General features: G+C 39.7%; 2 protein-coding genes across 8 annotated transcripts in view; both read left to right on the top strand.

The window, feature by feature from the left end:
* Positions 1-6,769, top strand: part of hnf1ba (HNF1 homeobox Ba) — a 17,267-nt gene extending 10,498 nt beyond the window's left edge. Inside the window, exons 6-10 of the mRNA XM_032510092.1 lie at positions 429-555; positions 643-825; positions 1,555-1,673; positions 1,997-2,041; positions 4,469-6,769. Coding sequence (XP_032365983.1) covers positions 429-555; positions 643-825; positions 1,555-1,673; positions 1,997-2,041; positions 4,469-4,489 — 495 coding nt within the window. The 3' untranslated portion in view covers positions 4,490-6,769. The remainder of the gene's footprint in view (positions 1-428; positions 556-642; positions 826-1,554; positions 1,674-1,996; positions 2,042-4,468) is intronic.
* Positions 6,770-19,436: 12,667 nt separating this feature from the next.
* synrg (synergin, gamma) lies at positions 19,437-62,926 on the top strand. 7 transcript variants are annotated; one of them, XM_032505808.1, is made up of 24 exons: positions 19,437-19,533; positions 28,991-29,031; positions 30,116-30,252; positions 30,627-30,754; positions 31,881-31,986; positions 32,107-32,218; positions 33,214-33,642; positions 35,400-35,678; positions 36,989-37,066; positions 37,235-37,431; positions 39,176-39,415; positions 39,500-39,639; positions 41,781-41,905; positions 42,831-42,893; positions 44,304-45,269; positions 50,187-50,732; positions 52,325-52,488; positions 52,652-52,705; positions 53,092-53,188; positions 53,497-53,645; positions 54,821-54,931; positions 55,072-55,110; positions 58,943-58,975; positions 61,854-62,926. In XM_032505808.1, exons 1-24 carry the CDS (start codon positions 19,499-19,501, stop codon positions 61,983-61,985), a joined length of 4,401 nt encoding a protein of 1,466 aa, XP_032361699.1. In that variant the 5' UTR covers positions 19,437-19,498; the 3' UTR covers positions 61,986-62,926. The 7 variants fall into 7 exon arrangements, with proteins under 7 accessions (XP_032361699.1, XP_032361724.1, XP_032361711.1 ...); XM_032505833.1 differs by lacking the exon at positions 35,400-35,678; XM_032505820.1 differs by lacking the exon at positions 55,072-55,110.
* Positions 62,927-71,251: the final 8,325 nt, after the last annotated feature.

Here is a 71,251-nt window from a genome sequence, read left to right as displayed (position 1 = left end):
CGCAGCCCCACGAGTGGGAAGATCCTGATCCAGATTACTAGCCATTACTAGCATTATTATGCATGCTGGTATTATCAGCATGCAGGTACAAACACGGTCAATGTGCTACACAAACCCATGCAAACCCATTTCTTCTAGCTAAAGTTTTTTGTATGATTATTTCTTCTTTACTTTTCATTTCTTATCAGTATTTGCTTGTGTGCTGTGTATGAGTGGAGTTACACAAGTGTAGTGTTATACAAAAGAATATAAACCAAGTCAACATTTACTTTTGTTGTTTGTTTAGTAGCCAACATCTGTTTCACTTTGAAAATACATTTATGTGAATTGACAAAGCAGACACTAACTTTGAGTGTTGTAGTCTGTTATAACAAAATATTACAGCAATAAATCAGTTCTCTAATTTTGTTTCTTTCATCTCTCTCCAGATTTCAGGTTCAGGTGGAGGACTTCCTCCAGTCAGCACACTGACCAACATCCACAGTTCCCACCACAGCCATCAGCAGACACAGAACCTCATCATGCCTCTATCTGGAGTCATGGCCATAGCACAGAGTAAGTCCTCTGGCCCTCCAGAAAAGAAGCAATTGAATTTATTTCATCGTGACATGGTTTGATTGAGGTTTCGCTGTGTCTCACTAGGTTTAAACACATCGCAATCTCAGCCGGTGCCAGTGATCAACAGCGTGGCGGGCAGCCTTGCGGCACTGCAGCCGGTTCAGTTTTCCCAGCAGCTCCACAGCCCCCACCAGCAGAGCCTGATGCAGCAGTCCCCCAGCCACATGAGCCAGCAGCCGTTCATGGCTACTGTCACACACTCCCACAGTCAGTAACACTCCTTTCTACTCTACTAATCTTCTTTGTATACAAGCTTCTATTGTGCTTTGAAAATCAGATATATCTTTGGTGCCCAACCTTTTTGGCTTGTAACGCTTTGGCTTCTGTGTCTACGTGTGAGCAGTTAAAAAAAGTTAGGTTTCAATCATTTTGGAGGCCTGGAAGGTGAAACGGTTCAATATTTCACATAAACAAATGCATAGTTGTGTAGAGGACATACGTTTTTGATTCTTTCCTATCCTCGTAGTCACATTAGAGACCCTTTTAGGGGTTCACTCTCAAGATTGGGAACCAGTAAATTATATAACTGGTATACAGTAGATACTCAAGTGTGAACAAGGCAATATCTTTAAAAAACAGCCTACAAAACACCCTCTTCACTCTATTATAATCTATTAGGTGTGATTTCCTTGCCCAAATTCAACTTTGGTGTCATGCACGGACACATCTCTGCCCACATGACGACAGGAGTCAAATCTTTTGCTGCTTTCTACTCTGTCTGTCAATACTAAAAGAAAGATAGCTCCACTTATAAATACTAGATTTTAGATCAGATCTTCTTCTCTTGTAACTTTGGTATTTTCAGGAAGTAAGCTAAGTGGACACGTTGCTCAACATAAACATCCTGCTTTTTTATGTCCACCTACATATAAGGTTTTTAAAAACATTCATGTACAAGTGTGGGAATCTAACTATCTGTCTGCCTTTCTTTTGCAGTGTATCCTCACAAACAAGAGCCCCCACAATATTCCCATCAGTCACGTTTCCCCTCGGCCATGGTGGTCACAGACGCCAACAGCATCAGCACCCTCAGCTCAATGTCCTCAAGCAAGACGGTCAGTCCTTAGTCATCACACCGATTTACAATTAGATGCATGTTCTCACCTCTGTCTGGCTGCCATTGTGGAATTTACATCAAAAAAGTCTAAGTCTGTGATCAATATGGGGGTAAATCTCTCTTTTAAAAAGTACAGTAAACACTTTGATTAGCTCTCTCATCACCTACTGATACACAGAAGTCCCGCTCACCCTGTTCTGATTGAGAGAAACAGCACTATCAAAAGCACACACTGACACCAGGAACTACATCATGACAGGGAGAAGTGTGTGTGTGTGTATTGTGATTGTGTGTTGACTTGTTTAATTCCTGTCACATTAGGACGGCCCCGTAAACAAGATGGTGCAACTTGGGGGTCTCTCCTGGGTAAATACAATTTTATTAGTTCAGTGACGCAGTTGAAATAAGTAGAATCACCGAAATGGCATACAAATCACATCATTCATGTAGCCGTGCATACTGTTTCTTTTACTTCCTTTAGTTGTTGTTCAGGACTGCTGCTGATGTTCAAATGCATTCATGCGGCTCCAAACCAATAGACCAGACAGATATATGGATGGTATACTCCTCAGAATTCCTATTTCCTCTTCAACAGACGTCTAATCAATCAGCTGCTCGCTCAGCCTGAACACCTTGATTAACGCTGCCTCCTTTCACTTTCCTCTCCCCGGTGAGAGTTACCTCTGCGATCAGGAAATGAGCCCCTCTGTTAATCAAAGTTCTCCAGCCTTGTGTGCTGCTACTTTCCTCCATGCTACAGTGAGGATGGAGATGAGATGGGCTGGGTGGGGAGTAATTACACCTCTTCCTCTTTCCTACTTCTCCCTGCTCTCGGTGATCGCTCTAGCCTGAAATGTTGTCCACAGTGCGTTCACACGCTCAATTTCCCACGCTGAGGCCGAGCACTTGTACTGTCGCGCTGCTACTGACAGATGGGTTGATGGGATGATAGCTCAAAGTGCGGTGTACCTTCACAGGAGGCAGAAAGTTAAACAAATCTCTCTGAGGCTACAAAATGTAGCCATGTTTTGGTCAGGGTTTTGCTCTCTCTCAGGGGTTAATCAGAGGTTTATTAATACACTTCTGCAAAATAATTAAGGTAAATGTTGTGATAAATGCTGTAGGCTACCCTGTGGTGGTAAAAGTACTTGTAAATAATACGTCCACTACTACTACTACAATATTATGCCAAACTACTGGACCATATTTGTGAAAACATACTCAAGAACTACTTAAACACATTAATTACTGTGGAATTATACAGATGGAGTGGTTTTAGATATTGGATCGTCCGTAAATTAGATTTCCAACTTACGTAAACTAAAGATTGACAAGTGGCTGCTTTTTATAAAAAAATCCCAACCAAAAACCATTGGTTTAATCTTTAACAATAACATTGTAGGGCTCAAACTGAGAATTATTTGGTTATCAATTACTCTTCCAATTTTTCCTCAATTAAGTGTTTTAAAAACATTAGAAAAACTGAGGTGACTTCCTTTGTGTAACTAACTAAAATTAAAACGATTTTTAAAAAACATTGTTGGATTTGAAGAGCTAGAAACTATAACATTTTTCTCCTTATTTTAAAACTTATTTTTTGTTAATCAACTAATTGATGGATCCACTGATCCACTTCATTTTATGAGCCTATCTCCTGTTTCTCCAAATACGCCAAGTAACTACTACCTACATCGGTCAAAAAATGAGTGCAGTAAAAAGTATTATCCTCTGAAATGTAGTGGGTTAAAAAGTATTAAAAGTAATGCACAAGTACCTTCAAATTGTACATATGTGCAACACTTGAGTAAAAGCACTGGTGGTTACTTCCCACCACTGGCATCACCACCTTGTGGCATTTCACAAACACATTTATTTAGAGAGTAATTAGCTAGCAGGCTCTCCCGGGGATTTTCTTATCAGGGCTTTATTTGAATGGGGCAGCCTTCTTCTCATGACACGACCAGCATGCTCAGACTTTATAACACTCATTGTTTACAGAGAACCCTCCATTATACCTGAGTCTGTTTCAAACTCACCTCTGCTCAGAGCCCTGCATCTAATGACTCAAGTCTTAGCAGCGGGTCAGCTTTATCAGGTGAAGCTGTTTGCTGGCCGCAGGGTTACACCAGGGTCACCTGCCTCTATCCTTGGAGAGGCAGGGGAAAAGAAATTCCACAATCTAGAAAACTGAGAGCATTTCAATGGAAACAGGGCTTTGGAGAGTCAGGAGAAGAGGGATGGGGAATGTATTTGGTCAGGTGTGGCACATGAAGGTGCCACGGTGATGTATTTACCAGCGGTGGAAGAAGTATTCACATAATTTACTTAGTTAAGAGTACCATACTATAAAAAAACACACCATTATAAGTAAAAATCCTTGTACTCGAGCAACAACATATACTTAAAATACCCCAAATAATCTAGATCCTGTCAGTGTTATATTATTTAATTATGTAAACAGCACTTTAATGTTGTAGTTGATCGAGGTGGAATTCTACTTAATTAACCTATAACAATTTATGATATTTTAGAAAATTATGATATCTATTTATATTCTAAATGTGAAAGTAACAAGTAACTGTAAGTTAAATTTATTGGAGTAAAAATTACAATATTTCCCTTTGAAAATGTAGTTGAGTAAAAGTATAAAGAAGCATTTATATTGGTTTCAGTTGTCACTTTTAGGCAGCCTTGATGCACATGATGTATACCTGTGTTACTGGACAGCTTATATTTATTGTTTTATGTAACGCAAGCCTACTTTGTCTCACATTTCTCTCCTTCTCCTTTCAGTGTCCTCTTCAAGCTTGGTGAGAGCGTCCACCTGACTGCCTCAGTGCCCGGCAACGGGAGCACATTTTTCCACCCTCTCCCAGCGGTAACCATGACAACTCTTAATAACCAGGAACGGCGCACTGGATGATGAGTCAGTCAACAAAACGAGAGGAGTGGCGACAACTGTGGGCCATGCGGGGAAAATAGGGACAGTGTGGGGGGGGGGGCAACTCATTGCACCTGAAAGTGAGGAGACTGGATTCCCCTCCGCGGCACACAAATGATCAACAAGGATGATTTTAACACAATCTTTGAAACCAGTATTCAGTTTTAGGTAAGAGTTTTTATGCCACCTGTCATCCTCTTATCTGACATTATAAAAGGAACAAAAACCAAGCACCCAAAAAGCGCTCAGAAAATGTTGTGGTATGGACTTGAACGAAGGCTCTGGGACAACTTATGTTACACTCTGATTTAAGGTGGAAATATGAAGACAACCCAAAAGTAACAGAGACAATGATCCGCCTCTGTGAAGGCTGAACGACTCACAACAAGTTCCTGGATGCCTACACAAATTGCTTTGCACGTGAGCAGAACTCTGTGACAATCACAATGACCCCATTGATCTTGTGCATGCATTTGACATTCCTACTTGGCTTTAAAGGAGTCTTCCATGTTATTTTTTCACACTCAGTTTTACTGTGCTTGCAATAGTGCAGGCGATGAATGTGAGGGATTCATCATTTCGAGTTGTTCAATGTGTATACTGTGATTGAAAAGACTTTGACAATCTTGAAAGGACTATGCAATGCGTCAATACGCAATGCTTTGTAAAACTGGACTCGGCACAGAACTCCACACACTTGAGACTGGAAATGAATATGCACTATCAGTGAAGTCACCAACAATTACGCTTATATTTACTGTACTGGAATTGCTGTTGATAAAGCTGCCTGTAAAATAACACAAAAGCAGATGGATTTATGTGTGACAAAAATGCCAAAGAATACAAGTCAGCCTGTAATGTCTACGGAGGGAGACTGACTCACACACTTTAATGCGGCCCTTCCCCTCCATGTTGTTTGCACACAGGTTCAGGTGAATTTCAGGAATGGGTCTCGCCCTCTTCCTCCTACTTCTCCCACTTCCTGCCTCAATGTGAAGAGATACCAAATAGGACAAATATTGTTAATAACTCCTCATCTTACATCATGGTGGCAGGACCCCCCAAGGTTAGAATGAAAATATTGACAAGTAAACAAAACAGTCATGTTAGTCTGGTATTTTGTGAAGGAGAGAAACATGAAAGAGGGCAATGTTGTGATAGCAGCTGCTCTAATCATACAGGAATCCACAAAGACTGAGAAATGTTGGGGAGAGGAGCGGCTGCTGTGGGTACAGACGCCCACGCTAACACTATCACACCTCTTCTTAACTGGACATGATGCAAACTAGCCCACATCAGATTGTTTCACCCTGCTCCGTGTGTTGGTTAACCGGCTCAGCCCCGGCTCTTTATGGCAATGCTTCCCTCTTATCAACATGGATGAAGTGAGACTCCTTTGTGAAGTTGAGAAGTTGCATCTTATTTAATCCGCAGCTAAATTGGTGTTAGGTAAAAGTAAATAACGTACACACTTATTTGCAAAGGGAGAAATCAAAAAAGCAGCAAAAAGAATCCCACAAAATGCGACATTGCTAGAAATATATCTGGAAAATTCTTTTCACTCCATCTCTGTATGTTAGGAAGAGGTGTAAAGGTAGCAGCAAACTTCATTCTGCCTAACTTTGACTGTTTGGGCTTAGTCTACCTAAGTAACTGTAGGCTACAGGCGTGCAGGTGTGTGTTTGTGTCCAGTTTATGTCATTTTCCCATGGTCTGTGTACTTTGTAAGCAAAGTTCTGTCCGAACAAAGATTAAGTTGCAGTTAAGCTAACCTTAGCTAGACAATGATGAGAAAGGTTGCAATGAGGACCAAATTTGGCATCAAGAATCACTATAACCACCCATGTTTTTATGAGACAAAAATGCCATTTTGACTACTGAACCCTGCGTATCATAAATGTGCCAGATCCAGTCTCCTGTTCAACATTAGGTCACATTTGTTATTATTATGTTGGTTGGCTTGTGACTGTTATTATAGGCACATCTACTGCCATCTGATCAGAGGGCACTCATACTTGTGGGACAGGACATGATTTTATTTTTCCTCCTAATGTATTATTTTTGTATAAAAATTGAAATCAATCATAAATCACTATTTATACTTTTTGAGAAAATGTTGATATTTCAAGTAAATGTTTTTTTTTCAAAATGGATACATGCTTTTGATTATTTTGTGTTATTTTGTGTGCATTTTGTGTTTTTTTTAGCCTCTATTAGATGCAGACATTTAAAAATATGTAATAATACATATAAGCAATAATCAGGAATAGATATATGGCTAGAAACCTCTCTGAAAAGAAGTCTATCTTGCTGTATTATTACTATTATTGAGTTTGGCTATTGAGGTGGAGCTCAGTTGAACCATTTGATATACTGTTGGAATGTCAAATGGCCTAATACATTAGTAAGAATCCATCATATTTTCTAATTATAATAAACATTTTATATATTTATCATACAATATGTTTCTAACCTATGTAAAATCTCAATCTGCAAAGTAATGTGTATAGATGTAAAATATATATCTTGGGGCAAAACTTTCACTACTGAAATATAATGGAGTGAAAGTATAAAGTAACAAAATGGAAGTACCGGAAATATGTACTTAAGTGCAGTACTTGAGTTACTTTCCACTTCTCAAAACTGTAGCCTCTACAAGATGTGGAGTTGCTACCTGATAAGAAAGACAGCCTCTTTGAAGTTAGATCTAAAGTGCAATTACATTTCAAGAAATGAGTTCATTGAACCTGACATGTTGATAGCATCATTCATTTCAGTCTTTATCTGGTACAGACACAGAACCCAGAGTAATATATATATAGACACACATGATAATGTTTGATTTTAACATGCAGAGTCACACAACTATAGAGTTTAATTTTGAATTTCACAATCTATCTTAGCTGTGTGTCTTATAACATCTGTTAATATATAATTTATGAGAATGAGAGAGCTTTTCTTCAAAACTATAGGAAATGCAAAAAAAGGTCCATACATTTACTTAAACAATGTGTTATCTAAATGATCAATTCAGATTTTTATCAATTTATTTCACAAAAAACAGACTTTTTGGAATTCTTTGTGTAATATCTGTATATGAAGTGTGATAAGCCAGTCAGTCTTAAGACTCTATATGGTCTGTTCTGCTCACATAAAAACCTTTCTTATATACAGTATATGAATAAAAGATCTATTACAGAAGCTTTAAAGATATCATCTTTAACAATAATGCTTGGATCATATTAAAACTCACCACTTTAAAACTTCCACTTGTGATCTCTATCCCTTGGTGATGCCCTGACTCTGCCTTTCTATCCCTGGGTTGACCTGCGGTCTTCATCATGGAGCCCTGCTGTTTGAAACCTTGTAATCCACTGATGTTGCTCTATTTGGTTTTCAATGAGGCCTTTGATTTTCAGACCCAGGAAGCCTCTAAAGATCTGACCATGTCTCTTTTACTCTTTTCTCTGAAAGAAACTGAAATACTGAAGACTCATTAGCATCTGTAAGGGTTTGAAACACAACACTGAACTCTCTAAACATGACTTTAAAATCAGCTGTGAATTAGGGTTTAAACACACGCTTGATTCATTGGCAGGTTCTCGGACAATTGTTAGAATGTGGTAATACTTTTCCAGTCTGCTGACCAATTAGTGCTAATTATATGCAGCTTGCTGTATTGTTAAGGCTCAACGTTCAAGTGTTTTGGTCTTGTTATTTGTAAATGAACAATTCATACATAGCACTTTTCTAGTTTTATTGACAACTCAAAGCACCTTTCCATAGTACAGGAACCATTCACACATTCATACACTGTGGCCAAGGCTGCCTTACAAGGTGCCACCTGCTAATCAGATACACACTCACACACATTTACACTCTGATGCGCAGCATCAGGGCCAACTTGGGGTTTTGAGCCATAGCCGCCCATTTCACAATTGAAATGGGGGGAAAAAGGATTTTTTTAAGGATCGAGCTTGTGCTTATTCTTACCTTACAGCTAACTTTGAATGAAATACAATCAGGTTTTATATAATTATCTCAGCCATTTGATGTTCTGAGTATACATGCACATTTAACTTGTAGATGAACACTTTATTTTCAAAACAGATTTATTTTGCACCAGTGTTTTTATATAACTATATCAGTGCAGTGCCGGTTGGGAATGGTTTGCCAGCAGCAAGCTGTTTGGGACCAGGCTGTTTCAGAAAACAAAAGCTTTTATTTGGAAAGTCACATCGCTGATGCTTGTACCCACCATGCTGTTCAGTGGTGTAAGAGTTAATAGGCCCCCCCCTCACTGCACTACCCTACACTACATAGTGTGTACAAAATGAATAGCTAATACATATTTCCTGTAGATCTCAAGAGCTCACACTCAACACTGCACTTCTTTGGGTCCTCAGCAATTCACACGCAAAGTGCGAAGTTGATTTGATGAACAGTTGTCAAGAAAATCAAAGGACAGACATACAGACAGAGACTCCTTTCGTTTTAGTTAGATGCACGCGGAATGTTAAAGCAAGACGTGTAAGTTATAACAAGCTGCCACTTGCTGTTCTGTATTAATCACTCAGTCAGACAATTCATTTCTGGGGAAATTAATGTTTTCAGCGATAAATGGTTCTTTTTTGCTTCATGCCTTTCAGCAGGGGGCACTAGAACTCATGTGTGCATTCCAACCAAATGCAATAACACAAATTAACAAAAAAGAAATCACACACTGCTAATTCAAATAGGGTATCATTAAGACCAGGAATTATATTAGTTGGAAATATCTTTAAAAAATAAGCTGAATGTAAAATTTCTTGTCACTTTTAACTCTGAGGAACTGAGGAGCCCCTTAAGTGTTCACAAATTGATCGAATTGAACATGTCCACATGCAGTGCAGATCTTCAGGACAGCACTCATTCAGTTTTACAAGATAATCGTCACCTCCTTCATAGCTGTCTGGTGTAGCGCTGCATCTGTCTGATCAAAGCACAGAACCTCCAGGGAACAGAGGATCATTGACTCTCCCTTCACCTCCTGTGAGAGGCCTGGCATGGCTCCCAGGCAGCGGAGCGTAAAAAGGGAAGGTCATGACTGATGCCGCCTTAACTTTGGCCAGACAAAGTTCATCTGGGCAAACGTCAGTCAAAACTTGATGTCTTCAAGAAAAGATTGACTGCCAAAGTGTATTCCTTTCGCCCAAGATTCAAACTAGTTCATCACTTTTTAATGTATTAAGTTATTAAACTCTGAATCAGCTCGGTAGACATTTGCAAGTTCAAGCTTCTTACTTTCATCAACTTTCAGACACATACTGTAAAACTCAAAAATACAGCTACTGCTATTACTGACACATGATGGTTGTATCTCTATTATCTTGAAAGTATTAATATTTTTGCATGGTTATGGAAAGCAGCTTTGGTGGTTCCATTACACAAAGGTAGTGACATGTGGGACCTAAAAACTATTGGCCAATATATCTAAGACACCCTATTGGTCTAAAATCCTAGCATCACTGGTCAACCCACAAAATGTGCCTTTTTAGAAGAAAATAATATATTAGGCTTTATTAGAATGTCATATTCATCATTATAACAAGGGCTTGCAAGGTGTTCCTTGTAGTATTGATTGAATATATATAACACATATGTCATATTCATGTAAAGTCGGTGTTGTCCTAACAATTCTCAGTAGATACGTCACAACAGTCTTAGCATCTACTTAACTTTGTTTCCTTGTGTGCATTGTGTCCGCAAATGTCTGATTACTTTGTCTTAGTATGAAATGTTTACTAGCATAACAAGGCAATAATGAAGACATGGGGACATGTAAATGTATAAAGGGTTAATAATAGACATAGACATTATCTATTGACTGATTTTCTGACAAAAATTCACATAACACAACAGTAACCCCCAACCATTCTGCAATGTCTTTAAATTCAAGATAAACAGAGCTCATTTTGTCAGAAGAATGTATTTCTTTAACCTTTATTTATACAAGTTAAGGTGGCTGGGGGGAGTCATGTGATCGGGCTTGAGATGAAGCTCGCTCCCGGTCCGACCTCTAACTTGCGCAGATGTTTGGTCCCTTGTCTTGTGTCTGTCTGTGTGTGTGTCTGTTTATGTATGTGTTTTGTGTGTGTCTGTTTCTGCATTCTGTTTTGTCTCCCTCCCTCCCATCTTTCCTCTGTTTAATTGTTATTATTTCTTTTTTTGAATGTTGTTGTTGACCCTGGGACGCGTTCTTCGTCTCAGTGTAGTGTTTTATAACTGTTTGTCACTGTTTATTTCTTAAATTTGTAAAAAAAAAATTATCACAAAAAAAAGTTAAGGTGGTTGAACATACATACTCTTTAATGGCAACACCTCTCAAATAGAAGCAAAATAATGGAAACAGACAGAGTCAATAAATAAAACAGTGGCAGCAATCACAAAAACATAGACTAGAAGAAGATCTAGAGCAAATATAAGAAGAAGACACCATGCACACTAAAAAGAGATCTGGTGCTTTGTCGGAGAGTGTAGTGAGTGTGGGGATGATGGCGGTGGACCGACGCTTTCAGTGCGGTCAAGGACTCAAGAGGTCAACAGGAGGAGCGAGCTGACACATCCGAGGAACAGAGGAGAGGCCGAAAGAGACAGAAAGTGGAAGCTGCAGGGTGAATGTGGCCGTGTGTTTAGCAGAGCCAGAAGAAAGGATACTACATCAACTCCAGCTGGGGCCCAAGGGGTTAATGGATAAGACTACCCAGCGGGGGTCAAGGGTCAGGAGGCCACTCTCTGCCAGGGCTAATTGGTCACTGTGACCAGAGTTAACGCCAACCTTTCTATGGAGAAATACATACACATGTATGGAGCTGCTCTGACAGAGGTCTTCCATCAAAAGCCCGCATCAAGGAGGCCTCTGTTGTGCTCCTGCACAGTCATGGAGATCAGTCAGGTCTCCGTGGTAACAATCAGTACCCTTCACCGTACATCGGCACCAGCACCACCTACAGTGACAGCTAGGCCTGGACGCGAGAAAAGATGGGTGGCTTTTGATCTTAAGTTATTTCATTCAGTTCACTTCAACTCATTAGCATTCACTTTTTTTCTTTTCTTTTTTAGCTTTAAAGCGCCCATAATATGCTCATTTTCAGGTTCATAATTTTACTTTGAGGTTGTACCAGAATAGGTTTACATGGTTTAATTATTAAAAAACACCATATTTTTGTTGTACTGCGCATTGCTGTGGATCCTGTTTTGCTGGTTTTCATGTATGTGATGTTTTCACCCTGTGTGTTTAGACCCAAACACACAGGGTGAAAACATCATATATATGAATATTGTGACAGAGACTGGGACTCCAGGTTAATAAGATTCTGACTGAGCAGAAAGAGATGAATGCAGTTGTGATTCTGTGAGAATGCACAGATCCAGTTTCTCTTTTTTAATCTTCCCCTTAACACTTAAAGGAATCTACATGTATGTGCGTGGGCTCAGATATGGCTTCTGGAAAGAAAATAAAGGATAAAATATGAATTACTAAACAGACATGCTAGCGCTAGCATGCTACGTTTAGCCACCTTGTCTTGGCTAGTGACGTAGAAAGCCGTGCAGATTTTGAACAGCTCACCCGAAGATGCCTGTATGCCTGTGGAAGCACCAGAGACATAAAATAACACCCCAAATCCCAGAAAAAGTGTTTTTTTTATAATATGGGCACTTTAATACGAAAGATGTATGTGAGAAGTAATTTACCCAAATCTTTAATTGACACTGTAATAATTTTGATCTTGATTCTATTAGTGTCCATCGAGTATTAGAAACGTATAATACATACACAGTATTAGAGAGTATTTCTTGAGGATACTACAGTGATAGATTTACATTTTTATTTACAGTATTAGGCACTATTCACACAGTTGTCATACAGTTTCAAAGTGCTTTGCAGATATTTAAACTTTCAAAAGGGATTGAAAACAAAGTTTAAAAATGTTGGAGGTACTGGTGACAAAAAAATTATAATAATGACATGAATGCAAAATAATGGCAATAAAAATTAAAACCTTATTTTTTCCAACTCTTAATAACAACCATACAAGGTGCGTTACACAAGATCATGTATGAATGAACTCGTAATTAATGTTTTTTATTATTGTGTGATAAAACTGTATAATGCATATTCATATTCATATTACACTGAAAACTGCATTAAAAATAAAAACAAAAATAAAGAAATCCGAATAGAATCACAATCAAATTTACAACAAACAATAAAATTCATAAATCATTGAAAAGAATGAATAGTGTGTATAACCCATGTTGCCTTTTTTACAGGATTATGAGACAATCAATTTTTGTTCTTCTGCCAACCTGAATACAGGTTTTCTTAAATCACAATTTGTAAAGTGTTTTTTTAGATATTTTTTTTGGCATTTAATTGATAAGACAGCTGTAGTCATGAAAGGAGGGAGAGAGGGGCATGACATGCTGCAAAGAGGTTGGAATCAAACCCTTGCCGCTGCGGTAAGGACTGAGCCGTGGTACATGGGGCGCAAGCTCAAGCAGGTGAGTGAGCAGGGCGCCCTGTAAAGTTTTTCTTGTGCTGAATAGTTTTAAAGTGCCCATTTTATGTAAAAAAAATCATTTTTTTCTGGGATTTGGAGTGTTATTTTGTGTCTTGGTTCTTTCAGGTGCACACAAACTTAAATAAAAAAAAAGTAAACTGCTGTTTTCAGTGAGATACGGTTTCTGAATGTCCTCTGCCTTCAGTCTCCAGGTGAGCTGTTCAAACTCTGCAGAGCTTTCTATGTCACTAGCCAAGACGAGGTGGCTAACCGCAGCACAGGCTAGCTCTAGCGTGCTAGCTCGTTCTCAATGGCAAAACATTGCTAAAACACAGACTAGTTCACCATAATTTCCAAAAGAACTACTTCCATGTCCCTGTTCTGTAGGTATTCTACAAGTGTCCCTCCTTTAGAAGAAGTCTCCCAGCTAATCCTGCCTTGGACTGACCAAAGTTGGAGAAAGAGTTATCTAGCTGATGGGATCTTACCTAGCTACTGAGCATGTGAGACTCCCAACAAAGATAGTAAAGAAGTGAGATGTCTCGCTCTGTAGCTAAAACAGAGACCTAAACACACAGGGTGAAAACAGGATCTGCAGCAATGTGCAGTACAACAAAATATGATGTTTTTTGAAAATGAAACCCTGTAAACCTATTCTGGTACAACCTCAAAATACAATAATGAACCTGAAAATGAGCATAATATGGGCAGTTTAAATATGTCAACTTTAATGGACACAGGAAAATCGCCAGTTCATGATCAAACTTTAGTTCTTTAGCTTCTACATAAGTGAGATATAACACATTATTCAAAACACTAATTTTTGAGTGCATATTCTGCATGTTGGGTAATAACAAACATTATTCTGTGAAGGCAATTCGTATTTATTTCCTGAAAATTAAGATTTACCTTCTCTTATCTACAACTTTAGACAGCTGTCAGAAACATGACCTCAGAATGTGACACATTTTACGTTGACCTTATGAGCCTGTCATGTGCTTGATGCCAGACTCATTAATCCTTTAATGACCTTGTTTAATATTTAAATGGTTAGAGGAAAATCACTTTGTCACTTTCCAAGAAAAGCCCCGGAGAAATGAGGCATTTTATGGCGCTCCATGATTTTACCTGAAAGAAATCATGTAGAACAAACAAGCATTAAAGTGAATACATGGACAACATGAGGTCTTTCAGATAAGTTTCTGCAGGGCAAAAGTACAATTAAATGTACTCTATTTGCATCTTAGGCCGAAAACTTGGTTTACAGGAATCCTGACAGATTGATGTTGTCATGCTGATGCTGTCACAGACCTGATGCAGGTTAATGATTTATGGGGAATAGTGGGATGCCCAGAATGGGAGCCGGGTTAATGTTCACATTTCTCTCCAGACCTCCTCTCTGGGGGGCTGCCCACAGCCAGTCCATATCCAACTGTCGAGGGGACGTGACTGACTGACTGAGTCAGCTGGCCTCCAGCTAAACCCGGCACACAGCAGGGAGGGAGCCCACGATCTGCTCTCAGAGGAGAGGAGAAGACAGGAGACTGACGAGGCCTAATCGTCTCTTTAATGAGTCTGAATAGAAGCAATAAGGAGCAACATAAAATAATCTGAACAACCGTAATGAGTCACATAAACAAGCCAAGCACACAGATGATAATTAAAGTCACCCTCCACTCAAAATATGGATGTGTTACCTTTACTGTGCAGAATGATGTATGTAGATTGATAGGCTATTTTCACATGTATCATGCTAGAGAGGAAAAAGTTCTCTCTGTTCACCTTAAAGCAACTAAAGAATAAAATCAATCAAACTTGATTTGTAATGTATTACCCCAAGGAAAATATATAATATTATATTGGCCTGCATACCTGTATGTGAGGAAGGAGGACATCAACTGCAAAACTTTGCCTGGGAAAATGTAATCTTCCAGAGGGCTAGCAGTACATTGTTTTGCCTGATTTTGAGGGGAATTGGACCCTAATTGTAAGCTATATGACAACTGTAATTAGGCAACGCTTTATATCAGTGGCAGTCCTAGGGGTGGGGGGCAAGGACGGCCAGTGCCCCTGTAATATTAACACCCAATCCCCCTTTGGCCCCCCTAACTGTGGCAATCTTCATACATTTCTAACCCCACCTTTGGAGGGGAAGTTAACACTGAATGAGTATCTTTGTGTTTATTGTGCATCCTTAATCTTTTGTAGAACCAAACCCATGGAGAGTAGATGGTGTGCAACACTGTGCTTAATATATTTGGTGACCCTACATTGCATGTGGTCCCAGCCTCCAGCCTGGCCCCATCATTTGAAATGGTCTAGAACTGCCACCGCTTTGTATTACACATTGTTGCTTTGAGCTTTTACATTTTGTCAAATGAAAAAAAAGGGTCCAAACATGCAATTATTCCCCAAAGAAAAGTGAGGCAAGACTGTAGCCAGAATGTTTGTGTCACTTCAGGCTTTTATTACATAGGACAGCTGAAGACAGGAAACGGGCAATGACGTGTAGCAAAGAGCTGCAGGTCGGAACCAAACCTGTGGCCACTTTGGCAAGGACTGAGCCTCTGTACATGAAGCACTCACTCAACCAGGTGAGCTACCCAGGGGTCCCGTGGCCAGGATTTTAAAGACATGAGCGGCCCTATTTTTTTCACTAGCTACTTCCCCAAATGTACTTTTCATAAACTGATCAGTTTTCAGTAAGTTTTATCTATGAGCATCTTGGTTTTAGTGCTGTTTTAAAAGCTTTAAACTGACTAAACCAACTAAATCTATATCTTTTAAAAGTTTCGAAAAACATTTCCTAAAGACATTAGTGAGAACATAGAGGAACCAAGTCTCAATAACCAAAGGTTTTTCTTTATCAAATTACTTATGTGGGACTATGAATAGGGAAATGTTTGTAAAAACAAACTGGAATGAATCTATGAAAGCATCCATGTCTAAGTTTTTAAATTGTATGATTTTGACCCAGACATTCCATAACGACTAAAGTTTCCTAAATGGAAGCTACAGCTCTGTCCTGTGAGGCTGGCTCTAATAACGTGAAAGTATACGTTGCTTTTATCATGTTCTGTAAAATACTGTAAGAAACAGAATTTTTGCTCCTCAAGACCTCCATCTTCATAAAATCTAAATCTGTTAAAACTTCTTTTTTCACTTTGTGAGTCACTCTGAAGCCTAAATGGCCACATTAGTCCTTCTGTCATGTATATGGACTCTGAATCCTTGCTGTTGAATGGAGCAGAGGTATAGGAAAGGTTGAGGGCTGACCAGGTGATGGATAGCAGAGGGGCTTGTCATCCGCTGCCTTACACTGCTCTCATTAAGCTGTAAATCTTTCACAACAACACCCGCTATGAGACAATGCCATAGAGGCTTTTCCTAGCTCCACCTTGTCATTGGTGTAACAATGAAATTGCCAACTGAATCACTTTGTCAGGATGCACAATGGCCTCAATACTTCAAGTAGCTGGTAAACATGTTGGACAAGACATCAGGGGACAGATGCAGGTGGCATGAGGGTTAGGAAACAACACGAATATCAATTTACATAATCAGACACAGTTCAAATCATCTAACTTAGAGTATGAAATATACACATGCAGTACAACAGGAAAATGTTCCACTTTTTTAAGAAGTGAAAACAGGGGTGCCCAGATAGCTCAGTTGGTAGAGCAGGCCCCCACTTATAGAGGTTTTGATGCAGCGGGACCAGCCAGGTTCAACTCCACCCTTTGGTCCTTTTCTGCATGTCATTCCCCTCTCTCTCCCCTTTCATGTCTTCAGCTGTCCTGTCAAAATAAAGGCCAAAAATACCCCAAAAATAGTATAAAAATGAAGTGATAACAGATTAAATGTTGCTGCATGTCATTCACACCTCTCTCCCCTTTCATGTTTTCATCTGTCCTGTTGAAATAATCTTTAAAGAAATATTGGTACTGCTGTTGTCATTGCCATATATCATATATTTACCATTGTTAGCTCACCACCAGAGAAAAACAAGACAATGTCTGGTGAAGTGGGTCTTACAAATAGTCAATTGAAACCCTTTGAATTGAAGCAGACGGCATTTTGCTTCAACCGATATTTCATATGTTGGGATGATGTGTCAGCCATAAAACTTTAGCTCATTATGATTGAAATACTTTACTCAACACAAGCACTATCTTTAATTGTATGATATGCTGGAATAATCACACACAGAATATATGACATTTTAATGATCATTTAATGATATTGTTGTGACTTTGAAGGAAGAAAATCCAACCTTTTAAGGACACTAGGGGTGTGTATACTTATGCCCCCTGTATTTTAAGGAAGAATATTTATTTATTTACAATACATTATTCATTCACAAATAAAATTGGTGTCCTTAAAAGGTTGGATTGTCCTTAAATTGTTTGATTTAAAGCATTAAGATCAATTTCCAAAAGAATATTTTTCATTCCTCTTTTTAATCAAATTTAGCCTGGGTGTGTAAACTTTCTAAAACCAAAAAAGAGGAGTCTGTGTATGTGCACATGACTTTACATGAACATAGATGCAAACAAGCTAAACACTGACATCTGTCGAAAAGGAACTTGTATTGCAGAAAATGATATTTTGGGATTTGGGCCCTGTGCTCTGCCTTGCAGGTAGTCCAGGTGAGTGTCTCTCCCTCCTCGGCCTTCTGTCATGCTTGTTTTCTCTTTTCTCTCACAATCACCTCTACAAGGACATAACTTGGTGGTAGCAAGGAAAGGATACAATAAAATATGAGATAAATAAGTTCAGTGTTCAGTTCGTTTGTAATCAAACAGTGAAAACTTACTTTTAAAACCACTGCTTTTAAATTGTCTTCTTGTCTTAATTTGAACATGCAGAACATATCAAATAAAGATAGTTATGGTGGGAAATCAGTCAACAGAGGCTAGGCAGGTCTGTCTTTTTTTGCTGAGCTGTCTTGTTCTCTTGCAAATTCCAATTCATCGTACTTTTGACCCTGTGTTAATCTAACATAACAAATACAAAACTTAAAACTATTTATTGAGCAACTTGCAAACACAATGGGTTTTGCATGAGGAATGAACTATCTATATGTGTACATTGCTATTATTATTATTATATTATTATTCTTTCAGATAACCTAATTCAGTTTTACTTGGTGTATACATTGTCTATTAAAACTAAAATTGAGGATTTTAAACATTGCTCTCTGTCTTTATAGTCCTGAAATAAATGCCACAAAGAATCTCTTTTTTTGTCTTTTATTAAGTGACAAATAATTTAAAAATAAACACATGAATCTTATAGATGCAAGTGAAAGTGACAGCTGCCTGCCCTCACAAGCATTTGTTTGTATGGCATGTATTCCTTTCATATTGATAAACTGGAAAATTCAAAGAAGCATCAAAAACAGTCCTCCTCTGAGGCATTTTAATGAGTTGAGGAACAGGCTTTTATCCATAAAGACTGCTCTATTAAACATGAAAATACAAATATCAAAGGTGGGACAGTGTAGCAGTTCTCTTGCAGCTGAGTAATCAGGACTCTGGTTCTGGGATCGAATCCCGGTTGTTCCAGACCTTTCTGTGTGGACTTTGTTTGCGTGGGTTTCCTCCGGGTGCTCCGGTTTACCCCCACCATCAAAAAACATGTACTACGTTCTACAGTGAGTGCCCTTGATCAAGGCACTGTCTCAGATATGGAGTTGGTCCCCGGGCGCTGTAAATGGCTGCCCACTGCTCCCTTAAGGGATGGGTTAAATGCAGATAATGAGTTTTGTTGTATGTATATGTGTATGTATGTGTATGTATGTACACATATGTATGTGACAATAAAGTACCTTTATATGGGCTTTTTTTTAGGAAGGCAGACCAACAGCGCAGACAAATTGTTTTAAATGGATACACTGCAGCAATGGGCAGTATGGGAAACATAATAGGCCTTGGTTTTTGAACATTAAGGCATGTAAACCTAGTCTAGTAAACCTCAAGAGTACAAATATGATACTGAAAAGGCGTAGGCCTACAATAGGGGCTTTTTAATGCATCACTGGCTGCATTACAGTGTTGTGTGCGTTTTTTAACAGTGAAAAATACAGTTCACTGTATAACCTTAATTCCACAGACATTACTTTGTGTCATAAACGTACTGTGAAAGTAAGCAAGACATCCCTGACTTTAAGTAAAATCATTTGACTGGCAGGTGGAGCTTGATCAACAGCCTGGGAGCAGGGATGGCGCGATTGAGCCGTGCCTGAGAGACTGTACTCAGGGCATTTTCATCCCATTCCGTCCCTCCAACACTAACACTGCTGACGTCATCTTCCTACTAGTGACTGCTGTTATTAAGATGGCGCTGCGGCCAGGATCTGGGGGAGGCAGCAGGTATTTTAGCCTTTTAACATTAACTCTGTCGCTAAAATGTAAACAATTTGTGAAATGCAAGCCTCTGAGTGCAGCTTAGCAACACATTAATCACAAAGAAAGACCTGAAAGACAGCGAGTGAAGGCTGGTTTTGTTGGCGGGGGCAGGGTGATGCGATGAGATGGCTGGTTGTCAGGTGTCACAGCTAACGTTAGCTAGCTGGTTCTGCTGCCTGTCCATGCTCAGAGTTAACCAAAACAGTACCACAAAATGGTATAGTAACACGTTTTACGTGTTATGTTTTGTGTAACCGTCATTATACCTACAGGTCACGGCATACAGTGAGACAACTGATATTTATTGAAAATAAATGCATATTGCTTTCTTGTAGCTTTGTCAGAAATTAGCTAGCACCTGTGCACATAGGCCTGTGGATGGCTGCTAGTGTTAATATCAATAATAATCAACTTATCTGACTATGACTATTATCTACCATGTGGGTATTGAGTACCTTAACCAACATTATACTAAATACCCTCATGGTAGCTAATGTAACTGTATAGCCTAATACTATTTAGGAAAGTGAAGCAGATGGGAATGGACATTTGCAAAAGCTCTACTAACACACCAGCTGTAGCCCCTCTTCGGCAGGCAGACTGCTCTGCTTTTTGTTCAATGAATAATTCTTTACTGAATCACACAGTCAACTCGGTCACACGTACACCTCTAACCAGCAAATGGTTGTGAATGTTGAGACGTACAGGTGTCTCATTAGAGCAGTGAGATGATGGCCTGCAGGCGAGATGAAAAGGCCAGGCCTCATGATTCATTAATAAACTGAGCTCGAGAAGCTTTAATAATATATATGCTCTGGCTACAACCATCTCGACTAGCCAGGTGAAACCGAAGCCCTCAAGAGTGTAGATAAGAGTGTGGGCAGTAGGAAAAAGCAAGTGTAATGTGAGGATCTGAAGGTAATGGTAGTTCTCTTTCATATGATTGACTTGCTTGTGTGTTGTGCGCTTGATGTAAACTTCTGACAAAATAAGGAGAGCAGGAAAAAAATCTTTTTAAAATTCTAGTATCCCAGTACTTCTTTGTTTACTGTGTTGCTAATGCCTCATCTTTAGGCACTGGTGGATGACAACATTGTGAAAAATACAGTTGGTATTATGTTAACTAGTGATGGGCAAATGAAGCTTTGGTGAAGCACTGAACCACTTAGAGGAGTTGTTTTGAAAATGGGTTCATTACTAGAAGCTTCAGTAACAGTGACCTCGCCTGGTGAAGTGCCAAGGCTGCAGCTAAATTATCCCGACAAGATAGAGGACAGGAGGCTTTTAGACAAGTGACACACTCGTATACTAACAATGGGATATCTCTTTTTAAAATAAAGATTGATGAATTTGTGTATTGGGGAAACAGAGGAAAACATGGCACGAGAAGGGTGTGCTTGTGTAACTATGGCTAGGGGGCATGTGGGACAGGGAACACTCAACGGTTTTTATTAAGGAACTTTTTTTTTCACACTTTTTGGACTAAGCCTGTTTATTTTTTTGCTTACAGCCTCTCCACATTTAGAGAAGTTTATGTTCAGCCAGTATAAAAAAGGTGAGGGTACACATTTTTTATCCAGTACACCAGGGGGTTGTCAGATCTTTCCAGCAGTGGAGCAGTCATGTACCGCTGTACTTCCACTGTAGCTTCCATATTAATGAAAATAAATCGATACTAACCAACTAATGATTGTCACTGTAGAGGCTGCTACAAACCAAAGGCAACTTATTTTATGCTTTGAGTGCGCAACAATTCAGACTTACAGAAGAGGATTAGGGCCACTGGGGGAAAATGTATGTGAGTTCTGACTTTATTCTCAGAATTTGGAGAATAAAGTCTGAATTCTGAGAATAAAGTCAAACTCACATACATTTTTCACCAGTGGCCCTAATCCTCTTCCGTACAGAGTCGACAGACTCAAGACTGACTAGTTTCCGTGTGGCGGTGCCACTGCGAACCACTCGGCTGATTTATTCAGAGAATGAAGCAGTTGCTGCTTCTGACGTCATATGTCACATGATTTTCCTGTCCCAAAGCAACCTCCTGAGCAGTGGTTCAAATGGAATTGTACTTAATAGTTTGAAGCACGTATCAAAGCTTCAAACTAGCTTCAGTTAGCGTGTTAGAGAGTTAGGTCTTTAAGGGCAATGTTTTATTACTGCTATATAGGGGTGGGAATCCCCAGACGCCTTCCGATACAATATCATCACAATACAATATTATTGCGATTTTGAACATATTGGGATATATTGCAATTTATAATCTTTTTTTCCAAATTCTAATTTTTCCCAATTTCAAACGATGTCCCCAAAAGGAAACTTTGCCAACATCTGTTTTATCTAAAAAAAAAAAAAAATCTCTGTTTGTTGATCTCACTTCCTTTTTATTGCTATCACAATACTATGCTGTATTGATTTTTTTTTCCCCCACCCCTAATTCTATATGGGAGATTTATCCATTTAGGTCATTCCAAACAGCACCACTTTTTCTTTGCTGCTTATAAGACCTTAACTTTATTTGGGGGGAAATTACTGTAAAGTCAGGCGTGGTGTGGCGTATGGCAAATCTGTTTTCATTTTAAATACTATGGGTTAGAATTAAGAAAATAAGACTTTGGATAATTTGCAGTGCAGTGTTTGACTGCTAGACAAGATAATACAGCAATAATACATCAAAATGTGTCAGAGTGAAAAGCCAGGAGGTGGAGCAGTAGTGCAGCACAACACATGCTTGACATCAGAAGCTACCTTTGTTGGTGTATGGAGTAAATGTTTCAATGACTATAATGATGCTAAGCTGTTAAGTCAAAGATGCAGTCGCTGTATTTCCCCCATGCCGACAGGGACAGAAATGTATAATATCTAGGCCTATAGTGTCAGGTGATGGCTCCATGATTTCTCTTTCATGATTTCTCTGTCTTTAACAGGTCATGTGATTTCAGACATTCAACCTTATGAATGTCAGATGATGCTCTATTGTGCTTGCCAAGAGTGTATCGTTGTGGGTTGTGTTTTGGAGCAGCTGTTGGCATTTCCAAGTTTGGATTATACTAGAAATATTATCTGTATATTCAGTCATGAGTTTTGGAGAACTGGGCACATGACTTATGATCTACTGTGTGTCAGCCTGAGTTGTAATTGTAATGTTATAATAGGTTGTCCTTGCCACATTGGTATGCAGCAGTCAGGTAGCAGGGCACGAGCCTTCCTGTCTAATGCCTGTGGGGGCTAGGAAATAAAATAAATACCCTTTATTTTAGTATTATTGAAGGCCCTCATGCCACTTTCTGTGTCCCAGGATTTAATTAAACAGAAATCCAAAACCCAAAGATATTCAATTCAGTTTACAAGGGTATAAATTACAACCACAAACAGCAAATCGTCACATTTGTGTATCTGGAACCAGAGAATAGTTGCCATTTTTAATTGATACATTTTTCAACTACTAAATTGTGTGATTAGCTTCCTGTTTAATTAGTTTATTGATAATTTAACTATTTGTTTCAGCTCTATTAATGGGTTCAGGGTCCTTCATATTTTATCTCATCTCTGTCTGTTACCCTTTGAAGGATGGCTCGTCATGTCTGCTGTATATTCCACAATAAGAGCAGCTTCAGAATAAACATAAAAAAAAACAATCATTTTGGTTTTAGCTTCCTTAGTGATGATGATAGTGACAGAACTCCTGACCCTGCCTTCTGTCTCCCATCTTTCAAAAGGGTTTGATTATAGCTGTCGGATAATAACAGGCCTTTAACAAGGCGTTGGCCTGCCTGCCGGTGTCCACAGCTGCTATCACCGCTTATCCCCTTCCATGTTAATCTGCCCAGCAATGATCTGTTGTTTGCTGCACGATGGTGGGCAGCTCCTATAAAAGCTTTTTAAGCTGCAAATCTTACAGGGGACAGATGTAAGTCTGAAAACCTCCAAGTCAAACGCCCTATTACATCAGTACTCTGTGAAGGGTAACCTTGTCTCTTTGTAAGATTAAATGTTTTAAATTATGACTAAGCAAAACAAATGTAATCTGTTACCTTTTATTAAACATTAGAAATGCCTCTATAAAGCTTTTCCAGTGTTTCCTCTAGAATGTTTTTCAGCTGCGGCCACATCCATTTTCATGTTCAAGTAACAATAATTGTAGTGATGGAGCTCAACATATGATTCAGAGTATCCTAGGTGATGAATATGGTCAGTCAACCACTTTGATCCAAACATGTGGTCAAGCTGAACAGTGAGTCCGAGTTGGGTGGGCATCACTCCTGATCCAGGGCATTGTGTTTTCAGCAGATTCTGGCTCCACATTGCCTCCTTTTCATCAGTTTTTACAACTGCCTTCAGCAACTGCTCGATGCTGTCAAGAATCAGAGCAAGTTGGCTCTGTGTAATTTGGTCATACTGTCTACTGAGGGGTACTGCTTTGTGTCAAGTGGAGATCTTGCCATGTCTTCATAGATTAGATGAATGGCAGTGGAAATTGTGAGCTGTTTAAGTGCAGCATCGTCAATGGTTTGTAAGGGGTTACATCTGTGTCTTTCAGGCACACAATGCCCCCTCTTCTTCTTCTCTGATGTGAAGCAACTTGAACTCCCTAGGCATCTACTTGTCGTCTCACAGCTGTCTCCATCAAATTCCTTTTCAGTCTGTCCTGGAATCAATTGTCGGGTGCACGATACATCTTTCGGGCTCTGTCTGGGTTATAGCCACATATATGATTTACCTTGAAAAGAGTTTTACTTTGGAAAAAAAGAAAGACCTTTCAAACTATTCATGAGAATAGAGCAGACAGGTAACTTACCAGGGTATTTTTCCAGCATTCCAACATTGATGCCCTCATTGCAGAGGATACAAACATCACGGTAGACCAGGGGCCTGTTGCACGAAACTAGGATAAGGGATTAAGCCGGGATATTCAAGTTATCCTGGATGAATTTAGCTTGGACTCGGTTGCACGAAACCAGATTGACTTAAGCCCAGCCAAGTAACCATGGAGATTTATTCTTTGCGGCTAGCCTGGTCCAGAGCAGGCTAACATCCAGGCTAAGATTAATCCTGGAGTCTCATGTGTCAAATCAGCTGCGGCTCTGATCCGAAATAAACGTGTTTAACAGTTTAATCCTTTGTCTTCCGCATGTGTTCTGCTTTATTTTTATTAACATGCATTAGCCTGTCACTATTGTTGTCACGAGTTTGATTTAAACCCTACTACAGTTGTTTAGATGTTAGAAATGGTTGCCCTGGCACCCTGATGCGGAGTGGGACTTTTCCCGGTGGGACGGTAGTGTGTCAAGGCTGTCTGGCGTGCGGCCGCTGCCCGGTGGCCGGTGGCCACCGCTGCCCGGTGGCTGCTGCCCGGTGCCTGCTGCCTGGTGGCTATTGCCTGCCAGCAGACTTGCGAGTTGTGTCAGTGTCCACTCTCTCTGTAAAAGTAGAGATGAGCAGCGCAGCGTCCGTGGTCTCAGCTTCAGGTTTATACAGGACGCTGCGGAGATTAAGTGTGACGATATTAATGTAGCGATATTCCCAGATGATAATAATGGTAGACTGGTCAGAGACCAATACATTCATGATTTCATTTTCTTGTTGCTTGTCCTTCTCTAATAAAGGGCAGTTTGTGTTACTCCTTAATAAGTGGGCCTATTGTTTTTTATTATAGCATACATTGGTTTCATAACCTTCTCAATAAGTCTCACATCACCGGACTAATAACGTGGCCTATATACAGTACGTATATAGTGTAGTTTACATTCATCACACCGGGAACACCACAATGCTTCTTAATCTTTTTATTTTGGTGCGGTCACTTGTCAGAAGAATAAAAAAACATGAATATTGCTTTACATATGCTCACAACGTGTATTGAAGTTGCTTACTTCTTTTTCTAGTTGTCCCTTTCTGATTGTTCTGTATGAACATTAATTGTACAAAGAATCAGGAATATCTTATAGAGATTTGTGCATGGTTGTAAAACATGTTCTCACAGTGTGAATAAGGGTTTGAAATTAAGCCTAAAGTCCTTGGTCCATTTCCCGAGGAACATTAGTTCCCTCTGCTCTCTTTTGAGGCAAAGGCTATATTTTTACACCCCCACACATTCAGTCGGGTCCGCTATGTCGGGCTTTTTCTCTCCGTTTGATAAGAGCCGTATTTCCCTTTTTGCATATTCTTCCCCTCCTCGTTACTTTCCATTAGAAGCTGCTGTTCATTGGGTGAAACATTTGGCGCATGCGTCTTCTCATCTCTGCATCAGTAAATCTGTGATCGATAACGTGGTCTATTTGAGAAAGCCTTGAACGTGCACTTATCCCAGCTATCTACACCTGGCTGGACATAGCTTCACCTGTTCATCCTGGCTCGGCAAACGTGCAACCGATTAAGCCGCGATGAGCAGATCACACTAAGTCAAGCTGCGTATTTTCACTTATCCTGGATATCTTTATTCTACTTTCGTGCAACAAGCCCCAGGTGTGCTGATGGGGTTTGGAAAACAATAAACAAAACCCTGTATGATTCGCAATTGATACACTTCTCGAATGATGGTACAGCTCGGTTTTGCAATCCAAATTGTATTTCAGCTTGGGGTCATCGCCATCTTTCCAATCCTCATGTAGCCTGTTGATCAGCATTGCATCATCTACAATTTCAGAATAAGCTAATAGCTGCTGATAACCTTTTGTGAGGGATTTATGAGAATTTGTGCATCTCAGTCCCAGGACTACCACAGATGAAGCATCTCAATTCATGGCAATTTGTGGTATCCTCCTCCACACTGTCCTTAAAGACAAGGCAGCTCAGTGAACAATTAATCTTTTTTGGCTACACAAACATGTCTTGCAGAAAAGGTCCATACAGCCACATTAATAGATTATGTGTAACAATAATCTCACTTTGAATTATTCAGTGAGCCCCATTATAAACTGACACAATATACAACACAATTAAAGTTGATCAACAGCACAGGGAGTATTTACAATGATTTATGTTGCTAAGCTACTATATTTTACATTAAAGTGCCCATTTTATGAAGAAAAATGACTTATTCTGGGATTTGGGGTTTTATTTTGTGTCTCTGGTGCTTCCACACGCATACAATTTGAAAAAAAAAAACAATCATAGAGGAAACCCTGTTTTCATATCAACTTGTTTAATATACAGGTATGCCATCTTTTTTAAGAAATCTTTATTCATTTATCACCAAAGTGGCACATACATTGACTTAATAGGATAGTTTTTTATCATTGAACTCAAGACATGTTGATACAAAATGTATATCTGCATATTTGATGAATTCTTTGTCATTTATCAGCGAAAATGCCAAAAAGGCTGGTTCTTTGAATTTTTATATTAAGCCTATGTTATACAGTGTATTATTTAGTAAAGGACAGACAAAATGAGAAGCAATTCTCTCTAGAACGATTCGATGCTCGATTCTGATAAGTTAATCGATTATTAAGAAAAATCGTTTTGAAGTTACTGTCTCCATATATGTTCAAATCAGAAAACAGAGTGACTGAAAGACGATGGGCTAATGCACAACAACTTTTAGAGTTCAGGCAAACACACAAAAATGGCCAAAAGGACCAAAAGATATCTATTTTTTAAAATCACGCGTATAAATGAAATGTACATACAATTTTTTTGGCATCAAGATGCATTGATAATCGGTTTGGATTTGAATCGTTGGCATCTGAATCAGAATCAAATCGTGAGGTGCCCAGAGATTCCCACCCCTAGTAACGTAGGCCTCAACACAGTTTTTCACTTTTTGTGACAATTAATCAATTTATTAAAAAATAACCAAAAGGGTATTAGTTGCAGCCCTAGTGTACAGTTTTCAACACTTGCACTGTACAAAAATACAATTTGCTTTGTAATAACGAATTAACAAAGCTTCCAAAAGTAAATTTCAAAGTCAAACTCAGGTCTAAATGATCCCTTAGTTGCCACAGGGAGTTGGTAATTGCTTTGGCAAATGCTTGAACTTTCTGACGATGGGTTTCCTGCCTCCCTTTTGTTTGCACAGTTGTGTTGGTAATCAAGTTATCAGAATGATAATGTGTCACTCACCCATTGGATTACTGATGCTGAAATTCATTTTAGAGTCACTTGGTGACACAGAGGCCTGGCTGGCTCTTTCTGCCGTTTGTCTCTGCATTATTATTCCAGCCTGAAGAACTGGCTTGCAATCTACGGTCTATGGTTGTAATAAAAAATTTGATAAATAGCTGACGGCCTGTGTGTGTGTGTGTGGGTTGGCTCTGATGAGGAGAGACTTGGCCGACTGGTAGAGACTTCTTCTGATTATTTCTTAAAGGCCTGTTTCTTAGCATAAACCCAGTGACACAATCCAAGTTGTCTGTGGGAACGACACTGCACTAATGCTGCTGCTTTTTGGGCATTAATATTACAATTTCATTTCAAAAGATCAGTGAAATCAGTGAATGCCTACAGCAAACTATATATATATATATATATATATATATATATATATATATATTATATATATATTAAACTATTATTTATTTTCCTTTTAACCCATGGGTTGTCTTCTGGTCAAATTGACCCGTTTTTCTATTTCAATGTTCTTTTTAATTACCCAAAATATAACATGATTGATTCCACACAATGCTCTTTGGCAAGTACAAATCTCTACTTTCATTAATTTTAGGTCATCTTATTTTTTATATATTTTATAGCCTTTGAAAAACAAATTGAAGTGTTTTTGAAATAGTATTGAGTAAAAGTTGACATATTCCAGTCTGTGATTATCCATCAACATCCATTCCTTTAATTTTAGTCTAAATAATTCCTAATTTCTGCTTTTCTAATTCAAACATTAGGTATAATTTCCCAAAAATGAGATTCATTGACCATAAATTCCCAAAATAACTGTGAAACTAAAGTTAATAAGTTAGTGTTAGGTAGTGTTGAAAATGTGAACAAAAGAGACAAACGTAAGAAAAAGTTAAAAACATTGATAAAAAGCGTCAACAAAAATGTTGATTTTTGACAGGAAGACAACACGACAAGGGTTAACACTCCGATGTAGGCTACAGCTGGTGGAAGCAGCTTTTATTAACATGATGTTTGGATTAAGATACACACAACATTCAGATGGGGTCTCACTATAATGTCACAATTATAAATAGCAAACAAGGTTTTTTTTTATTGTTTAGCTGTGTCATTTTTTGTGATTTTCTTCTCGCTAAATGCAGTCATGGTTCTTACTTTAAAATGGCTTTTTAAACTGATCGCATGCCATGTATGCAGAGGTGAAAGGCAGTGTTAATGCTGAGTGATGACTTAATACTTTGCATTGTTCGAGGCTGCAGAGTTGACCTTAAAGTATTATCTGTGTGTTTCTTCACTTTAACCTCTGTAAGAATCTCATAACCTCTTTCTTGTTATTGTCTTTCTTTAGTTTTATGTATTCTGTTGGAGGCGGCCTGGGACAGCCACAAGGTAATGGATTCTGTCTTCAAACTGTCTTTTTGACCAGTTTCATTATCAGAAGCTGATAAATACATGGGAAGCATTTTTTTTCTCTGAATTTGTGGAGTGACACAGCATTTTGCATTTTAAATGTGACCTGTTTCTCACCTAGCACACTGTGTCACTGTATTTGGATAAAAATGGATTTGATATTCTTGTGAAAAACATCCCTACATTTTGTTTGTAATGTGATTCTGAAGCTACTTTAATGAAACAAGATGTTTACAAGTTTTATACAAGTTTACCTTTTAGAAATTTAGATTTAGATCACATGTTAACATGTTAAGTCGTTGGAAGTCACAAAGGATGCCGTGCCTGGTTCCCTCATTAAAGATGAAGAAAAGACGTCTATAAAACTAGCCAGATTGTCTTTGCCACTTAAGACCCCCATAAGTCATTAGGCAGAAGTAGAAAGCAGCAATGATTATGCACATTGGAGCTTATACCTTTGTTACCCATGCCTAGAGTAGTGCATTGTGGGCTTCAGATGTGTGTGCTTGTCATATTTAGGCTGTTGACATTGCAGTAACACTCCTGATGAGCCATCCACCCATCACAAGGGGACATGCGTCTCTAAGGGGTCATTACATGCTTCCATTAGCAATGCCATTTTAGACAAAGTAGATTGTGTGCAGCCACCTAAACAAGCCACTTATTCAGCCCAGTTGAGCTGTAACACAGAATCATCTGGAGGCTCCAGTGAAACCCGACTGCTCATCTCTGGCTGTCAGCTCACAAAGCATCACACAAGAAAAACAAACACATACTTTTCTATTTTTTCCCCCTTGTTTTGCTCCAAGATGTCACAGTAGTCACCAGAAAAAACAATTTGGATGTTGCTGAACCCGTGTCTTCTTCCAGCTGTCCAGGAAATTGATTTGCTAAAGTGAATCATGTCCAGACTCTAGAGCCCCCCCTCCAAACTCCAGACTTGTATTAGGTCTTCTTCAGTGTACTTTAAATTGGGCTGACTGTCATGCATCAAATAGTAATTGAATACCCTATTCTTTGTATGTCTACAGTAAATCAGAACAGTGTTTGTGTGTTTCTGCAGGCATGGTACCCATGCAGCAACAACAGCAGCAGCAACAGCAGGGCTTCCCTATGGTTCCGGTCATGCAGCCAAACATGCAGGGAATGATGGGAATGAACTTTGGGGGGCAGATGCCCCCAGGAGCCATGGCTATGCAGGTGAGCTTGTGTATCTGTATTGTACCTATGTTTGTCTATTTGTTTATTTTCTAAGGTGACAGTGTCGTTCTAACAGTTCCCTTAGGGATTTTTCATATTTGTTAACAAACTTGCTTATGAATGTATAATATTGATACACTGCAGTATTGATTTTACTGCTTTCATTTACTTGGAGGTCTGGAATTAGAGCTTCTTTTAACCCTAATTGCTTGTTTTATACACCAGCACATTAACAGGATATTATTGCAGCTTGGTGTTTTTTTAACAGGACTTAAGTCTGTGTTAATATCGAGTGAAAGGAGTATGTAAGACAGTACGGTTGCTAATGAGATTTCTGTGCTGCTTTCTTTATGCATTTGTTTTGTGTCAAACAGGGTGGGATGGCTATTGGGATGCAGACCCCTGGGATGCAGTTCTTGGGTCAGCCACAGTTTATGGGTATGAGACCTGCTGGACCCCAGTACACTGCGGACATGCAGAAACAAATGGCTGAGGAGCACCAGTAAGACTTCTTTACACTAATTTCATGGTTCTTGTTTGTTGTGGTGTCTATGTGTGTGCAACGTTATTAATTGAGTAACTCCACTCTAAATGTATTTAGTTCAGCAGTAGTTCTGTAGGTTGCTGGTTCAACTCCCCGTACAGACCAAGTACAGAGTTTGGAGAGGTGCTAGTTCATCTCCTGGGCACTGCTGAGGTGCCCTTAAGAAAGGCACCAAAGCCCCAACTGCTTGGGCCTGTGTGTAATGTGTAATAACAACACGTGAAACATTTTAATTTCCCCCTAGGGGAAGTGTGTCTTTTTCTTCTTCTTCTATGAGAGGCTGGCAGAATGTTGTGTTGCCCATGTACATCCTTGGGATGTACTTGAGATGATCCCTGAATATCAGCATGTCAGCATTGTCATTGTGAGCCTCTCAGCAGGCTGATGTTAGGATTTAGCTTAAAGCTGTGCCCAAGTAAAGCCTCACAGAACTGCTGTCATGGCTGGTGACTCTAAATCTTGTTAAGTTGTATCACAGAACTAAAACTTAATTAAAACACTTTAATGGTTGTTTTTTCCCTTCCAAAAATGTTATTATAGTTCCCCCTTTTTCTTGTGGTTTCTATCCATATATGCAATTCTGATCATTGCATCTTGACATATTTTAATAATCTTGTCTTTTAGAATCATGTTTTGTACCGTGGGGTCTATTTTTATTTTTTTATTTATTGTCTGTGTGTATGGTACTTATCTGAGCAAAATGAGGGGGACAACCATCTATTAATTCATCCTGTAATACTCACAACTTATGAAATGCCATTTGTAAACTCTGACAAAGAATGGCTTCTTGTCTGTTTTATACTTTTTGTGATTTATAATTTTAATTTTAAGATTTTTTTAAAAAGGGGTATTGATTGCTTTGTTAAATGTCAATTATATTGGTGGGCCCTTAGGACCTACTGTTTTTTTTGAAGGGCCTCCTTTATCCCCTCCATTTATTTATGTAATGATGAAGCGCATACAGTTTTGTGTCGAGCTCAGTCAAAATCCTGTCTTCTCCAAATGTGTTTCCCTTTTCCTGACCTATTAAAAATATGATTTACTTGGCTCTCCATATAATGCCTGTACTCTTCTTGTCCTTTAGAAAACGTCTGGAACAGCAGCAGAAGATGCTGGAGGAGGAGAGGAAAAAAAGACAATTTGAGGAGCAGAAACAGAAGTTGAGACTGCTCAGCAATGTCAAACCCAAGGTGAGAAAAAAAAGAAAGTAAAATAGAAAAATAAACAGGATGTGGAGTATTTTAATAGCATGTCCACTGCTCATCTTTGTAACCCTGTGGGCTCTTGATCCTCTATTGTTGTGTACTCAGACAGGGGAGAAAAGCCGTGATGATGCCTTGGAGGCAATCAAAGGCAACCTGGATGGCTTCAGCAGAGATGCGAAGATGCATCCCACTCCATCATCACAGACCAAAAAGCCAGGTACCTTCACCTCAGTCCTTTTACTTGTAATCCCTGAGATTTTGTTCCTGTTGTTCCTCTTCATCAACAGATCTGCTCTCTGTTGAAATGCCTCCGTCTGAGAATAATAACCGGATTAGATGCAGGTCAGCATGATGACTGCCCAGCTGGCAGCCAGACAAGCCAAAATTATGATTTTCTGTCTGAGAACATAATATTCAGCACATCTTCTTAATCATATTTTGTTTAGCACATTATTTTCCAGTCTGTCATTCATCTGTACACCAGTCAGTATTGCCATTACCACTTTGCATTAGTATTTATTTGAATGTGTTCAATACAGCTTCTGATTGTGAACCTCAGTGTTCACAATCTTTTTAAAGTTACCACTATAGATTTTCCTCACTTAATCTACTCTTGTGCATTTAAAAAAAATGTAGTACTGCATTTAACAAACAGAATCTGAAGTAATACTGTAAAGCTTTTATGTTTGTAAAACTAAGCAGAGTCTGCATCAGCCTGTCAAACTGTTTGACAAGTTTTAATGATATTATTATTAAATATTAGCAACTAGACTAGCTGAAATGGTCCAGTATTTTACAAGGAAAAGGCAAAGCTTCGAGACAAGTCATAAAAAAGAAACATACATTTACATACAATATCAATGTTTTTACTTCTTTCTCATCTCATTAATCATCTCAATACTCATCATATTTATCTTGTGATGCAGTGGAACGGTCCCAATCTATATGTCGGGTCTGCTTTAAAGTCATTATTCTGTACAAATGTTGCAGTTCTAAAAATTGGGAATAAGCACTTTAGCTGAATAGCGTTTTTAATCTTGTATTAATTAAATGCTGCATGTCAAGATTTTGGTTGAATTTGCAGTTCTACAATTTCTGGTCTTGCTCAAAATAGTCTTTCTCTCACTCTTGCAATTTGCAGCCCATCATTCATTCTTCATTATAATGTGTGTCATATGTTGTGCCATCATCATTATTTCTTCATTTTTGCAGACTCATCGCCACAACACCTGTCTGTCAACACTCACTCCCTTACCCCAGATTTGTCCGAGGACAATGATGAGTTTAGTGACTTTCAGGGGCCTGTAGACGCCCCTGCCTCCTTCCCTCCGCCCGCCTCCACTTCCTCCACCTTCGGCCTCTCCTCTCAGGCCCTCAGCCAGCCTTTGTCCTCTGCCCCCAAGACAGGTTTTCCTCAGGACGATGACGAGTTTAGTGACTTTGTTCAGGGCCCTCTCAATGATTTCCCTGTCTCCAACTTCCACCCCTCCTCTCAGACCCAAGTCCAAGCTTCATCCCCTTCCCTGAAGGGAGGTCTGTCCTCCTCCTCCCCCCTCCCTCAGTCCCTTCCTGCCTCTGTGTCCGTTCCCACTGTCACCCAACACTCTGCTGTCAACACCAGCACCCACTCTACATTTCAAGGTAACTCCTTTTGCTTTGTTGACACCTTCCCTTCCATTCTCATAGTTCATACTCAAATCATTTACACTTTGATGAATGAATCCAGAGGATTTATTTTTACTTGTAGGGCTGCTTTTGTTGCTGATGCAGATTATTTTTACTGGCACGTCTGGATCTTGGGTTGGTTTTGGCCTGCGTTACTGTGTGAGAGCATGCAGCAGATGGCTTGGCCTCCTTACCTAAACATTTAAAGCTACCAGACACTTCAAACTAAGCAAACAAGTATGCAGAATCATTTAGAAACTCACCTTGCTTTATCATTAGAAAGTGAGAATGTTTCTCGATGGGTTTTAACAATATAGTAGCTGAATTCGTCATTGAAATTGAATCCATTGGTGGTTTGATAGAAGACCGTCGCACTCATGTGTCATCTGCCATCTAGTCCCTCGGATGAGCAGCTGCTCTGTGACAGCTCTCTGTCTATAGACTATGAATGATAGGACAGAGATCACCTTCTGTCCAGAGAAATGCAACAGCTAGCCCTCCATCAAGTGTCATCTCCCCAATCCTCTGAGACATTTCTGACCTAGTTGTTAAGCATCTGGAATAAGCAGATTAGATAGTCTCGGGATCGCTTGCCTCTGACAGATGAGGAAAGAGGCTTTAGGAATATGCAGCTTGATGTGAAAAGCATCAAGTAGAATCAAAATTGCAGGTTGTATAAAAAATGAGACGTTGGTAATTGGTTCTAAAAATAATAATAATGTTAAATAAACACAGTGAAAATGCAGGATTAATACACCAGAGGATGTGCAGTCAGCATTGTAACATATAGAATGTATAGAGCAGAAAACACATATATAAACAAAGATATAAAAACACTAAGAGGGAAATTCACTGAGGCTGTCATACATTTAGTCATTTGCACCAAATTTTGCGGCACCGCATATTTTTCCATTTAGTTGGGTATTTGCTGAGACTACTGTGAGCCCTGCTGCAGTTCATTTGATTATTATAAAGTAACGCTAAATACAATCTGGTGCCAGGCCGTTTTAAAGATAGTACGCGTATCTGGACTGCAGTGCACTGCACACAGAGCCATGAAAAAAGTTCTTCCCTGCTGCTGGACTGCAGGATGCTTTTCATTTGTAGTGGTAGAAGAGAAGACACCTTTGGAACTGCAAGCATGTATTCATACAACAAGAGGAAGGCTGTATGTGAGGAAATGTTTGTTAAATAGCCATTGATATTATAGATATTGTCAGCTCAACAAAAACATCAGTGACTGAATGGGTTTTAAAAAAACATTTTGTAAAACTTTCAAACCCATTTGACGATTATTTTTGCAAACAGATGACATTTTAGAGATTACTTAGGGTATAACTTGCTGCTTTAATGATATTGCACTGGACTGGATGTGCTTAAAGTCAGGAAAATCAAGAAATCTGTTTCCCCCAGATTTTACACTTGCATTTAATTTCCCAAATGTTACATTTTAGATGCAATTTCCTCTGAAATGAGACCAAACACACAATTCTAATTTTCTTATGGGTTTTCTCCCATTTTACCTCGGAGTGGTTCTCTAACAAACAGGGAAAACTGGAACTGACTGTTGAGTGCCTACAAATGGGCCACAAATGCTTAGTAAATATCACCCTAATCCCCTTATAGCAACAAGTGTAACTATCAGTTTGGCTTCAGAGAAAAAGGGAAACTTTAACTGCTGTGTATAGCCAGTGTGTGTTATCAAGAAACCTGTTCCTCATTCACCCCTCTAGGCCCGTCCCTGGAACAGAAGCTATTCTCATCATGTGATCTTACTGCTGATACGATGGCACAGGTTAGCTTTAAATCCAAGCGGAGTTTGGCTACAATGAGCCCTAGAACCAAAGTTTCCGCCCAGTTTCACTCCAGCACTAAAGCGAGGAACTGGGCTGCTGCCCCTGAGGACTTGAATTCTGTCTTCGTCGCAGAAAAGCTACCTGATGTCCCGGTGTCAGTACCCAGCGTCCCCCCATCAGCTGCTGACTCGTCTCCTCAAACCAGTAGTGACAGTGGTGAGAGAAGTGCCTGTTTATTTGACTCCATAGCTGCTTTTCTCTCCCTTGCTTTGCTGCACACAATCAAGGCAGTAGTTTTCTTTCTGTCCTGGAGAAATATTTTCACTCTTTCTAAGCCTGACAAATAAATTCTGCCCCACAGCTCAATCTGTTCTATCTCTGTGATTCTTCATTGGTTTATACCAGATTCTGGACTGGTCCTCATACTATTGTAGCCTACGTACTCTAATATAAAATCCTGCTAAGATAGTCTTCACCTCTGAGATTATTATGGAGTTGTGGTGCTGTTTGAGTTATCCTTCCCAGTGTCTTTACATCTTCTCCTAAGCCAAGTCTCCTGCCTGCTTTATACCCCTGTCACTACAGGCCAAATCTCGTTGGAGAGGCCTTCTTATGTTGGCGCTCTCTGCATACGCATTGTGGAAAGGGACTGTGTTTGTTGTTTTCCTGAGGTGTCAATAAGCTGCTGTTTCTTCCCTCGCTGTGTAACACCTACTAAGAGAATAACCTCTGGTGCATGCTGACTGCTTTGGTTTAACAGGGATGCGCATGGATTGGCAGGTGCCAGTGGGGCCCAAACATAATCAGAGGCTGATTGTGCATGCCCTTACTGCTTTCTGCTGTTATTTGTTTGTCTGTGTCCGTGTCCTCTGTGTCATCAAGGGAAATATAGAGGCTCATCGTGGAGGCCGGGGAGCTTTGTAAAAATAATCATTTATCTGTCCATTACTAATGAGTTTTATGTGCTAAGTGGCTGCTTGAGTGTCTTGCACACTCAAAAATATTCCTTGTTAGGGACTAACTTTATTTTTTTTAAATGTTTGTTACTCTATTTGCAAAAACAAACTGTTTATTTAGGTCAACGTCAGCGGTTAAATTAGAGTTTTAGTTATTTTTCCTACCAGCAGTCTCCTCTCTCCTACCCCCCTCCTTCAAGCTAGAAATGGCTCACAGACTGATTTATAGATCTCTGACATGGCAGGACGCTTGTGATTCAGTGCAGGAGAGCATCACATCTGCACCAAGCCTTCCAGACATCAGGTGTATGATTTTGTTCAGTTGTATAAAAGCAGGGCTCAGCTGCCAAGAGGCTGGGTAACTCGTTTGCCTGGGCAAAGCTTTTGCAATAACAACTGTGTGTGTGTGTGTGTGTGTGTGTGTGTGTGTGTGTGTGTGTGTGTGTGTGTGTGTGTGTGTGTGTGTGTGTGTGTGTGTGTGTGTGTGTGTGTGTGTGTGTGTGTGTGTGTGTGTGTGTGTGTGTGTGTGTGTGTGTGTGTGTGTGTGTGTGTGTGTGTGTGTGTGTGCAGGTGTTGGTGTGTACCCTCAACAAGAGCACATTCAGCCTATGCTGCCAGCCTGGGTTTACAATGACAGCCACATCCCAGGTAAACATTTATACATGAATATAGCTGGTATAATTAGTTAGAAATGTGTTTTGTAAAAAAAAAAAAAACTCTAAGTCTCCAGCTTAATTGAGAATGTTGATGTTAACCTGTCCATTTCAAGCAAACATGAATATTGTTCTTTCTTTTGTCTTTTTTTTATTTCTTTAGAAATGTTCAAGAAGGTTCTTGAATTCACCATGACTCCGGCAGGGATAGACACAGCCAAGCTCTGCCATATACTAATGTCATCAGGTCTTCCCAGGGAAGCACTGGGGCAAATCTGGGCTTCAGCCAACCGCACAACACCTGGCATGCTGACCAAGGAGGAGCTCTACACTGTACTTGCACTAATTGGTGTGGCACAGGTAAACATTGGAGTCAAGACAAATTATCCCCTTAACGACTTCACTAATCATCCCTAATGGCTTCCACAGAGCCTCGCCATAAAATCCACACTAAAACTAGACAGGTTAGGTTGAAATGGGGAGAAGGAGACAACTCTGTGAATCAGCCCAGGGCTTGTGAAGCATTGTAAGTCAAATATATGGCTGAGTCCCCATCAGCCAACAGGAGGTTTCTTATCATCCTTAGCCTGGGCCCGTCACCACCACCCCTGGGAGGATGCAAATCTACAGGCAACTCACGAAACACTGCATGCCACCGCTTCCATGCGAGGAATAATAAGACTCCTTTGGCAATGTAAATCTTCAAGAGCTTTAAAAAACAAAAAAAACAGTGCATTCTCTTGTGAGAGGTTTGAAAGGTTGAGGTCTTTTAGTAATATCTGTTAAAAAGGAACTTGACTGTGTTGAAAATTTTTAAATGCAAACATCTGCTTTTTTCCTATTTTCGCGAATACACCATGGCATCACAAGATAGGTTCACAGTAGCCACTGTGCCATGACACCTCTAATGATTCAATTGAACCTATTCAACCTATTTTTTATTTGACTAGTTATGTGTATGTATGAGCAGGTGTGAATATGGAGGTGTTGCTCGCTTAGTGGCATTCGCTATCAAGCAAAATTTAATTTAATTTTTCAAAATTTATTTTTTTACATTTTTACAGCATGTGTTATGTGAGAAGTTTTTAACTAATGACGAATATTTTTTGTTTGTATTTCCATTTTATAAGATGGTCTTCTTGGCGGTGGCTAGGCCAACTAGTACATTTTTTTTGTTGGAAGTTTAACTGAGGATAAATCGCCTATTAAAAAAGCAGGTATGGAGTTCAAAAGTGCTATAGTTGTGGACAGAGTTGTCTGCGGTGCCCAGGTTGTAATGTGAACATTAATCTGTTGGAGAGGTCCATTTGTTGCATTTTTGTATTGAGTGGTGTGTGTTCAATGGATAATTTTATATTGGATTAGTTTCAGATTTGTGCTCTTAAAATTTCAGATGTATTTTTGCAGATCTGTGTCCAGAGGTTGGTGTCAGACTCTTTCCCATTTAGCTCTCATCTGTATAGGAAATTAATTTATATAAATTACAAATTGTTTTGGTAGTTGTAGAAAACGTCATAATCTCTTTTACCAGTCAGGGCAGCTGGATTAGATTATGTGTTATATTATATTATATATTATAGTGCTTTGAAATGTAGATGTGATAACTGACAGTTTGGGGGACATGTTAATGCCCAAATATATGAAATTAGCAGAGTTGAACAAAAAGTATGTGTCTGCAGGATTCCGTGAATCTTCTGAGATAGGAAATATGCTTGGTTTTTATCCCTTTTATACTGTAATCTGAGAGCTGTGAGAAGTTCCTTTTTCCTTTTGTGGATCTTGAAGGTAAAGTAAGATATCATCTGCATATGGATAGATTTTATTTTGTTTCCAGGGTGAATGATTTTTGTATTGACATGGGTGTGTTATATAGTGTTTTTATCGAGTGAATTAACAACTCTCCAACACAAAAGCCACAATTCTTTATATCTAGTACTTTATCAATGCTTTCTTTGCGTCTAGTGAACTATATTTGTCTTTGTTTTGTAATTTTGTGAGCTGTTTCAAGTTAAGAGTCTTCTGAAGTTGTTAGTGGAGTTTTAGTGGATATGTTGACAAAAAAAAAAAAAGATGAGTCCTTTTAATCCTTTTTGCCTTGTTTCAGAGTGGCCTCCCAGCAATGAATGTGGAAATCCTCAATCAGTTCACTTCTCCACCAGTGCCCAACCTGCCGGCCCTGGCTATGGCCATGGCCCCAGTCATGCACCAGCAGCCCATGATGACCAAGCCCTCGGTTTCAATGGCCATGGCCATGCCCACAGCACCACCACCAGTTATGGCCATGACACCCATGACTCAAGCACCCACAAACACTAACTTCATCGCCAGTTTCCCTCCTGCACAGGTAACACTGCCATGCCTTTAGTTCTGCATTCTTCTTTAGTTAATCATAATTCACATCTAACTCACTCATATGTTTTCAACTCAGGGGAGCAAAGCTGATGACGATGACTTCCAGGACTTCCAGGAAGCTCCAAAGGCAGGAGCAGGAGACCAGGCCTTCACTGAGTTCCAGGGGGAGTCAGGTGGTAGTTTCCCCGCCACCATCACATCTCAGCACCAAAACAGGTAATGGCTGTGAGTGCAATGGTGATACTGAGTAGGCCTAAATGATTAATTATTTTTCAAGTTAGATATTGCAAAATGCTATATTAATTATAGCTTATTAGCAATGGTTTAAAAATATCAAATTGTTGTAGTTGGTGGTTTTCACTGTATGATATGAATCTAATGCTGAGTTTACATTACAAGAAATGTATTTCGTAAGTGTTCGCCATTATTTCTGTCTTCTTTTGCACTCTACCTAGTTGAAAAAATGTAAATTTTTGCAGTGATGAGGGTCTAATATTCATTTCTCGTTAGTTGATTATAACTGAGCTATTCTTTATAATATTTGTGTCTTGCATCTCTATCTTGGAATCCATACAGTCAGGCACACTGTCTTAATTATTTTGAGTTCAAGAACGTTTTCTAGAATAACAATGAGTTTGGGTCATCTCTTAATGAATTCATTTCAGTGAACAGTAGATAAGCTCATTTTTTAAAATTACTCTCCAAGCCCATGTTGAGAGAGCGTCCCGTTCATGGAGAAGAAGCTGAAGAAGGCAATTATCTGTTGAAGGACATAGAAAAAAACAGAACTAAAGTATCTCACATCTAAGTGGCATAGGCGTTTTATAATTCCCCCTATCTCTCCATGAAAACCTACACTCTTGACTGTTTCAGCAATGTAAAATGAATTCCCTACAGTCTGAGATTGCTGTCTAATTAAATCAGAAGCTGAAAAGCTCATTTTGGTTTGCTAGCTTGAACTGGCAGGCATAACTTTCTGTCAGATGTGTTGCAGAGAAAGGCTTTGAGGATATTTTTAGTCACTGGAAAGTGAGCTTAATGATTTTGCTTAATGTATATTAAGATTTTTATACATGTTCAGCTTGGTTTTTTGTATCTTACAGTGGCATTGGAACATAAAATGAATTGTCATCATTTCATTTGTTTGTGATACATATAGACTGATACAACATATGCTTAAAGAGATAGTTTTGACTACCGGTCCACACCAACTTGTTCTCAAAACAATTTGTCGTTTTATTTTAGGGGGTTATGTACCAAACTATTTCATGGCTGTGACCAGTAACTTCTTTGAGACTTCAGTGGTTGCCTGGCAACATAACCAACCAGTGAAATGGCATTTTTGTACAGACAAACAAGATTAAACAAACAAGATATTAAATCTTAATCAGTAAGCTTTAGAGCTGCTAGTAGGCTAATTTTGTTTTTGTTTTTACCGTTGTTGTCTCCTGTTTCCAGTCTTTTTCTAAGCTAAACACTGCAATCGGTAGCTTCACATTTATTGAACAGACATGAAAGTGGTATTAATCTTCTCTTCTAGCTCTGGATACAAAAGCTAAATTAAATAATAAAAAAGACTTTGGAAAGGAATTTTAAAAACCAGAAGCACTGCAACAGAGCTGGTTTTTATTGGACTGAATGTCATTTGGCAGCAACATAACTTTAGGGAGGCCTAGCCATCTGTACCAAAGTTGGAGGAGCAGTGTTGAAAGAAACAGCACAGATGTTCAATATGTCAAGATATTTTCTAAAATCGGCAGCATAATGGCAAACATTGACAGACTGCAGTTGTAATTGGACATCTGTTAAAACTAACAGTATATGACAGTACACAGATATGACCCACCTTTGTAGCACTCTTTTTATGTGTGAATTTGTCTTTTGTTCAGTATTTGTGTGAATAAAGCAAAGTTAAAGACAGCTTCCGTTAGCATCACCGCCACCATAATGATAAGTACTACCAAGAATGAGAAAGCTTTTAACAAACACTCACCAAACTTTTTGAGCCCAGTGCAAATGTTCTATCAGTTTATGAGGATTAGACTCTACTGTTTCAGAGTCATTGTAACCCCAACCGGCCCGTCAGACACCGCCTACCAAGAGCCTGGGTCTGTCCGAGGTTTCTGCCTAAAAGGAAGTTTTTCCTCGCCACTGTTGCACTGTTGCTTGCTCTGGAGGAAACTGCTAGAACTGTTGGGTACTTGTTAACTCTGGAGTGTGGTCTGGACCTACTCTATCTGTAAAGTGTCTCGAGATAACTCTTGTTATGAATTTATACTATAAATAAAATTGAATTAAATTGAATTGTTGAACCTCACTCTTCCTGATGTCTGACTACATTTATTATATCTCTGCAGTGCACCTGCCATGCTGACTCCAGTGTCTGGTTCCTCGTCTGCCTCTGTTACATCCTCTGATAAGTACGCTGTCTTCAAGCAGCTGTCTGTGGATCAGCCTGCAGAGCCTCCACCCCCTGCCTCAGGTACCTTCAATACCTCACAATGGGAACATTGTGTACTCTCCATAAAATGCCCCATCCAGGTAAACCCTGGAACGAAAAATCAAGTAGGTTAGAGACTAGGAATACAAATATGATCTTCAGATTAGAGCCCAACCGATAAAGGATTTTTTAGACCGATACGAATATTCGGTTATTTAAAAATCCGATATGCCGATGAAAGACAAATCCCAAAACGCGTTACAAAACATAAACAGATTCCCTAACATTAGGTAATTGTAGTTATTTATGAGTTCTCACTAAAATAATATGATAATAATTTGTTTTATTGTCACAACAGAACAGAGGAACATCAAAATATTTTAAAGTTCTGATAAATAAAATGTATAAAAATTCGAACTTTAAATATGAAACTTAAAGTCCTTTGAACAAAAACACAACAACAACAAAACATCTGTGTTGCCAATAGGAACGTTGTAGAGCGCCTTCTGGTGAACAAATCATTTATTCTGATGAATGAATATAAAAAAAAAGGACTGTCAACCATGTTATGAGCATTAGTGTTGCATTTTTTTGTTTTTTAATCGGCCATTATAAATGCCAATACCGATAGATTGGGAAATGCCTAATATTGGCTGATAATACGCCAATATATTGGTTGGAGTCTACTTCAGATGTTTACACCACCTTATCAACACAGATTATGTCTTATCTCTCATATGAGTTTCTATACACCATGACAGATGATCCCTGAATGTTTCCCACTGCAACTTTAACTTAACCTAAATTGTAATGCAGAAGAAAGGATTTCCAAAGCAGCTTAAACGAGGGCACCTGCAGTTTAATGGACATTTGTTATGAACTCGGTGGCATGAAGGCAACACCTGCCTACCTGTGTTGTATTCTCTGTTCATACTTTACCCATTCTTCTTTATTTGTTGTGATCCAGATACTGGAGACAAATACAGTGTGTTCAGACAGCTGGAGCAGCCTGCTGAAAAAAAAACAGTCGGTAAGAAACTTAGCCACCCTTTCTTACACATTCAAGTCTCCTTCTGTCTCTTAAAAACATACATATTACCAAATCTCTTGTTTCCTGAGACAAATGCTTTTGGCTCTTTCCAATTGACAAAGAGGACCGATTGGGCTCTGAGATGGTCCCTAGTGTGAGATTCCTTCTTATTAAACATTGTATTATAACTTGGGTGAAGTTGTCAGGTCACTACAAAGCCATACTTTAATGCCATTTTTTACACTGTATCTTGTTTTGCAAGCCTGCAGTGTTGATACCAGTGTATTTCCCGTCCCTGTTTCATTAGAACAGTTTCCGATGGGGACAGCTCTTACAACACCAGTAAGTCATGCTTTGCGGTGACCTTTCCTTGGCATTGTCAGGCTCCATCTCCTTAATGAGCCCATTAGTTATCTCTTTTCCACCTTACACCAGCAGTGTGAACATGTTCTCTGTTTCCGTCCATGCATATATTATACCGCAGTGGATTAACAACTGCTGAAACTCAAGAATGCGTTCTGACTTTTTTCTTTGTGGTGATAACCAGCGGCTTGTTTCCAAAGATTTAAGACAATAAGATTCTGTTCAAATGTTTCTGCTGCTCTTTTTATAGCATATATGGAGTTTTGTCATTGCAAAAAACACCCATCTTAACTGGTAATTTCAGTTTCTATTGAATTTAAATTGTATATACCTTAATGTTACTACTACTTAAAATTCTTGCAACATTTCAACATGAGCAAATTAAAAAAAAAACTTTAATTGTATTGAACATTGGCTCACATATGTACTTAGGTACACCTTATCAAATATTGACACATTTAGCTAATCTGTCTTCTTCAAACCATTTTGACATTTTAGGAAATTGTTTCCTGTTGCCTCAGGACTATTCCGAAAAACAATTCTTAGTTATTTGCTAGGACACACAAAGCTAGCCACACGTAACTAGTGGAAATTTAAAATGCATTTGATCCAAAAATGCTGTAATAGCACGTCTGTAAGGACTTCATTGGGAGACGTTTTTGAGAAGTTGAGAGATTTTTAGACAGAGACAGAACAACTTGTTAAGATGGATTTTCTTTTGCAGAATTGCGTCATCATGTTCTGTTTCAGTGTGAACAGTTCATTGCATGGTAGTGCGGCTCTATGTGTCTTTAGAAGACATAGCTTTTTTTGTGCAGTGATGTGTGCTGTTGGTTGGACACTCTGCAGCCCACTGTTCATCAGAAGACTGGAAGTTACCATTAACATTCACAACGTGACAAAGCCATAACTTACCCATCCGCTTTCTTTCTTGTAGGATTGTGAAATGACAGAATAATGGCTGGTGCCGCTGTCAGTTTCCCATTATGTCTCTCTGGCATGATAAATATTTTTGAATGATCTTAAGTTGTTTTCTTTGGTTTGCAGGGGAAGGATTTGCAGATTTCAAGTCTGTCAGCGCTGATGATGGCTTCACAGACTTTAAAACCGCCGACAGCATCTCTCCATTAGACCCTTCAGACCAGGCCAAGATCTTCCAACCTGCCTTCCCTTCTGCTTTCCCAACCTCTCAGTCTTTACAACAGCTACCACAGCAGCAGCAGCAACAACCAGCAGTGTCTCTTTCTCAGCCCAAAAACCTTCTCAACATGGCCGACCTGGACCTTTTCTCTTCTATAGCTCCTCCTGTTCCTCTCCCCACTGATACAAAACCCAGCACATTCCCTTCAGTGTCTGTCCCCCCCTCTCTAGTGCTTCTACCAGGTGGAGCCAAACCACGCGGGGGAGGTGCAGATGATTTTGGTGATTTTGCCCTCTTTGGCTCATCCTCTGATGCTGCTCAAGCTGCAGCAGCAGGAGGTGTGGCAGCGACTCAGGACGACTTTGCAGACTTCATGGCGTTTGGCAGTACTGGCGGGCAGCCTAAAGGCGAGAGCAGCAGTGTGGGGGTCCAAGGGGAGATCTCCACTCAGCAGCGGTCTCAGCAGAGCTCAGACAAGTATGACGTATTCAAGCAGCTGTCCCTGGAGGGTGGCTTGGCGTACGATGATTCTAAGGAGAGTGGCGGTGGCTCTTTCTCTTCTCTCAAGAGTGACACAGATGACTTTGCCGACTTTCAGTCCTCTAAGTTCTGCACAGCACTCGGGGCTTCGGAAAAGACTCTGGTAGACAAGGTGGCCGCTTTCAAACAGGCCAAAGAGGACTCTGCCTCTGTCAAGTCCCTCGACCTCCCGTCCATCGGGGGGAGCAGCGTTGGAAAAGACGATTCCGAGGACGCACTATCAGTGCAGCTTGACATGAAGCTCTCGGACATGGGTGGAGACCTGAAACATGTGATGTCGGACAGCTCTCTGGATTTGCCAGGTCTCTCGGGCCACCAGCCCCCCGCTACAGGTGAGGAACTAGTGCGATTGCTCTGGTGAAGCCCGCCCAGTCACACACAGTATTAATTTCTAGGCCAGCAGTGGCCTCTCCTCCTCACTACCCACTTGTGACTACCAAACGGGGTCACAGGGCAACTAACGAGGTCCTGATTGAATTGAATATGCTCAAATACTGAAGACAGACGTAACACTACATGAATACCATATCAGATTAGATGCATCATATCTTTGAATCTACATTCTTCATCATTTTTTCATCTTATTTATTTATGTATGTATTTAATTGAATCCTTAGTTCCTGCCTCCCTTCTCTTTTTTTCTTCCATATCCCCCCACCCTCCTGCCTCATTCCATGCACATATTATTATTGTAATGACAGAAGGGTCTTGGCCCACATCTCTTATTTATTTACAAATGATGAGTGCCTGTTTTTGATGTGTTGGCAGTCACAGTTCATAGATGAGATCTCGGGCTGCTGTCTGGGTGACTCGATAAGCTCTCTGTTTGTTGTGTCCACACTGCAGCGGCACACATCGTTCTTCCCTTCAGTGTACCTTTTGTCTCCACAGGCCAAACTCTGCTTGTGTGTTGTTGACGTGTCATGCAACTCAAACCGAGAGGTTGAATTGAATACAGACGAGTAGAGGTGGTTGTTACGGAGCTGATCCTCTTCTTTATTCTAATCACAGGTTTACACAATAGGCTGCAGCACCACCACCTTTTTAACTGTTGGTATTTGGTTTGTGCTGAGTGTGTCTGCGTAGTATAATTTTGATTAGTTGAAAATGAATCGTTCCTTTGAATAGGAAACACAAAACAAGTTAATTTGAAATAGACAGTGAATGGTGTCACAAAAGCAGCTGAGATGTTAGGTGCATTGCAGCTGTATGCAACATTTCCAGGCCAGAGTGTTTGAGTGTGAGTGCATGCTTTTGTGTCTTTATGTACGTCAGCTATTGCATTATCTTTCAGTATTTCGGACTTACCATGCTGTATTGTTTGGATCAAATGGCCCTTGATTCACCTCTACCAAGGAGGTAATGTTTTTGGTTTGTTTGGTTGGTCTTTTTGTTGACATGATTATGGAACATCTACTGGCCTTATTGTAATGAAACTTGGTGGAACAAATAGCATGGGCCAAGGGAGAACCCATTACATTTAGGGCGTATTCACAAATAATATTACGCTTTTGTTAACATTTCAAGATGGGGCATTTGGCCTTGGCGGAGGTCTGCACTCTTTAAGTGCCCTTCTAGTTGTGAGATGTTGTCCATACTAGCGTTTACTTTTACTTTTTCTCCTCGACCTCACGTCCGTCAAAGTGGAGTTAAAGTTTACATAAAACTTGTTGGGTCATTTACGAAAAGGGAGTCAACCCAGTTTCGGTGATAATCAGGTATTGTCATGTAAGTGCTCCCTCTCCGCCTCTCTCCAGTTCTCATCATTTATTCATCGAGCATCACCTTCCCTGTCATGTCTCATGTTTCACAGAAAACACAGAGATCAATTTCTAATGCAACCCGAGATGGCATGTAACCATTGTCATGTGAAAGCCTTGCAGCTCAAAACATTTTTTTGATTTTCATGTTTTAAACCTTTTTGAAGGCTTTTTGATGAGAAAGTTGTACTTTTACAAGTTGAAAAGTCTTCACCTGTGGCAATTTTTTTACTCATGCTTTCAACTTTCTGCATGGACCATTTTTTAACCTTTAAGTACAAATCAGTTAATTATCAGTAAACGACGTGTGTTACGTATCATTTCATCCAAGGAACTGATAATTCCTCTTTTTGATCAGAAGAAATCATGAATTTAAACATCCTCATTGCCTTATTTCAGTTTTGTACAATGTTCAAACCGAAACTTACCCCCTTTTTATTGAGTAAGATGATGTGTTCAAGCAAACCGTTCACTGAGCTGAAGCAAAACAGTTCGGCAACTGCTGATAACAGTGCCCAGTTTAACATTGATACATTCCTAAGAAGCTCTTATACTACTGTATCAGCTGCTCCACCTCTCTCGTTCACCCTTGTTTATCCAATGTTCTTGTTCTCGGAGAGCTCTGGGACTAACTTGTTAAAGTGTAGCAGGCCGAGCAGATTGAGTACCACACCATGGTTTGCATTGTGTTTCTGGACATGTACGTTATCTTAAAGAGACAGTATTTCTTTTGTAAAGTTCCTTTTTAAGGAATCTGATTTTAAACGTCTTTATTATTATTTTTACCGTTATCTGTGATGTTGCAGCATGAATTCTCATGTGTGGCTCTACGGTCTGGCTCTCTGAGAACATTATGACTAGTATTACCCTTCCTGCCTTGCTTTTTGCTGCAGTGTGCCTGCCTTTTCAATTTGTGAAATTGACAAGAACAAAATACAATATATCATTTTATGCATAACAGTATTGCAAGTTGTTTTTATCAAAGAAAAAAATGTATACATACAGATTTAATAGTGTATTTTTATTACAGGAATACAAGCTCTTATTATGAAAGACTCCTTGATCTTGATGTGATTCGCCAACTATGTAAATTAAATATAGCCTATAGTATTTAGTAAGCATACAATATTGTAGGTTAATATTCCAAACGAAACACTGTCTTGAGTAATAATGATGTTCTATTATTTAGGGGATTGCGAGAGTTTGTGCACATTAGCCTGCTTTAACAAACAATCACTGTAGCAAGAGAAAAAGGATACTGTCTCTTTAAATCTGTTTCTGCATCTGTGACTGGATGTAATTAAGGCCCATTCTGGGATATCAGGTGTAAGGATGGCCCCCTTGTTTTCTGTAACCCTTTGAGTGCTTGAACAAGATCACTTCATGTTTTTACATGCAGATTAATGCAGATATTGTGATCACCTCTTCTTATTTTGAATTATTCAAATTATTAGAATAAACACCAGGACTAAGATATTATGTATAGGTAAATGTGTACAGATGGCAGCCCTTTTAAATTGAGACTTTTACATCCTCACTGCTCCTAAAGTGCAGTTTGTACCCAGCTTTTCCAAACGAGCATTGGTTTTTGGGATGCTGTACCAATTTTGTCCCCTCAGGTCCTCAAAGGGTTAATGCTTTCTGCCTCAAGCTTGTTCTTTGAATAATCTTTTCAACCTGGCCTTCCAAGTGTTCTGTACTATTATCTTTACTAAAACACCTGTTGCTTAACTTCCTAATAGTAAAACAAAGTTTGTCATTTCCCCAGAATTACTGATTTTAGTCTGTGAATGTGCCTTCTCATTCTGGTTCCTGCTTCTATATCCTCCGATTATCTTTGTTTTACCTTCTTGCTGTTTGTTTTCTTCCTTTTCTCCTGACTCTGCATGCCCTTGTATACTAAATGACTGAAATCTAATTTTACAAGTGTTAGTTTGACAAACCTCTTGTAATGATAGACCTCTTTCACAGTACTTTGTGAACCTTCTCTCTTTCTCTCTACTCATGTTGTCGTAATAAATATTACTGTTGGTATTGCTGAAATGCGTACCGTCTTATTTTCTCCTTTCCTTTCTTGAGAAGCCACACAACGACCTAATGACACAAGGCTTATAGAACTAGGTCCTTGTCAATTTCACAAATTGCTTTTTCTGTCTGAGGGGGCTGTCATGCAAAATAGGAATGGTTCGACAAGGTTGATTTTGTGTGTTTGTATGTGTGTGTGAGAGAGAGAAAGAGAAACTGAGAAGGAGACCTAAAGACTTGTCAAGTTCTGACAAATATGTGAGGCTGTGTCAGCATTAGTCGTAAAGAAAGTGATTACAACACAGTGTAAGAAACAGAGCAGAGTAGTGACAGGAAAGCTCTTTAATTGATGTTGGTTGCATTTAATATGAAGAGATCAACTCTCTAATTGTTAGGAAAGCTGTTTGTCACCAGAGAAGAGCAAGTGTTGAGTGAAGAGGGAACTGTCCACTGCAAAACAGCAGTGTTAGTATTCATTGTGTTTCTGTGAAATGACGGCAGACATTTTCTTCTCATAATTCAGCTCAGACATCATCACAACTTGTTTACCGTTCACAACATAATTTATTAAACACAACTCTAAAAAATGAGGGTTAGAGAACGATCTACATTTACAGCAACAATAATAACTTAGGTGCTAGTATTATTATGAAAAAGTCGACATAATAAATTTATATTAATAATAATTTGTATGTGATTGCATGTGTATTGCAGAAAACCTCTTTAAAGTTCAATATATGGGGAGGGGGTCCTTTTCCATTAGATCTCATTGTTGCCACTATTGAATATGCAGCATTAGGGGATGCTACACATGATGTCAGTAAAGTTAACCGGACAGTTTTTCCAAATACCAAAACTAATGTAGTAGTTTAGGTTTTATTTGCACGTTTTAAGTTATCTGTGAGATTTTGGCCTACAATAGAAGTGAATGGATATTCATTTGTGGTGCTTACAAGATTGAAAAATTACAAATTAAAGATTCAGAACAGAAGTATCTCTTTTAAAAGCAATGTTCTGATTAATACAGATAATCAACAGCGGATTGCTTCCATAGGGACTATTTCTTTGGTTAAAAATTGCTCCAATTTAAAACGTCCACAGTGAGGTATGAGGGTTACTCAGGTAACCCGGGACATTATTTTTAGATCATTCTCAATTCTGTGGGCACCACAGAAAAAAATTAATTGACCTCCAGTGGGTATAGGCAGATATGGCAGACAGATATATCAAAACCTGGCCAATTAAAACAACCTCTCTGCAGGACTAGACACCACTAGAGGTAAGTGAGGAAAAATAAGACTTAATTCCCATGAGTGGAAAAGAGATATGACTTGAACCATAGATAAGTGACATAGTGATAATCTGACAGAAATCTCACCCAGGCTCGTTAATCTATCTCCTATCATGATGACAGCATCTGTGCTATTCCTAGGAACCACCGGTATGTCTGTGTTGTCATTGCAGAAGCAGACGACATGAAATTTGACCCTTTTGGGACGTCGGCCCTCAGCACACTGGCCAGCTATGACTGGTCAGACCGGGAGGAATGTCTGCCCGGTGAGGTCAGAAAGCCGCAGGGCTGCGAAGGAACCTCCCTTGCATCTTTAGTGCCAGCCCAGAGGAAGGAGCTGACCTTTGGCAGCACCGAAAACATCACAAGCAGCTCCCTAGAAAAGATCACAACCTCCTTCCCCACAGAGGATGGCTCATCTGCAGATGACAAGTTTGAAGCCTTTGCTGATTTTGGCTCCTGCGATCATGGAGGTGTTGATGCCGAGGATGACTTTGGGGACTTTGCAAGTACGGTTTCTGAAAAGTCTGACTCGCCTGCCGTTGATGGCGTCTCCGAGGGAAATCAAAGTGAGGCATCTGATGAGTTTGGAGCCTTCCAGGCGGACAAGCCTAAGTTTGGCAAGTCTGACTTTCTCAAAGCCAGCACTCAGACCAAAGTTAAGTCTAGTGAAGAGATGATCAAGAACGAACTAGCCACCTTTGACTTGTGTGTTCAAGGTGAGTCACAACTTTTTACTACTTTCAGATGTTTTATAAACCATCAACAAAATCATATAGCAGATTAATTGATAATGAAAACTCATTAATTGCAGCACTAATTCAGTTGTTAAAGGTCCCTTGGCATGAAAATTTCACTTTATTAGGTTTTTTTAACATTAATATGCGTTCCCCACCCCCCGGTGGCTAGAAATGGTGATAGGTGTAAACCAAGCCCTGGGTACCCTGCTCTGCCTTTGAGAAAATGAAAGCTCAGATGGGCTGATCTGGACAAGACCCCCCCTTTCTCTCTCCCCCTCTAAAGCTACAGACTCAGAAATGGCACATACTAAGGAAAACTCATTGTGGGACTGGCTCTAGTGGCTGTAATTCTGCACCAAGGCTGAATTTTTGGAAAGAGACTCCACCAATCATCCAAAGAGCACCATGTCATGGGATCTTTAAGAAAATTTATATATATTGAAAAATACCTTGAATCACAAGGATGCCTTTAAATTGGTTTGACCAAAGTTATTTAGTACAATTTTGTAAAGAAAAGCCTAATCTGCACATTTGAGATAATGGAATGAGTGAATGTGTGCATTTTCCCAACTAAGTTTCTGTACTAATAACTACTACTAATGACTTAATTAACTATTTTTTTGGCTCTATAAATTGTTTTTAATATCAAAATTGTAACCAAACGTACGTGTTTTCCATTAAGACTCTACTGGCTAGCTCTAAACCCTGAGCCCTAAAATGGCGCCAGAACACTCTTCTCCCAGCCCTACATGTTAGGCCCATCAGATCTGTAATAAAGCTGTCAGCCATTAGATGGCAGTGTTGAGATGACAGCTCTGTTCTATTGGCAGTGACTGGTGAGATGAATTAGCAAAGGCCAGCAAATCCATGAGCACAAATTAACCGTAACCACTGAAAGGCTGTTCGTTTTTCTAACTGCTGTTTGCTGGTGTCATGTTCCAAGAATAATTTATCAGCGTTCCCCGCACTGTGATAAAAACCCATTTGCCCAATAGATTTATCTCCCAATGTTGGATTTAATTTGTGTGAAAAAGAGAGATGTTCTTTCTTTTTTTTGCCCAGTGGAACAGTAATCTGATCATGGTGGAGCTTTTGGATTGTGGGGAAGATGACGCATGTCTCTGTGGGTGGTGGAGGAGTTGGTGGTGGGGGGGTAGATTACCTGTGTCTGGACAACTGTCCACACACACACACACACACACACACACACACACACACACACACACACACACACACACACACACACACACACACTCTAACTGCCAGCCCCACTGGAATAGCCTATGTTTGTTGTGGTACCCTGCCAGGATTGTTCGTCTGTGAGTCCCCATGAATAATTCATACCTGCATATTCGTTCCTCTGTTTTGTACGTAATTATTGTTTGTCACAAATTAAGTATTTACTCATGCTGTCCGGGAGGAATTAACCGAACAGAATGGAAGTATAACGATTGCAAACAAACAGGTGCATATCTCAAAATGAGTCATAGCCATGGGTTTGCTGAACTGATTTGGAAAAACAAAACAAAGTTTATATACTGTATGTGTTTGTGGGTCTTGCTTTGCCTCAGGCTCCCACAAACGCAGTCACAGTTTAGGCGACAAGGAGATTGGGCGTTCGCCCCCATCTCCAGCTCCGGAGCAGCCCTTCAGAGACCGATCCAACACCCTGAGCGAGAAGCCTGCCCTGCCTGTCATCAGGGACAAATATAAGGACCTGACTGGGGAGGTGGAGGTGAGCAAGCCTGGCTTCAACGGCACCTCATGTTAGCACTATTCTCAACCACCAGATTTCAGTACAATACTGTGAAAAGGACTGTGAAAGGCTACAGAATGCAGACTCTGTTTTTCTTTACCTTGGTGTTCACTTGAGATAATTGTGTGCTCTGTTGTTTTAGGAGAGCGAGCGCTACGCATACGAGTGGCAAAGGTGTCTGGAAAGCGCTCTGGAGGTTTGTATTTGTTTGTGCTCTGTGTTTGACATTGTCACTTAATTGTGGGAGTGACAATGCAAATGTAGGAGAATAATTAAGATAACCAAAAGGTGCTGAAATGTTTTTCAATGTACGTTTTTGGAACACATCTTTTTCTTTTCCCCAGCAAACACACCTTTATGATTTTGATTTCAAAAAATTGTAAAGCAATTTTAAACAAAACACACCACTTATGGTGATGGTGTCAATCCCAAAATAAAAAGTACCTCCTGGCCAACAGCTACAGTGTCAAATCACACTTTGTGGGCAGCAGGACATCTCAAACACGTATATGTACATATATATAATATGTAAACAGTATATACTGTATGTCATAAAGCTGGCTTCTGTCTTCCTACATAAAGGTCATCACCAAAGCCAACAACATCCTGAATGGCATCAGCAGCTCTTCCGTCTGCACCGAGGTCATCCAGTCGGCTCAGGGCATGGAGTACCTGCTGGGTGAGAAATCACTAGGCGCACACAATCATGCACACACGCAACCAATAAGAAGCCAGAACTAGCTGTATAGTGTGAACAAGAGGAGGTTACAGAACCTTGTGTGTGACCTTACACCCTCTAAAAGACAGAGAGGACCAAGGGTGTGATGGCTTATCTCTACCTGGTCCTGCTCCCTTATTGTGCTTCTTTGCTTTTAATGAGCTGCAAGTGGCAAACACGTCACGGCGACGGACAAAACACTGAAAATGGTACAAAAAGAGCAACATAAAAACATCATGATTTGTGTTGTTGTGTATTTTCTCTGACAGGCGTGGTGGAAGTGTATCGTGTCACCAGGCGCGTGGAGCTGGGCATCAAGGCGACAGCCGTGTGCTCTGAGAAGCTGCAGCAGCTGCTGAAGGACATCAGCCGTGTGTGGAACAACCTCATGGGCTTCATGTCGCTTGCCAAGCTTGCTGTAAGATGCTCAAAAAATATAAATATTCCAGAGCACAGGACAGTTATACACTAAACATACAGCAAAAGATGCTCTTTTTACTGCCTTCCATCATCACCCAGACCAGTTTAAACTCTTTAAGTGCAGGCACACATCCACACATGATAATAGAGCACTGTGGGTCAATTCACAATAAAAGGGCTGCCAATAACCTAATGAAATGTTAGTGAATCCAATATTGTCAGTCCATTAGCTTAAAATCATTGCTTCATCGATTTGGTTGCGATGTAGCCAGAGCCTTTTGGTAGGTCAGTGTTTGGATCAAAAGGGATGACAAGGACTGTATAGATTTACTCAGCTGTTGCAGAAATAGAGAGGAGGAGGACTGTCCTCATCCACAGGGCCAGCAGAGAAGCAGAACATTGTTTTTCACACTGCAGAATATAACACAGACAGTATCTCAAGGAGGAACAATATGGAACTAATGTTTAACTGAAGAATGCAGAAAAAAAGAGATGTTTATCCTGGTATTGTTTGTTTTTACGCCACATAGCTAAAGTCAAGAAGAGTCTTTATAAAAAGTTGATGTTAAAGGTCCCATGGCATGAAAATGTCACTTACAGGTTTTTTAACATTAATATGAGTTCCCCCAGCCTGCCTATGGTCCCCCAGTGGCTAGAAATGGGGATAGTTGTAAACCGAGCCCTGGGTGTCCTGCTCTGCTTTTGAGAAAATGAAAGCTCAGATGGACCGATCTGGAATCTTGCTCCTTATGAGGTCATAAGGGGCAAGGTTACTTCCTTTTCTCTACTTTGCCCGCCCAGAGAATTTGGCCCATTCATGAGAGAGAGAGAGCCATCATGACTTTCAAACAAGCAAAGTGGCAGTTGGTCAAGGCCGCACCCCCAGCCTCCACCTTGCCCCCCCTCTCCTCCTTAACAGCTAAAGACTCAGAAATGGCACATACTAAGGAAATGCTCATTGTGGTATTGTCTCTAGTAGCTGTAATTCTGCACCACGGCTGAGTTTTGGGAAAGAGACTTCAGATACAGTATTAGGGGACCACTAAGGTCTATATAAAAGCACCATGTCATGGAACCTTTAACTGTAAGCAGACTGCTGTTATTATAAGAATAGAAATGGACACATTTTGCTTTGCAAGTAAAAGTTGTTTCTGTTTTCTTTTGTGGGTGTAGCCTGATGAAAGCTCCCTCGATTTCTCCTCCTGTATTCTGAGGCACGGCATCAAGAATGCCAAGGAATTGGCTTGTGGGGTGTGTCTGCTCAATGTTGATTCTCGCAGCAAGGTTTGTGGACACAAAAACACAAACACAAACATACACACACACACACAAACATCTGTTAGTGGATGCATTTTTACATAAATGTTGTGCTCATCCACACTGGATAACAACTGACATTTCTTTGACTTTGAAACGTTTTGCAGAACAAAGAAGAAAGCACTATTGGACGTCTGTTTAAACGAGTATGAGACATTCAACTGTCAACCAAATCTCATTGTACTCTTTCCCACTGGGGGCCTCAGGGGGCCTATTCTTCTCTTACCGATGAGCCGGGCGGGGGGCCAAAGTGACAGGATTCTCTTCTCTCCATTCCTCTGCTCTTACAGGCAAATAACCATTGTCTGCATAGACACATACTGTAACAGATAGATACCATTTGACACTCTTTTAAACTTGAATCAATTGACTTGTTAAGCCCCGCCCCTCTTAGTTACTGTTGCAATGCCTGTCAAGCTTTCTGTTTCTCACTTTGTGCAAATGCAGTTTGTCATGACTCTTCAAGTGTAGACAGATGCAGCTCCTCATTTCAAGCCGGTGACAAAGATGAGAGCTGTCGCTGGCAGATCAGCTATAGCTGACTATGTTATGTATTTTTTGTTTCCAACTCGCTGGTTTGATGGCTACTAGAACTGAAACTAAATCTGAATGCCCAAGGCAAAGACTCAGCACCCTCACCAGCTGATGATCCATGTAAAACTGTTTTCTTATTGTATTGCAGTGCAGATTAAAGAGTTAGTTCTGGAGACTTTTAGCATGAGAAGTTTGATTAAACTTTTAGAATGAAGACTACAGTGATTGTCAAATCGTCAGTGATTGGAGTGTAAACTTCCTTAATTTTGATAAACAGACAAGAAACTTTAGCTTAAACTCTAATAGCGACCGGCTTCCACACTGTTTGGAAATAGTTTTAATGTTTTAATGTAACCTGTAACAACACAAAATAATGTAGCTAGTTAATTATAAGTTCCTTAACTTCTGAATTAATTCCCTGTTGCAAGCTTTGGTGTAGGTAGTAAGCTAGTTAGCCGGACATGCTAATGATTGCTGCTTACTTTAGGGGAGACAAACACGTTTAATGCGTTCTTTACACTTTTGCTCTTGTGTTAAAAAAAAAAAAAAAAGATACCACCATCCAAACTATTTTAACGCTGGGTGTCCTATGCTTCAATGTGAAGAAATCCAATGCTTGACAGGCCTAGTAGTTAAAGCTGCTAAGCTATGATTGGACAACCACAGGAGGGGTTTAACAAACTGTTATACTCAAGGATGACTAAAGAAAAGTGTATCAGGCGCCTGGGCAGCTCACCTGGTAGAGAGCGCCGCGCTCCCATATATAGAGGTTTACTCCTCAACGCATCGGCTGCGGGTTTGACTCCAACCTGTGGCTTTTTGCTCCATGTCATCCCCCCTTCCCTTTCATGTCTTCAGCTGTCTTATAAATAAAATGCCCCAAAAATTATCTAAAAAAAACAAAATGACAACTGTGAATCATAATAATAATAAGCACTCTTGAAATAAGTAAGAGGGAAAAGTTGTCACTTTGGCACCTCAGGATGCACTCTGGGATTGGTTCTTTAAGGTCACAAAGGTGGTCACTTTGTCTTGGAAGGGTTTCATTTTCTATTCTGTCGCCTCTATCTTGAGGTAACAGCTCACCTCGCCACTTTCTTCTAACAATCATTGCTGTTTCTGGTAAGCGTTCTATTATTAACTCTGACTGGGGCGCTATGTGCAGAATTGCTGTATGTCTACCTCCGTGCCTACGCTCGCTGTGCTTTTCATCGACGCAGGCCCTTAATGGTATTCTCGGACCCTGCGGTTTAGAGGGCAAGATAGAGGTGCTGATTGTTTCTCGTGTTCCTTTGGCTGCTCAGCCAGAAACAGATGGATGGTTCAGGGAAGATATGGCTGACTGAGAGGCATCTAGAATACAAGCAGATGTGGCTTACACATTAGTCACAAGCAGAGTACAGCTGACAATAGACCTGCACACACAAGCAACACACTCTCTCACACCTCTCACTCTGGTGTGCATAGAGGCAGGCTGAAATTAATGCAGTTTTATTTTGTCTGTGTGCCACTAGCATGAGATTAATAACCCATCTTTTAATTGCATTTTTGGCAGAGCCACACTGGTAAAAACGAATAAAAGCCAAGTGGAGAATAGCATCCCCTCAGAGAATAATGAAGTGAAAGAACAGCTTTGGCTACAGCAGACTGCACTGATTGTTGCATTGTCCTTTAGTGAAGAGGTACTGATTTGTTTTTCAACCGAAGGTACTGAAGGGAGGAGATATTGATGTGGCATCAAAGAAATGTGAAAAATGCTTGACAGCAGATGAGCTTCATGGTTCCTGCTTAATTCCTGCTGCAAAATGTTATCCCATTTGTTGACAGAATATGCCCCAAAAATCATTTTGTGATATTGAGTGAGTGTCTCCCTCTCACCTTGTTGCTGTTGGGCCACTAATTTTGGAATGCCGCAGTTGTCATCTCTAATTCTTCTTTGGGTCAGAAGGCAGGGATGGGCAACCGGGAGCATCTTCATCTCATCTCAGTTTATCACTCAAAGGCTGCAGCAGTTATGTTTTGTGTGTGATACTTTTCAGCTAATGATGCTCCAGCACTACTGCTAAATGATAAATGCTAATTTGAGCAATTACTGGGAGAAGCACTGGAAAGGGTTTTAAGTTGAATAATTTAATTTAGCATTTCTGGCTATTTATATTAATGCAGGTTTCTGAAGTGCCTTGCGGATTTGGATTGATTATTCTGTGTAGCTTTTACTTCAAGTATGACAGACGTTTTGGATCAAATCCGTTCTTTTGCCAACTGTTCCCATCCCCCCAAACTTTTAGTTTATAAATCAGTTTTCTGGTGGCCAATCTCTGTCACAGCTTGTGCCTCAGGTTAGCAGGGTTCCAACACACTTTAATAAAGTACTTGGGTAATAACAGGCTTTAAAAGGTTGGTAATTGACAAAATGTCTGCCTCACCAGGTTCAGTAATGAACTAAGAACGCAACATAAATCTTTGTAGAATTTCTGTCTGTTTCCCAGTAAGAAATATTTCTTAGCTAATAACGGGTGCTGCTTATGTGTTTTGGTCTCAATCGCCGCCACAATACTGCCTTTACACTGACAATGAAAGCAGAGATGTTTGGGTTATTCACGGTCAGCATTCGCCCTTTCCGACAGATGAAGGAGGTCCGTGTGAATGTGGAAATTCTCCAGTCTGAATTTTGTTATGACACAGGCTTTCGTGATTAAGATACTGCTTCTGTCCAACCTCTAAAGCCTGGATGTCACAGCGCTGCTTATAGCAACATAAATAAATTTGCTAGTTTAGGATTTAAATCACCAAACGCCATGATGTATTCCATTTTAATTAGAAGAAATACACAACTTAATAAAAACATACAATGCGGTAAAAGTGGAATGTATCTCAAGGAAGGTAAACGCTACCAAGCTGGCAGGAGATATGCAGAGAGTGAGGATTTTGTTGTTGGAGCAGCTGCTAATAGCACCAGAAAAAAAACTGGACTTAAATTTGTTAATGAATTATAAATTAAAAGTTTACATTTATTTAAATGGAATTATTAATTTTGATATATTGATATTTTCAATTTAAAATCAGCTCTACAGAATATGCTGGACAGATTTTTTTTTTTTTTTAAATATACAAGTGAGGTGCCACGGCATTAATGGTGATAGAGCTGGAGACGGGCCTTGCTGAGATTGACTGCACTGATCTGCAACAGTGGATGAAACCTTGAATCAATATTTCAGATCATTCATAACCAATCTCTTAAATTCTGAGATGGAAAATGTGAAGGAGCCCTGATGAAGACTAACTTTATGATTCTTTCATGTTTTCACCCACACATAAACTGGGGAAAGGGAGCACTGTCCTGGTGAAACACCTGATCTGAATCTTTGCTTACTGCTCATTCTTTGCACTATTTTCTTTGCTCCGGGCATTGAATGACCATGCTGATTCCTCTTGTGCTTACAGGCATTGACTAAAGACAATGACAGGAGGTTAAGGGTAATTATGCCTCATTTATTTTTTCAATTATCATAGCGTAGAAGTAGAGAAAGCAAGATAGACTTAGGGTAGTTTTAAATATAATCTACATGTATCTTTAAATGCAGCTACAAAGTTCAGCTGAATAACTAGTATTGTTTTATCTGACCATCTCCAGCTAAAAGCATGAACATTGTCATTCATGTTCCAGAGTAGTTACTAATGGCTGCCTGTCTGAAAAGGCTCAATAATTCTATATAGTTAAAACAGACTATATTGCCCCGTATTCACTGCCACACAGGTGAAGGCTAAGAATGATTCAGTGCGTGTAAGGGTGAAGGGACAAGTGTAGGTTTGAGAGGGAAAGGCTCTGTAGTGAAAGAAGAAAGGACTCACAGTGTTCTTTGTGTTACCCCCCTTTCGTGTAGCGTCCTCTCCCTCTAGCATTTTCCAGCTTAGGCTGTCGTTAAGTGCAGGTTTATTGAAAACAAGTAGGCCAGGGCACAAAAGGGCTCCACAAGGAAATCTGGAAATCAAGCTCTGCCTGTGAAATGTGAGTGTGTGAGAAAAAAAAGGCAATGTGGAAATGTGTCATTCAGTTTGCGTGAGAAAGACCTTCATCCAGCAAGAGCATTTGTGCTGTAGACTAAAATCAGGCAGGTGGTTGACTTAAAGGGTACATTTTTGTATTTTTCTTTTTTCCTCATGCTTTTGTGTCTGCAAGTGACTAATGCAAACCAAACTCTTTAAAATTGGTCTAGTAATGAGCGAGAACGCTGTAGCTGTGAATCGAGCTGCAGTGTACCCCTTTAGGGCAAATTTGCACCTTCATTGTACGTCTACTAAGGCTTGTTTTTGACACTGAGAGTCTCACATTGTGTCTGCACACTTTGGCAAGATGGAGAAGTTGTTTTATTCTGCCATGCTTTCATATGTAACTTACTGATGCCAGGTGAACACATTGACTTCAGCTAAAAGCATTTATCTTATCTCCCATCTGTCTTTAGCTCTCTTTTCTTGGAATAGCATTTTTGCTTTAGGAAAGTTTGCTTTGGTATAGGACTTCTTCGCTGCTCTGCTTGGCAGTAGTCATCCCAACTAAAACTTGCCACTGCAGTCCTGATGGTCGCAAGGCACAGTGTATGGAGTGTTTGGATGCTTTTGTGGCTGTATGCTAGCACAACTAGCCTCAACTTCAGTTTGTATTCAAAGATAACATCTATAATAGCTGTGCAAAGTGTAGCTCAACATAAATCTTTTAGATAACCAACTTACTGTACTCCAAAACAACAAACTAGAGCCCGACCGATAAAGGATTTTTAAAACCGATGAAGATATTTGATCATTTAAAAATCTGATATTCCAATATATTGGCCGATATATATTTTAAAAACAAAATCCAGAAACGCGTACCAAAACATAAACAGATTTACCTAATATTAGTTATTTGTAGTTATTTATCAGTTCTCACTAAAATAATATAATTTGTGTTATTGTAACAACAGATCAGAGGAACATCAAAATGTATAAAAGTTCTGATAAATAAAATGTAGAAAAATACAAACTTAAGATATGAAACTCCATTGCCAATATATTGGTCAGGCTCTACAACAAACTCCCAGGAACTCCTTTTCCCCATTCGAATACCACACCGCTTTCTTCTGGCAAGTCATCTCGTGAAATTATAGAAATAATCATATTAACAAAAAAGAGACAGTTTTAGTGTATAGAAATTGTTGATGCACATTTGCCATATATGATAAAAGTGCAGCCCGGTTACAGCATTCTCGCTCAATACTGGACTAATTTTAAAGGTTTTTGTCCACATTTGTCATTAGTCACACATATATATGGGAAAATAGTGTCCAAGTTGAAAAATAGTGAAGTTCCCCCCTTAATGGTGTAATGTCGTGGTATATTTTGAATGCAGTTGTTGCTTGCTGCATGCCCCTCCCCTCTCCTGTGTGGGAAGCTATGATTCACTGTACATGACTCATTCCTCTCTCCCGGCTTCAGCTTCCAGTATTTCACCAGGGATGCACACACACTAGCATCTCCTGATTGCACACACAAACAATAAGTTTAACAAAAAAATTGCTTTTCAGCCACAAAAGCAAATCATATTATGAAGCATCAAGTTTGTCGCTGTGGAGATTGTTGACCTTTGTCTCTGACTAACTAGATAATCTGAACTATATCTGCTGGTACAGAGCACCTGCAACTTCACTCTTAATCAAACAATGGCACATCAGTATGTGATTCATAACTTCCTACCCAGTTTGAAACTGTTAATATATATTTCATATTTTCAGACTCTTAACTCTTAATAAAATCTACAGCATCTAACTTTATTCAGTTTTTCTCTTGTAGCACCTCCGCCATTGTTGCAAAAATGTTTTGGGTTACTTCCATCGCTTGACAGATTTCTTGTTTACGCTGATGTTGAAACCTTACTGGCAAAGTTTTGTCTTCAGTCAATCTCCCCCCCCCCCCCCTACATTAGCATCATCTGATAAGACATACAGCCATGCTTGAGATTGCCTTCATGTTGGTCTGTCTTAATTTGCGTAATCAAAGAGGACGAAGTGATAAAGCATCAAGATGTCTTTTAATGTTCCGAAAGACGTGATCTATAATTTCAGGTTTAACACCCGCATCTTGATGTAAGAGCCAAATCTAAGTGTTTTTTTTATATTCAGTATTAGAATTGTGCTGATGAATTGTAGTTGTGTGTTGTGTTTTTTTCTTCAGCTGTAGCCACAACAAGTAGCATCACGTTAGAACTGTAAAAGCATAAGAAAGTGTCTCACTCCTGGCCCATATTTATCCCTCCTGTGTGCACAGATGGGTGTATTGTCTCTGTCCACGTGTGTAATATCTTGCCCTTTCACTTTGACAGGCATTCAACTCGGAGACGGACAACTTCAAGCTGCTGTACGGGGGACATCAGTATCACGCCAGCTGTGCCAATTTCTGGATTAACTGTGTGGAGCCCAAACCCCCCGGCCTCATACTGCCTGACCTGCTCTGAGCTCTGGGCTGTGGCTGCCATGGCAACGGGCCACAGGCTAACACATCCACAGATAGGTGAAGTGGCAACGCACCTCGCACTGCACGGACTCTCAGCTTGGACTAAGAGAAGGATGTTTATAGTCACTGGATTCCTCTATTTATTTATTTTTTTTGTTCTGTAATATCTTATCACAACTCAGCTGTCACTCACATCTGGTAGTTTGTTTAAATTTTAAGCTTTCGTATAAATATTTACCATCTATGGTGTTATTGTTACCCTTAGGTCAGCTGTATTGGTCATATTTAAATAAATTACTAGCAAGGCTTTTGAGAGATAATTTCCACAGATTTTCACTGCAGAAAAAGTCTATATTAATAATGATACAACTCATATTTAAATTATTAGGCGTGCAATATCATTATAAACACTGGAAGAGGAAGTCTGTAAACATCTTGAAATATTTGTTGCTTTGCTTCTGTTTGAGAGGATTTTTATTCATGACTCCCTTTGTTCCCACTGAACCAGAGCTGGTGAATCATAAGCCTATTAGTGTACTTGAATTACCTTTGTTGGTCGGGTCTGTTTTTGTTTTAATATGAAATCTTTAACATGCAAATGAGGCGGGGGTTTTATCTTTTCCCGATTTGTGTTGATTTGACTGCTTTAAATATTTCTTTCTTTTTTTGCACTGTTAAGGAGATTTCAGCATCTTGAAGCATTTCGAGTATTTTGTAGGGGTAAAGAGTTGTGTTCTGGTGACCTAAAGGGAACCATGTTACCAATTGTGTTTTTGTGATTTGGTGTTTTGTGCAACAAGAGCTGAATGTCTGCAAGAAGTTGTCTGATTCTGAACTAAAATTGCAGGAGCACTTTTTGTATATTACAGGGTCATGCTGTATCACTGTAATTATAATTAACTGTAATGTAATTGCAATATAAATAAATATCCATATAGTTTATTTAAAGTGTCATAGTTTTTTCGTTTTTTTTTAAAGTTTGTCTTGAAATAATACTCACATGCCAATATTATGGTAGACAACATATTCATAACCTGTTTTTATTTAGTAAAGAATGTCATTAAAAAGTCTAGTCTCAGAATAGTACAGTCCCTGACAAAAGTCTTGTCGCTTGTGTACAAATTGACCTGAAGTGCCGCTGAAATATATTTCTAATCAAGATTTATTTTTCAAGAAATGGCTCATTTTAATCCCAACAGCTTTTGTAATAATGTTTCAGCAAAAAAAGAAACTGTCAAGAAGTATTCTAATAATCACAGCTTGGTAAAGCCCATTGAGTCAATTTTTGCAAAGACATAAGTGTTGTCGCCTTGTCATATGAGCTTCACCTGTGACTAATAATGGATCAATTAGGTCTCAGGTGTGTATAAAAACAACCCCCGTACACTAGACCTTCACATCAACTGCAACTAGACCTCTGCAAACAGGCCTAAGATTCACCCTGAGACTAAAGTTTTGATTATCAAGAGGCTGAAGACCAGATCCACTGCTGATGTGGCAGACACCTTCAATGTGTCTCAGCGTCAAGTACAGAGGATTAAAAAACATTTGAAGACACTGGAGATGTTTTTGACAAGCCCAGGTCAGGCAGACCCCGCAAGACAACTGCTCGAGAGGACCGTTTGTTGGCTCGAAAATCCAAGGCCAGCCCATTTTCCACTGCAGCAGAACTCCACCAGACCTGGTCCCCTGAAGTCCCTGTGTCAACCAGAACGGTTTGTCGGATTCTGTCTCGAAATGGCCTCCATGGTCGAATCAGTGCCCAGAAGCCAGCTCTAAACAAAAGACAATTGAAAAACCGTGTGGCATTTGCCAAGGCCTACAGCCTGCTAAAAGGATGGACGCTGGAGAAGTGGAAGAAAGGGGATTTTTCAGATGAATCTTCTGTTGAATTACACCACAGTTGCCGCAAATATTGCAGGAGACCTACTGGAGCCCGCATGGATCCAAGATTCACCCAGAAAACAGTGAAGTTTGGTGGCGGAAAAATCATGGTCTGGGGTTACATCCAGTATGGGGGTGTGCGAGAGATCTGCAGGGTGGAAGGCAACATCAATAGTCTCAAATACCAAGAAATCTTAGCTACCTCTTATATTCCCAACCATAAAAGAGGCCAAATTCTCCAGAAGGATGGTGCTCCATCGCATACTTCCATCTCCACTTCAAAGTTCCTCAAGGCGAAGAAGATCAAGATGCTCCAGGATTGGCCGGCCCAGTCACCAGACGTGAACATCATGGAGCGTATGTGGGGTAGGGTGAAAGAGGAAGCATAGAAGACCAAACCAAAGAATATTGATGAACTCTGGGAGGCAGCAAGACTGCTTTCCTAGCTATTCCTGATGACGTCATCAGTACATTGTATGAATCCTTGCCAAACCGCATGGATGCAGTCCTTCAAGCTCATGGAAGTCATAAAAGATATTAAATTTGAATCTCACAGCACCACTATTTAATTTGCTGACATATTTTAGTATTTGTAGTAAATTTGTTCAATTTATGTATAGGCAACAAAACTTTTGTCTTGCCAAAATTTGACCTTTCTGTCTTGTTTAAATAATAAATCTTTTTTTAGTGAAACTAATTTATTTCAGTGCATTGAACATCATTTGGGAGGGTTTTAGCTTTTCATATGAGCTATTTCTTACACCAATTGATTAATTAAAAGTCAGGTTAATAGCAGGTGTTTCTACAAAATAGATAAGCGACAAGACTTTTGTCAGGGACTGTAGGCCAGACAGTCAGATGTGTACAGGGAGAACAGCAGACACATCCTTAGGGGGCTCCTGTTTTGAGGGATCAGGTGTAGCTGCCCCACGCCCACCTCCTTAGGTCTGCCTGTTGGGAAGTTGAAGACCCAGCTGCGGGGGGGAGTTAAGTCCCAGGTTATCAAGCTTTCTAATCAGTCTACTGGGGATAATTGTTTTAATGTGGAGCTGTAATCCACAGACAGCATTTTAACATAATTCCCCCTCCTGATGATTATTATGCCATTCTATACAGTGTAGTATGCTACTTCATTAAAGAATCATAGTATAGTAAAAAAAAAAAAAAAGAATTCCACTAGAGACTATCTTGGGCAATGGGGTCCAGGGGTGTAAAGTGGTGGGGGAGCTTTTCTTACTTCCGACACCCTATGCTCAGACCACATTCATTTTTGGGCGTGGCCTTCATGTTGAACTCAAGTACACACCTATAGAGGAGTTGTGACTGCATCTGGCTGCAAACATTGAATACACCTGGCAAAGTACTCAAACACTACAGTAGGTGTCTCTATGATGACACACACAAGGTGAAAACAATGCCAGCATCATTGTTGTGGCTGCTAATGAATCATACCGTAATATACTAGGCCTATACTATGCTATAATCCTATTTCCAGGCTTCATGCTAAGCTATGATAAGCTAAGCAGCTTCTGGCTGAAGCTTTGCAATTAGCGAACAGATGTGAGAGTCGATCCCTCTTACATAACTCAAGTCACTAGTCAAGAAAGCAAATATATTTTCCTTTTCCTTTCACACTCTTAAAAAGCATCAGTGTTTTTTACTTGTGTTACAAGAAGTTCTAGTGTTGGTTTTCTGGTTTCATTTATCCTGAATTTCTGTTCCAGTATGAGCATATTACGGCTTTGAATGAGTCATTTAAGTCACTTGGCTTTTTATATTATTCTGCCTGCTTTCCCTGAAAAGGATCCTCTTCCAAATGCATGAATGTTTCTGCACATTTTCACTCCGTCATTTTGCTCCATAATGTACTTCCTCTCCGGCCAGAGAAGCCTCATCTCCATCACTTTGCGACAAAATGGAATAAATTCTCCTTTGACAAGTGTGCTGGGCCATCGCTGGCAGTTGAGCTCAGCCAATCATATGAGATGTCTGGGGGCTCTGTGAAACCATTCTCATTATCATTCTCACACTTGTGTTCAGGTGTGCTCTCCAACATCCATTTTATCACTCGCTGTTCCCTAATTCATTTCCTGCAGAAAGTGAATTCACGGTGAACACTGAGATTACAGAAAATTACCAAAGCTGAAATCAATTACTGAATGATGCTGTGTAATTCGAAATGCAGACCGCATGTGCCTGCCATCTTCACGCCTATTGCTGAACTCTGGGAGAGAAGCGAGATTGAAGGGATATTGTGCTGTATTGACTGCTGCTCTTTGGGATTTCATGGCTGTAGACAATCACATTATTGACTAAAAACAGCTGATCTGCACATTAAGGTTCCCTTCACCCTTGTGAATAGAGTTGCTTCCTGCTTTACTTTCTTTTAATAACATTCCCTTTTATCCACAGATGAAAAAAAGAATGAGTATGAAGTATTTACAAAGCAAAAGCTGCTGTTTTTAGAGATTACAGGATTAAACTGTTAAAGTAGAGGAAGAGCTTGAAAGAATAATGGTGTATTCATGATGAGTAACTCATTCTGGATCTGGATGGAGGGCGGTAGTAGTAACATTTGAGAGTCTAAAACATCAATTTGCTTTTTTTTTAGGAAATTATTACAATTTCAACAAAAATTAACCAGTAGCATTGGGATAATCAATGCTCTGTTGTGGGCAATGTAATGTAATAATGGTTTCTAAATAATCTCAAACATACATAGATATTTATCAGCCAACATTCACACCAATGCCAGAAATCACTAAATTATTTACTAGACTTACCTAGCTAAAACAAGGCAGTCAAATCAAATTTGGGGGACTATGGTTTGTGTATTCTATATTTGTATTTTTTATTTTTCTGACTTCCCTGCCTTGTCTGTGGCACTCACCCCAAACCTGATTGTTCCCACTCTAACTCTTTAAAGGTCACATGGCATGAAAATGTCGTTTTATGAGTTTTTTTTTTAATTAATATGCATTCCCTCAGCCTGCCTATGGTCCCCAGTGGCTAGAAATGGTAATAGGTGTAAACCGAACCCTGGGTATCCTGCTCTGCCTGAGCAGAAAATGAAAGCTCAGTTGGGCTGATCTGGAATCTTGCCCCTTATGAGGTCATAAGAGGCAAGGTTACCTCCCCTTTCTCTGCTTTGCCCGCCCAGAGAATTTGGCCCACCCATGAGAGAGAGACATCATGGCTTTTTAAACGAGCAAAGTGGAAGTTGGTCAAGGCCACAACCCCAGCCTCCACCTTGTCCCCCCCCACTCAAAAGCTACAGACGAAAAAATGGCACACACTAAGGAAAGCTCATTGTGGGACTGGCTCTAGTGGCTTTAATTCTGCACCAAGGCTGAATTATGGGAAAGAGACTTCAGATATGGTATTAGGGGACCACTAAGGTCTATATAAAAGCATCCAAAGAGCACCATGTCATGAGACCTTTAAAGAAAAGGCCACACATGTTTATAGTTAAAATAGATTTTTTTAAAAGCTAAGTAACTTGTTAAAACAGCAGGGCACTGTAGTTGTTAGCAAATAATACTCATAAAGGAGTAAAGGGTGCATTTGTGGGGATCTATTTCCATTTGTGGATTGATACACATTTGTTGATCTAAGAGGGACAGTGCATGTGGGATTTCAAAATAGCTACAGTGCCCATGTTCTTCCAGTGCAATAGTGAGACTCACTGATGTTTTAATAAGTTCTGGTTTTGGTCTTTTTCCGGGATTTGAGAAAATGAGCAAATTATCCTTTACCACTAGTTCTCTCTTCCAGCATTTAATCAAAGAAAGCACCGAAAGGCAACACTTGTGGATTTACGGGGCCTCAATTTCACCATTAATCAATTTTCACTGTGATTTTCAGTACAAATTGAATCCAGCTCCGTGGCTAACAGTCTTTTTCCTCAGTGTCGGCTCCATCAATCAGTTCAGACAGTTAAGGATGTAAAGGCAATGGACAGTCAGTGTTACATCCCAGAGACGACAGACCGATTCAGCTGCTCACTGAGGAGGAATGACTTTTTTCACTACAAATCAAACTGTATCAGCCAACATCTCCTACTGCGTTTCAGATGACCCATAGTCTGACTCTGAGGCTTTTATAAGTCTTCCAAGTGCTTTTGGCAGCCAAATAATCAGCATTTTCCATGTAACTGTTTATGTTTATGTCTTTATGTTTTCAACTAAAAAATAAATACTTTCAAACATATCCAACAGCATATGTCCTGTGAATAAATTTAGGTTGTCAAATTACAACTCTAGAGGGCGGAGAGCCTGAAATTGAAGCAGCGGTGAAAGCAGCATGTTTATATTAATAACTGGCCTTGTGTGTATGGCCTTGTTAAAATGGAAATGCAGGATTTTTGCCTATAGATACGGGAGGAGTGCTGTAGCTCATACCGATTATAGTGAATTATTAAAGGCTGTATAATCTGAAGCCCAGTGAAGGCATGATTCAGTTATTCATTGCACTTATAGCAGACGGTTATTTGCTTTGTGTGGCTGAAATAAAACCTGGACAGACAGATATGCTGAAATAATAACAGAAATGTTCCCTTTCCCCTATTTTATTTAGTATTCTAATTGTTGAGTTGTATTTTTTGTACATTTTACCATCCTTAAAGCTAGTTTCTGATTCCCCCATGAGGAATTCAAAGTAATGACAACACCATTGTTGGTGCGTCTACACCTTCCTCCTCCACGCAGTTGCTAGTAGCCAAGGAGGACATTGAGGATTAAAAAACATGATGGCGTTTTCAGAAGAGGTCATTTATCCTGACTTAAGTTTCTGCACGGAAAAGTCACCGGACGCCACAATCTACTGAACATAGTCACACTGACAGATACAGAGAGAGTTGTATGGAGCGTATAGTCTTAATTAGCTTTGTAGCAATGGCTTGAATGTAACGGATGTTCTTTAATATCAAACAGTAATGCAAAAGCTTTAAAGCCGTCACTGCCCTCTCCCACTGTCAGAATATTGTCATGAGAGGGAGAAATACAGATGTCTAAAATCAATCAAATGTAGGAAAATTGGGATCAGCCTTGAAAAGTCACAATGTGTACACAACATACACTCCTATTCAATCTGGTAAAAACTCAATACTAGAAAGACAAACTACTGAGAACATGTCCTCACAGTTACAGCTCTGAATGGAAAGTTGACTTTTTGATGATTTTTTTGGCAATCAATGAAGTTGTTTATCAAGCAACAAGTCTCTGGTAGTGATGAGTATCATGTTGTTGAGATATTTCTGTCTAAACCAGGGATCTTCAACAGAAGGTCTATGACCCCTGGTCCTCAGTCAATGCTCGGCGGCAGTGACAAATTATAGTTACGTTTTCTTTATTTCTTTCAAAAATTAGAAATGTGTTGAAAAAAATAACCCAACATATTATTAGCATACTGTCCTATAGGTAAGGTAGTTACTACGGCCATCCACAGATACAGTTATTCCGGATTCTCTGTGCCTGTATGTTTAACAATAAAACATGATTCATAAAAATCATTCCAACATCTATTTTAGTAGAATTAACTTAGTATTAATTAGTATTAGAATTAATTAGTATTCTATGATAAAAGGTATGTATATAAAGGCTTTAGGCCGCCCTACACTTTGTTGTAGCCCAGTGTAATGTACAACATTTTATACAATATATATATAGTAGGGGGTCCCTGCTCCGTCTCTCTTCCAGTTAAGGGGTCCTTGGCTGAAAAACATTGAAGACCCCTGGTCTAAATTAAAGTGGTCGTCCAGAGCAATGCCGCTGTATTGGGTGATCATACATGTCAAGATTTCATGATTTTTCCGGTTTTATATAATTGTAATCTCAACATCTTTGGGTTTTGCCTGGTTGGTTTTGACAAAACAAGCAACCAGAACACTGAGATTGAGGGAAGTGCGTCAAGGGGTTGGTAGTAGCTCAGTCTATAGGTGGTCCGGTTGAGAACCGGAGGGTTACTGGTTCAAGTCCCCGTACGGACCAAAGTATGGTGGTGGACTGGTAGCTGGAGAGGTGCTAGTTCACCTCCTGGGCACGGCCAAGGTGCTCTTGAGCAAGGCACCGAACCCCCAACCGCTCGGGGCGCCTTTCCATGGGCAGCCCCCTCACTCTGACATCTCTCCATTAGTGCATGTGTAGGGCTTGAGCATGTGTGTGTAATTCAGAACTGTGTATAATAACAACAGAGTGAAAAGTGTAGTTTCCCCTTGTGGGATTAATAAAGTATAATTAAAAAATAGCAACAACAACAACCTTTTCACTAACTTTTTATAAACTAAAACAACTGACTGATTAAAAAAAATTAACTACAAATGATTCCTAACGCAGATCATAGTAACACACAGCAGCAGTTGGTTGCAGCTCACCAGTGTTGCTGCCGTCTTCATCTCCATCTCCCCAGACTTGATGAGCAGTGTTGGTTCTGCAAGGCCTGCACCACTGGAGCCTGGCCTGCCTCTGACACTCGGGATGATGCAAATGGCTCTGCTTACTGCTTTAATGATAGATGATAGTATCCTGCTGTTGGTGAAGGATGTGTTTACTTTTAGCGCGTGACTATGCTTTGGAAACCTCCCGCGTATAGTCACATCAACACAGCGAAGACGGAGCGGGGGGAGGGGATGATTTTATTTTTTTTACTGTGAGAAAATCGTCTGTGCGGTGTGTAATTTGAGCCCATCACTTGTGCACTCTGCAGTGGTTGGCCCGCCATCAGACATCTCTCTGGGTAATGGCATTCATTGTGGAGGCCTCTCCGGAGGTCCCTCAGAAAGTGTGGGCACAAGACAAATGGCCCTCATCAATAATCTGTCGGCTGCTATAGCCACAGAAATATGAAAATGAATGACAGAGTGTTTCTTTGACATCTGAAGATGTCTGTTTGGGAAAATAGCTGTGCAGAACAACCATCAAGAGGCGTTTGTCGAAGGAAGCACCCTTTTCATGCAAAAAACATCTCAGAGACGTTGTTGTAGTTCCCAATAAATATGTCAATTCTTATTCCTGTAGAAGCCTTAAATGTTTTATGTTTGAGGTGTATTGCTTCCAGTAATCCAAACACATTTGAACACAAACAGTGAAAATAGATCTTTTTTTATTTTTTATTATTTTAATATGTTTTAGGGTGGGGAATCATTAGAAGTGAGATTACAGAACATCTTTCCCCTGCTAATGATTATTTACCCCCAAACTTTTACTCTTTTGTTTTTTATTGTAATATCACACTTAATCTATCATGTCATAACATTGTTGCACTGATCTCTGAAGGTTGAAAATGTCAACTCTGTCACATCCAACATCACTGCTGTGTCTGTTGACCACACCCAACAGTATTATTATACTGCAGTATAGTGTAGGAGTGAGAGTCAAGAAGGTAATT

The sequence above is a fragment of the Etheostoma spectabile genome, chromosome 3 (genome assembly GCF_008692095.1).
Source record: "Etheostoma spectabile isolate EspeVRDwgs_2016 chromosome 3, UIUC_Espe_1.0, whole genome shotgun sequence".
Classification (NCBI taxonomy): domain Eukaryota; kingdom Metazoa; phylum Chordata; class Actinopteri; order Perciformes; family Percidae; genus Etheostoma; species Etheostoma spectabile.
This window is presented reverse-complemented; position numbering and strand designations above follow the sequence as displayed.

Excerpts from the sequence above, each read along its gene's own strand:
- synrg (XM_032505808.1), top strand. The coding sequence starts at position 19,499 with ATGGCGCTGCGGCCAGGATCTGGGGGAGGCAGCAG. Across the intron at positions 30,253-30,626 it reads CAGGAGCCATGGCTATGCAG|GGTGGGATGGCTATTGGGAT; the intron begins GTGAGCTTGTGT and ends TGTGTCAAACAG. Across the intron at positions 30,755-31,880 it reads CAAATGGCTGAGGAGCACCA|AAAACGTCTGGAACAGCAGC; the intron begins GTAAGACTTCTT and ends CTTGTCCTTTAG.